This window comes from Tiliqua scincoides, chromosome 2 (assembly GCF_035046505.1).
Source record: "Tiliqua scincoides isolate rTilSci1 chromosome 2, rTilSci1.hap2, whole genome shotgun sequence".
In the NCBI taxonomy this organism is placed as follows: Eukaryota; Metazoa; Chordata; class Lepidosauria; order Squamata; family Scincidae; genus Tiliqua; species Tiliqua scincoides.
The window spans coordinates 187,753,063-187,825,151 of NC_089822.1; the positions used below are offsets into that span (position 1 = coordinate 187,753,063).

A 72,089-nucleotide genomic window follows, 5' to 3' on the forward strand; every position below is an offset into this window, starting at 1 on the left:
TTACCACACCTAATGAAAGGCATGGTCAAGCTTGAAAAGGTGTACTCAAGGGGCAACCAAAATGATCAGAGAGGGCTGGCCTACCCTCCTTCTGAGGAAAGGCTGGATTTAGACTTTTTAGCTTTGAAAAATGAAGACTAAGGGAGACTGTGATGGAGGGTTATAAAATAACGCATGGTGTGAAGAGAGAGAGTCTCTCTCTCTCAGCACAAGGGTCACCCAATGAAAGTGACTGATGGGAAATTAGTATGAATAAAAGGATGTACAACTTCACACAGTGCATTGTTAGTCTGTTGGAATTTGTTGTCGAATAATATTAAAAGGGGATTGGACAAATTCCTGAAGAACAAGTCTACCTGTAACTATAGTTATATGTACTTGCACTACTTCCAGGTTCAGCAGCAGTAATGTCTCTGAATACCAGTTGCAGGGGAGTTTTGGTGGGGAAGAAGTTTACCTTCCTCTCCTGCTGGTAGGCCACTGTGGGAAAACAGGATGCTGGATGAGATGGGCCTTTTGGCCTGATCTGGTAGAGGTTCTCACTCTATAAATGGCCTTATTGTGGGCCCAATTCTATCCAATTTTCCAGTGCCGGTGCAGCCATGCCAGTGGGGTATGCACTGCATCCTGTGGCGGCTAGGCAGTCACAAAGGCCTCCTTAAGGTATGGGAATATTTGTCCCCTTACCTCAGGGCTGCATTGTGGTTGCACCGGTGAAAAGTGCAGCACATGCTGAAAAGTTGGATAGGATTGGGCCCTGTATCCAATATACTTCAGCTTTAGCTTCTCATCTACAGCATGAGGAAACTGATACTAGCTAAACTTAGAGGATTGTTGTAAGGATGACTGTGAATAGTGAAGCACTCTAAATAGAATTGTTAAGCATTAATATTAGATATGTGTCTACTAATATATCCCTCATCTAACAGCTGTTTCACCTCTTTGATTCATGGCAGGGAAATGACCACTGCAAAGTGAAACCCCATTTAGTTCCATGCTAGAATCATCTCTGTCTGGTTCTGATACGGAATCAGTAGATCCAAATATTTATTATTATTATTTTTATTTTATTAATTTATACCCCGCCTTTTTGCCCAACGGGCACACAAGGCGGCTTACAAACACTTTAAAAATACAACATTAAAAACAATCATTAAAAACAAATGATTACTATAATATTGGATAGGAAGGAATCTTCCCTAAAACTAACAGAGATGTGGTCAGCTGGTTTCTGAGTGAGAATTTCTCTGGTTTGTTTTGTTTTGAAATCTCAAACCAAGGCATATATTTGGAAAAAAAAAAGATGCTTATTGTGCACTGAAACAGTACAATAGGAATTTCTCCTGACCCCTAGAAACTCTGGAATCCCTGGAAAAATAATGCATTTTTGGTTTTTCAACACACCATAAATAGATTCTGAACATTTCCCCCATGGTAAATGGACAAGATTTGCTTTGAATAGGCCTCCCCATGGCTCAGATGCAATCTCTTGTGGAGCAAAATTGAAGTGCTTTGGAAATGCAGGTGGCAGCTTGACCTAATCCCTGCCAGCTGCTTTGCTTTGTTTCCTGACTGAACAAGGAGACCCTAAAAATCTTCACCATAATCCAGCAAGCTGAAATTCAATATTTTTTTAAACAGAGAGAGAGAGAGAGAGAGAGAGAGAGAGAGAGAGAGTTTGAGCGGGGGGCGTTTGGGGGTTAGGAACAGTGAAGGAAGAGCTTCATTTCTCCTCTCCCCAAGTGGTAAAAAAACTTAATGGAAAAAACCCAGAATCCAATTCACTAAAACACACAAACTTAAGGTATTTAATGTTCCTTTAACAGACAATAGAGAGTGTTGCAATGTTCACCAAGAGGCCATCTTTTTGCTGCTGTTGACAAGGAGCGGTGCCTGGTAGGCATTGTTTCTGGTTCCAGTTACTGCTTTTACCAGCCAAACTAAGCCTGGTCATCGACCTGATTGGCCAGGAAATTCAAACACACTGTTCAGATTGTGAGCTTAACAGCCCTCATACACAGTAGGCTCTACTATCTTTATATGCTTTTCAAGATGAATTTATGATACTTTCTTAAGTGTTTCCTAAATGACTTTCCTACCCCCTCCTTCCATCCTTTCAAACATTCTGGCAGGTTACAGGAATTCTGCTGAGCCTTGTTCGCATTTTATTTTTGGGGCTATAGTGACCGGATCGGCAACAACATAGCGTGATAACGCCATACCCTGAGTGCTTGGCCTCTCTTGAGAATTTGCCATTCGAAAAGCTTTTAGAGCTGATTCTCAGTTTTATGAGGGTTTCAAATGCAGGGCTTTTTTCTTCTTTAAATAGGCCAAAGGGGTAGCGCAAGACTCTTGTTTGTGGCACACTGAGAACAGAAGCAGGAACTCGAGGGCTGCAACTCATGTGGATGTTACTTTTTAGACTTGCCTAATGTGACTCTATAATATTTACATGAGCTTGGTGGATGCCGCAAAGTTGTATTTAAAAAAAAAAAAGAAGGAAACTATTCCTGGCCTTGGAACCAGTAAAGAAAGAATGGGAGAGAGCAAAATGACTAATAATAGGTTGTACCTGGGGATGAATTAGATGACTGGCTGAATTTTGCCATCCTATTTTAAACGTTCTTATAATTATATGTAACATTTATTTTTATTTTATTCTTGGTTTATGATGTAAAACCAGCCTAAGACTTTGACAGAGAGCAGAAACAAGAAACTACCCATTCATCCCAGTTCCTAACATTCTGCCAAGATGGAGCTATGCAGGTATTAAACTTGACTCTTAATGCCTGGGGCAAGTAGGGGCAGGAAGCAGTCTCCACCTCCACAGCATCCCCATTGGTTTTCTCTGATGGAAGTGAATGATTTGCCTTCATGTTTAAGAAGAAAAGCACTGCAGTTAGGAATGACACTGAGGGAAGGAATAAAGTGCCACCCAGTTCTGCTGCTATGTAGCCTGGCCTCACAAATGAGGAGTTGGATTCCTGCGATTTAAAAGCCCTCTTTCTGCACATACTCACGGCAAGGAGGGCAGGAATAATAATAGAGGTAATAACTTCACAAAGAGTATGTTCTAGTGAGATAAAGGGGCATGAAACATTCAGGTATTTTGGAAATGATAATGATTTAATTGGACTTGCAGTATACAGTAAGGGTCAACCTTGATAACATTTGTTCAGAAATGTAAATAAAGACACATGGACAGTGGCATTCCCAGAGGGGGTGTCTCCTCCACTTTGCTCTTACCAGCCAGAACGGCTTCAATGGTGAGGGGGAAGGGCAGCTTACATGGAGCATTGGGGTGCCCTGCAAAACTTAGCACTGTGCTCCCCCTCTGGGAATGCCACTGCACATGTAGAAGGCAGTTTTAGGAAATATTCCAGTTTATATTTGGGGATGTGCTGAGTCAGCTTGCTGAGGTTGTCCCTTTGCCTAACCTCAGATGCTCAAAATTTATGAGCCATTGCAATAACATGAGTGGCTAACTCCTGAGATCTGAATACATCAACATGAAATATCTCTCATGTATTATCTTGCAATTTGTGAAATTTAAATTTCACAGATTCTTCTCTCCTGCTGCAGTCCCCTGCAGTGGTTAGCTAACAGGGGGTGGGGGGGGGCTGTCCGCCCCAGGTACCACCCTTGGGAGGGGTGACACCACTAGTGACCAAAATAGCGAAAATCATAGTTGATAGGAATAATAGCATCATGCTATATACCATTCAATGTGTAATTTACAGTAGAATGCAGTGAAACAAATTGGAGTGAAATATATCAATTTTATCAAAAGTTATGGCCAAAAACCCAGAAAACAAAACTGGAACTGTCTTAAGTTAACAAAAAGTACAATTTCCTTAACTCAAAATGGACCAATGGGACTTCAAAGAGCCAGTGAGATGCTATTATGACACAGCATGGAACCAATAAGGTGTTAGCAAGGTGACACTCTAGTGGAGGGTGATATCAGGGGTAGATCCAGTGTTTGTGTTTGGGGGGGGCATGAGCACCTTAACTCCAGAGTCCAGGTCAACTGGGCGGGTAGACCTGGGCTCCTAGCTGAACTTTGGCCTCTGTGGCCATGGTTTTCTGGGCAGGTAGGCGTAGGCTCCTATTCAGCTTTAGAGCCCAGATCTATCTATTGGGTAGACCTGTGCTTCCATTCCAGCTGCGCTCTGGAGCCCTCTTCAGCCCTGGGAGCCCTTCAGCCATCTGGAGCCCTGGGTAGACATGCACAGTGGCGTCACTTGGGTTTGTATCACCTGGCGCGGGAGGCCAGTGTGTCACCACTATGATGGACCTCCTCCCATACAATGGGTGGGGCAATGTCTGGGCAGTGGGCACGGTGATGTACCACTGCCTTGCACCCACTGGTTTTTTTGCTCTAACTTTTGACATAATAGACATATTTCAATGCCATTTGTTTCACTGCATTCTACATGAAATTACACATCAACTGATATATAACATGATGGTATTATTTGAAAACACAAGATTTAAAATTTTTTGTCCAGTAGTGGTGTCACCTGGTGTGCATGTCACCTGGTGTGGCTCACATCCCCCTAGAGATGCCACTGATTACTGTGCCATTGCAAGGAATCCTGGGGCGTTCCCCATTGCCCCTTGCATTCTGCGGGGCAATCACTTGGCATGGTCAGATCTCTTGGGCACTTCTTGCCTGCTGCATATCTAGTGATGCACACACAACAACTTGGAGAATTTCAGCATCTTGAGTGGACCTGCATATGGTCCTAGGATAGGAGTACAGCTTTGCTCTAAATATCGGGGGTGGGGGGGAAGAGTTGACACATATTACTCTCTCTATTTTTGTTATTCACTCTCATGCATATGATTGCAGTTCTGAGCAGACAATTAGGGCATTGTTGATGGGGTATTCATTGCTCAGAGGGGTCCCAGTCAGCATCCCTGAGCCAAGGAACTCCACCGCCCCTTGAGGAGCCCCGGGTGGTGGTACCATAGGGTTCACTGGGTACCATAGGTACCATAGGGTTCACTGGGTACCATAGGGTACCATAGGGTTCACTGATGTAACTGCTGCTCCACTCCAGCCCTGCACTGTGCCAGGTGCTGCCTGCACTGGCTTGACCAGTCTCCTCCGAGTGCCTGCGATTGTGATGTCAGTGGAGGGTTCACCACCACAAAAAAAAAAAAAAGGAAACGAGGGGGGACCTGGGAAACTATAGGCCGGTCAGCCTAACATCTATACCGGGTAAGATGGTGGAATGCCTCATCAAAGATAGAATCTCAAAACACATAGACGAACAGGCCTTGCTGAGGGAGAATCAGCATGGCTTCTGTAAGGGTAAGTCTTGCCTCACAAACCTTTTAGAATTCTTTGAAAAGGTCAACAGGCATGTGGATGTGGAAGAACCTGTGGACATTATATATCTGGACTTTCAGAAGGCGTTCGACACGGTCCCTCACCAAAGGCTACTGCAAAAACTCCACAGTCAGGGAATTAGAGGACAGGTCCTCTCCTGGATTGAGAACTGGTTGAAGGCCAGGAAACAGAGAGTGGGTGTCAATGGGCAATTTTCACAATGGAGAGAGGTGAAAAGCGGTGTGCCCCAAGGATCTGTCCTGGGACTGGTGCTTTTCAACCTCTTCATAAATGACCTGGAGACAGGGTTGAGCAGTGAGGTTGCAAAGTTTGCGGACGACACCAAACTTTAGATATAGGCTGATGGGTTCTGAGCTGTCTGTGACAGATCAGGAGAGAGATCTTGGGGTGGTGGTGGACAGGTCAATGAAAGTGTCGACCCAATGTGCGGGGGCAGTGAAGAAGGCCAATTCTATGCTTGGGATCATTAGGAAAAGTATTGAGAACAAAATGGCTAATATTATAATGCTGTTGTACAAATCGATGGTAAGGCCACACCTGAAGTATTGTGTCCAGTTCTGGTCGCCACATCTCAAAAAAGACATAGTGGAAATGGAAAAGGTGCAGAAGAGAGCAACTAAGATGATTACTGGGCTGGGGCACCTTCCTTATGAGGAAAGGCTACGGCGTTTGGGCCTCTTCAGCCTAGGAAAGAGACGCCTGAGGGGGGACATGATTGAGACATACAAAATTATGCAGGGGATGGACAGAGTGGATAGGGAGATGCTCTTTACACTCTCACACAACACCAAAACCAGGGGACATCCACTAAAATTGAGTGTTGGGCAGGTTAGGACAGACAAAAGAAAATATTTCTTTACTCAGCGTGTGGTTGGTCTGTGGAACTCTTTGCCACAGGATGTGGTGATGGCAACTGGCTGGACGCCTTTAAAAGGGGATTGGACAAGTTTCTGGAGGAAAAATCCATTTTTTTGGATACAAGCCATGATGTGTATGCACAACCTCCTGATTTTAGAAATGGGCTAAGTCAGAATGCCAGATGCAGGGGAGGGCACCAGGATGAGGTCTCTTGTTATCTGGTGTGCTCCCTGGGGCATTTGGTGGGCTGCTGTGAGATACAGGAAGCTGGACTAGATGGGCCTATGGCCTGATCCAGTGGGGCTGTTCTTATGTTCTTATGTTCACCCACCCCTGTGCAGCCCCTCAGCCCAGCCCCTCTTCTCAGGCAGACAGGAGGGGAGACGCTGTAGGGTCTCCCCCTATACCCCGTTCCCCTTCCTGACCCCCCTCGGTTGGGTGACTCTCCCCCTCCCCCTCCTGGAAGAGGAGCCCCCGGAGGGGGGGACCCAAGAGGTCAGTCTCTCTCCCGCCCCCCAAGCAGGGCTGGTTTGACTGCAGCAGTCCAGCAGGGCACATGGGCTCTGCACTCTTCACCCTTTTGCAGCCTGTCGGGCGTTTCCAGTCCCTGAAATGATGGCACCCAGGCTGAGCTCCAGATACACACGGGGTGCTTCACAGCTCCCGAGAGCTGGCCATGAGAAGACCCACCTGCCTACAGAACCTGTGCAACACTACAAAAGCCCCCCCCCGATCCATGGGCAGAGGGGGAGAGTCTGCCAGCCAGACAGCCCATGTGTCCAGCACCCCTGTCTGTCCAACCTCCTTTGAAAGACATCTAGGCCATCAGGTGCCATCACCACCACTTCCTGTGGCAAGGAGTCCCACAGACCAATTAGAACCAGGCAGCCCCTGTCTAGCCTTCCCATCCAGCACTTTAAAAGGCATTGAGGCCATCACCTAGGCTCCTGTCCAGACTTGGAACCCAGATCTACCTGTTGGGTAAACCTGGGCTCCCATTCCAATTGCCTTCTGGAGCCCTCTTCTATGCAGATAGACCTGGGCTCCTGTCTGGAGTTGGAGCCCAGATCTACATGCTGGGTAGACCTAGGCTCCCATTCTGGCTGGTACCCAATTTCACTCCACATCCTGGTGGGCATTTACCCACTGACAAATTAATTTTGTCATGGGGGGGGTGACAAAAATTTATGGGCCCCAGGTGTCAAATGGCCTAGCTATGCCACTGGTCCCCTATTCCGTGTGTCTCCAACGTCCCTCTGATCCTCGACACCAGGGAACTGCAATGGGGGAGGTGGAGATGGGAAACCCCATTGCACAAGCAGCTCACACATCTTTAGATCCAGCCCATTTTCGGCAATAAGAAGCCAGTGTTTGGCACAATCCTTACTTACAGATGATGGGAAGCACTAATGCACAGTCTCAGTTCCAAAGCAACATGTTTGATATCTGCTTGGCAAGTGCTAGGACATGTGTTCTCTCTTCTGTTTGGCTTTTCAAAACACTAATGGCCTGGAGGGTGGGAGGTTTGCCATTGATTGCCATGGATTCTGAACCAGAGCCAAAGTTCTATGAGTCAATGTAGAACTCTGCACCTTGGGCACATTGAAGAGGGCATGCTCCTTTGACAAGATGATCCATGATACAGTGAGGAATGGTTCATTCAAGAACAAAAACCATCTTTCTGTTTAATGTTGAAATGGTGCTGAGCAGCATCAACTGTAGCATGTTGTATGTGAAAATAAGAGGATTGTTTCATTCTGAAGCACTCTGTTGGAGCATCTCCCAGTGCTTCTGCTGGAAGGGCTGTAGGGCAAGTTAAAATAATTCAGGAAAGACATATTAAGAACTAATCATGGATCTGTTCCACATCTGGATACTGAGACCAATGTCAGATCATTCAAACACAGGGCAACATGAAGGACAGGGCTAACAGTGGCTACTAGTCTGGTGGCTATGCACTGCCTCTGAGTTCAGTGGTTCAGCCTCTGGGTTCAGTGGCAGTGTATCTCTGAGTACAATTTGCAGAAAAGTTATGCCCAGAGAGGAGACTGCCTTTCTTGCTTTTGGGTTTCCCAAGGCAGCTGCTCGGCGACTGTGGGATAATGGCTGAGATGGGCCTTTGGCCTGATCCGGCAAGGATTTTTCTGTGTCCCCTTCTGCGTTCTGACCATGTGGCGAACAGAGATTTTTCTGAAGGGAATGTAGCCACCTGACCACGACCCAATGGGCATTTTCCGTTAATCATCACAAAATTGGTCTCAGAACTGTTGCACTGAGGTGCTTTAGAGTCCATTTTTTTTCACATAAACATTTTGATAAAGTGAAATGGAAAACTCATCTGCTTGAGCACTTGATAACAAAAGAATGATTCTAAAGGTTAGCATGTAGCAGGAAGGAGACCATAAGCAAAACATAAACAAACAAAAAGCAAGCTCTACATTTAATTGTGGCACAAGCTTTTATATGCAACAACTTCCTCCATCAGATACAAAATGCATGTTCAAAGTCCAGACTCGCCAGGGGAAAAAAGGTAAATGAGACGCTACAACACTACACTAGAAACTACACTCTAGCAGTAACCAAAACAAGCAGAGCACATTTTAATGATATGCATAAACTGAAATGTAAAATGCCCAGATATTCTGTAACCATAAGAAAAGAAAATTCTCCAAAACTGACAAAAATGTGGGATGTATTTGAAATATATGCAGTGCTTAGCTTCCTATAAAACCTAAATTTACTTTCTTACTTTAAGATGGGACTGTAGCCTAAGTACAGCTTGTACCAGAGATCAGTTGCAAGTTGTCCTTCTTGCCCTTCCCCCATAAGTCCTGGGAAGGTGTTTGAAAATGGTGTTTAAAAAAAAAAAAAATTGTTGAATTGAAATGCAAAATGTGGTACTTTGTTTTTATACACAACTGAATACATGATTCCAGCGTTTGCTGTTCATAACCTATGGATAGAGATGTTTCAAAAATGTAGTGTTTTGTGTTTTTATTACAATGCAAAATGTAGTGTGGTGTGTTTTTTCATAGAATCATAGAGTTGGAAGGGACCCACAAAGCCATCTAGTCCAACCCCCTGCCTGTAGTAGGAAATCCTCCTAGGACATCTCCATCAGGTGCTTGTCGAGCCTCTGTTTGAAGTTCTCCAGTTTTTTATTTAGTTATTTATTTGATTTAATGATTATAAATAAAAATTGATTTAAAGATTTATATCCTGCCTTTCCCATGCCAAAGCAAATGCCCTAGGTAGAGAGAGGGGAGGGCAGGTGGTGATTTGGAACTGGAGAAGATGGATCGCAATGGCCACAGTGCGCACTGGGGTGCCATCTTCTTTTTTGCAACCTGACATGCCCCCTTCCTCTCCTTGGACTTACTGACTCCGTAAAATTGCTGGCATGGGTCCAAGGGGCCCATACATGATTAGGTGGCCTACCAGGAGGTAAGTGTTAAGGTTTTTATTTACCTTTCGTTGGCTGTCTGATTACCCTCTCACAGCACGTAGAGCATGCTCCATTGGCAGAGCTGCATGCTGTAGACTGCCATGGGATAGGATTACATGGGATGTAGCTGTCTGAGGGCCAAATCCTATTCAATTTTCCAGTGCTGGTGTAGTCATGCCAATGGGGCATGTGCTCCATCTTGCAGTGGGGAGACAGTCACAGAAGCCTCCTCAATGCATGAGAACATTTGTTCCCTTACCTTGGGGTTGCATTGCGACTACACTGGTGCTGGAAAGTTGGATAGGATTGGGTCCTTAGACTGCAATCCTATCCACACTTACCTGGGAGTAAGCACCATTGCCTATAATGGAACTTACTTCAGAGTAGACATGCATAGGATTGGGCTGTTGGGATGTCATCATTTGCACACTTACTTGGGCGAAAGCTCCATTAAACTCATTCGGACTTGGCTAGGATTGCTAGACATGGCTAAGATTGCACTATAAGCATTTATTCAAACAATAATTACAAAGATACCTAGTGTTAGAGATGGAACTGCAAGCTGCTGGAAACCTAAGAAAGTTTCTGCCCATTGGCAAAACAGAATAAAATAATTGAAAATAGGAACCATCAACACTGTAGTAAACAAAAGGAAGCTTTTATTATCTGGGCTTAGAAACAGTATGTTGCCTTCAGCATTCTCATGCAGAAACAAAAGGCACTCATATTTTAAAAGAAAAGGTTCAGAAAATAAACATTCCTATAATTAAGGAACAGCAATAGAGTTGGATATTCAGTTACACTTCATAATAACACTGAACTTTTCAACAGCATTGCATCATCATATACAATAAGACTGCTGTCTTCTTAATGCTTATGTGGGAAGTGGTCCCACTGAATGCAAGAGGGGCTTGTTTCTGAGTAAACATGCAAAAGGACGTGCAAGTCATCCTAGATAAATGAACTGTCCTAACCCACATACCCTTGAAAATAACTACCTCACTCACATTTATTTATCTTGTCTGTGAGAAAGATTCATAACTTCTGATTCTGAATTTTCATTTCGAGCTTCCAATGCTTCAGAATGGAGGATTTGCCAGCAGTGAAAGAAACTTCTCAACTTATTTGCATATTAGTTTGTGCCTCAGTGGTAGGTATTAGGCCCTCAGTTTGGCTGTACTTGTCATAAGAGGCGACAAAACAGCCACCGGGTAGATGGGACTCGTCAGCCTGGGAAGGCAGCTCATCTGAGAGAAGGAAAACTCTGATCCCAAACCTCCACTGCCTTGTGGCTACATCCAGTTATGGAAAAGGCTTCAGGAGTCAACCTCGAGGCAAAATCCAGAGCCGGAGTCCCTGAGGCAGTTCATAGCTGAACACAGTCACGTTCTGGCAACTCCTGCGACACAGCTGGAACCAACCGTATTGGCTTCTGCCTTTCCATTGGACCATTTCAGCGACGTGGAGAGGGGGGATTTGCTGCATGGGTAACAGCCTATCCTCCATACCTACTTTACCCAGGCTTCGCGCACTGGAGAAGACACTCTGTTCCAGAACACTATTCAGAGTGTTCTGAATAGTCTTTTACCATAGTCTTTTGAGACTGAAGGATGCCAACAAGGTAGGTTGGGTATTTTCAAGGATACATTTAGCTCATGGCAAAGAAGGAAGAATCTGAAAGAAAGTTAGTTTTCTTACTACAGGGCTGCATTGCAGCTCCATCGGTGCTGGAAAGTTGGATAGGATTGGACCCTTAGGCTGCAATCCTATACACACTTTCCTCAGAGTAAGTCTCACTGAACACAATATGACTTACTTCTGAATAGACGTGCATAGGATTGTGCTCTTAAGGTGATGGGAACATTATGTTAGTCTTGGTTGATCTGTGATGGTTCATTCATAAATGCAATCATAACTTGATGTAGCCCTTGCATCAAGTGATAGAACAAGCATGTGTGAATCAATCCTAACTCTTCATCAGATGTATGAATCAGGCTCCAGTAGAAGAAATTTTCTTCTGAGAAAGGAAAATGAAATTGCGGGGATAAAAAAAATCCAGATGCTGCTTGAGATAATGTAAAACACATATACATAAAAGTTCAAAGAGGTGATGTGTTAGCCCACTAATTTCTGCTGCTGCTACACAGGAAGTTTCATCCTGTAATCGGAGTGTAAGTTCAGACATTTTGACCTTATCTTGATTGTCCTTATGAATGTGGGACTTTTTGTAATCAGTTAGCATTTGTATCCACATGATTGAACTTGTCTTAAGGTTTCTGGACAAAGTTCTGTAATATTAAATTAGTGGATTTATGTAGGATGTGCTCTCCTGATGTGTAATGGTGTACAAGATAAAATTATATCATTTTATAGGGCTGAATTTTGTGTTTCTGTATTTCCTCTACAGGAAATACTCTACAACGGGAAAATTGACAGACTGTAGGGTATTTTCTTCAAGCATACAAGAAGACTGGTGGGAAGACGTATAATAGAGTCATAAAAGATCAAGGATGGTATAAAGTGAGTTATTATCCTTTCTTGTAAAGAAAGAATTAAGGAGAGCCTGATGATTAATATGTATCAGGTTTAAAACAATGAGATACTTTTTTTTACTATAAGCACTTCTGGAACCCATTGTCAAGGAGTGTTGTCAAAAACATATCTGTTAAAATTCAATAGATTTAAACAAATTTCCAGTGATTGAGTCCTTCTGTGGCTGAGTGCCAAGGTGCCTGGGAGACAATTTCACATTCAAATATCCTGACATCTCTGCCTTCTAACAAGGAATAGGGAATGGATGTTCCATAGTGGTTCAGAAATATCAGGTGGTGGTTGATGACATTGATAGGGCAGGAAGATGCATGATACATTTTATGAGTCATATGTGATTTCTGAGGTGCATGTTTGTCATGTACTGTTCATATGAACAGTAGCTCTGCTGGTAATGTAAAGCAGTAAAAAGCAGATATATGAGAGATACTGTAATCCACCAGTCTGTAATCAAACTGTAATCAAACAGTCCACCCCCTTATAAAGTTGATCCCACTTCCCAAGAGGATGATCAATATAACCCAGCCCTGTATCCATTTCATTTGTTGACTCCTAGGGGACGAGCTGGAGCTGCTCCAGCGCCTCAGGTAGTGGCAACTGGAACAGGAGAAATAGGAAGGCAACCTCTAACCACATTGAGGGCTACAGTTTCTCAAGATCAATTGGCTAGTCCTGTCTTGCGTAGCCAGGGTAGGGAACATGTTTTCCCTAGGTCATCTGATTTTTCCTGAGGAAATAAGTCTAGTAATATTTGTCAGGCTTTGAACCTAGAAGTACCTTCTATGACCCATAGTAGGCAAAGCTGTGATCCTACTGTGCTCGAGACAAGTCCAATTACTGATCATAATTTGTCTGTGGCTAGATCAGTCAATAAAATGGCAAAGATCTATGCTAGAGCACAAATTGAACAGTTGTTTTCCCACTGTTATAAAAATGATCACAAAAGGGGGAGGTACAAATCTCCCTCAACTTCCACTTTTGCATTTCTGGGTAGCTATCAGTGATATGTTAAGAGAAGAACAGGTGAAAATTTACAGACACATGGACAAGTGCCAGATGTTTAGTTAGGGCAGAGGTTGGCAACTTGAGTCTCATGTGGTGCAGAGTGGTAGGTTGCTGTAGTACAACTGAGAACTCTCTCCACGACCTGAGTTTGATCCCAGAGGAAGCTGGGTTTTTAGGTCGACTTAGCCTTCCATTCTTCTGAGATCAGTAAAATGAGTACCCAGCTTGCTGGGGGAAAAGGTAACATGATTGGGGAAGGCAATGGCAAACCACCCTTTTATAGTCTGTCAGGAAATTATCGCGGAAACAGCAAACCCCAAGGGTCAGTGCTTGCACAGAGGACCTTTCTTTCTTAGCCCATCTGGGCTATGTAGCACAGGGACTCTGTAAGCCTGGGCAGGCAGCTAAGACATTTCTGTCTCGCACACAGCATGTTAAGCCCATACAGGGGTCAGGAAATGATGCAGGGAAGAGGCAGACCATGGTGGATAGGGCCTGGGGAGGTGGCAGGTTCGGTGGCAGTAGTGCCTGCCAAATCCTACCCCCTTGCTGGGCCTGATCCACCTTCCCAGGTTTTTGCAGACTTGCACCAGGTACAGAGGCGTGGCAGCTGCTGGGACTTACTCATGGACAAGGAAACAAAGTTCTCTTACCCCAAGGAGGTCTCCAGAGGCTGAAACTCCCCTGCAGGATATAGCAGAGGCTGTGTTTGCACTGCTGCATCACCACACAGGGAGTTAGTTAGGATTGGGCGTTGAGTGTCCAAAGAACACAAACAATGTTGGATTCACTGATTTGTATAAGATACTCCCTCTTGTTATTGTGTTAGAAGGGAATCTAAAGTATGTTTAGAACACCAGAACGAAGTAATCACAATATTTGTATATACAGGTCCAGCCTATTTATACACGGATTTTCTATACACGGATTTGACTCAACAGGAATGGCCCCTGCAAATGAGAAGGAATGTGCTGATCCCCGGAGAAGGGGAAAAAATGCACCCCTTTAAAATCAGTTTTAAAAACTGAAGTCCTTTAACAACAGCCTCCTTAATGAGAGAGAGAGAGAGAGAGAGAGAGAGAGAGAGAGAGAGAGAGAGAGGGCAGCAGGCTAACAATCCATCAATCCTTCTCTCTCCTTCGGACCCCTCCCTTCCCTCAGCAAGAAAGAAAGAAAGGTGATCATTTTGCATTGGTGAAGGGAGGGGCTGAGTGAAGTGCTGATGGATTGTCTTCTTAATGACAAGAGTCAAAAGGTCAGCAAGGCTGTTTTTCAATCACTGGAGCAAAGAAACTTTGCTTTTTAAATTGATTTGCTATAGTGCGTTTTTTTAAATCCACGTGAGCGCTTGGAACGGAACCCACGTGAATAATTAGTCTCAACCTGTAATAGTGCATTTCTACAATGCATTTCAAGTGCTTTCCCCCTCTATTGAACAAGAGCAATGGACAAGGGCAAAAGTGCTGTTATGGCCTTTCAGGGCATGTCCTGTGTGCTACTTCCTTTACAGCACAGTGAAGGAAATGTGACAGCCCTCCCAGGCATACTAAAAAAGATCATGTGGACAGCTGAAGTCAGCTTCTTCTCCCTGCTGTACTGGAGAAGAACTCCTTTTATATTATCCTACAAATGCATGGATTCTTTAGCTGCATTGTACAGTAGAAGCTGAACTGCTATAATGAATGTAATTATATACACCTCCTTAGGGAAGCGGTTTTCCAGAAGCAGCAGCTTTCCCAGTCCAGTGCCGCAAAGCTGATGCTCAGCAATCGGTGACAACAGTTGGAAGACATAATTTATTGGGAGACAAAAATGGGCTCATGATCCAATCATATGGCAGTTTTAGCACAGAAGTGCACCATTTGCAATACACTGAAGTCTGATTTGGACCTGTCTGTGTCAGCCTTTATTTAATATGTATACAGAGATTTATCCTATAGTTAAAAAGTTGGTGGAGTAAGGAATGTTTTGAGACTTTTAGATGATAATCTTATGTGCAGGGATTCTTTTTTTTACATGCTCTGAAACCAATTATAATGAATGTGCGGAGGACTGCACCTATTGTCTCCACCCCTGGCTCTGTGTGCCAAGGAACCTGTAAGCACATGTAGACTCTGTGCTTACAATGAATGCATGGAGCTTAGGGTGGGAACAGCAGGCACAATTCTGATTCCCTTCTGTAGTAGTCAGAAGGCCAGGGACTCTTGGTAATTAGAATCAGGTTGCAAGACAGGGGTGCACCTTCCATGCATCCATTGTATACAGTTTCAGAGCATTGAGAAAGGGTTGTGTTTGAATTTTCTTTAACCATTCTTGCAAAATTAGAAAACAAAAATAGATGCTTGCAGCTGCAACTGGTTTATTTTGCCTCTGCCTTAACTAAAAGTGGTTTACACACACACATGCACGCGCGCGCGCGCACACACATCAAGGTAGTTTTCAGTGTCTTCTAGGGTTGCAAAAAGATGAATGTTTTGGAGCTGCCCAAGATGCTTCTGTTAATGCCCAGATATGATGCATGTGTAGAAAATGCTGTTCTTAATGCTGTTTGTTGAACACTGTTTTTGTTTGCCAAATCGCCATGAAATTTAATTTTTAAAAATGTATGGGTACATCTGACTTTCTGAGTCAAGATCTCAGCTGTTTTTAAAGTATCAGACTAATTTTTCCCATGGATTCCCAATTGGATTCCTCCAGATTGGATCCAAAATCTTGTTTTAATCAGTAAAGTCATTTTTATTTAAACAGTTACCAAACAGAAGCATACGTATAGCCTAAATGGGTGCCCATGATAGCAAAACCCTCATTCACCAGATTATTTTCCAACTTCCAGAAGCTTTGGAATTTAAAAATAATAATAATAGATACCTAGAAACAACAACAAATGAGCTACTTTCAGAGGTCCCCTTATGTGAAAGAACTCTTCAACTCACAGGAGGACTATTTTATGCTAAAGTGTTGCAAAGAAAACTGAAACTAAATCCTAAGCCATTTCTTTGTGTGGGCAAGAGCAAGTGCAGTCACTTCTGAAAGCAAGTTGAACTCTAGAAGCTACCTAGAACTGGGCTGTAAGTTTGTTTGTAGGGAGAATAAACCTTCAGATTTGTGCAGAAGGTACAGTGGCATCGCTAGGGAGGTGCAGGGGGTGCGGGCCTCACCTGGTGACACGCAAGAGGGGGGTGACGTGCACTGGGAGGGTGACGCGCTAAAATTGTGCTGGTTAGGAGTAATACCATCATGTTATATACCATTGGATGCGGAAGTTCGAGCAGAACGCAATGCAAAAAAAACGGGAGTGAAGTATCTCCTTTCTATCAAAAGTTGTTGGCAAAAAACTGGAAAAAAATGCACGGAGCCCAATGGAAAGAGAAACCAAGGGGTATCACGCGTTTACTCATGAATAGGTGAACATGCCTTAGTCCATCTGAAAGGGCAGGCTGAGAGGAATCCAGCAACACCAGAATGGTCCTGATCCAATGAATGTAGCCCCCAAAAAACACCCATGAAGGAGGTCCCTCCCTCCAAACTGGCGAATGTATTGAGCCCTATGGAAAGCGAAACTAAGCCACATGGTCATGTTTACTAGCGAGTAAGCAAACATGCCTTGGCTCTTGGGCAGGTCAGGCAAAGGGAAATGTGAGGCCACCAGAATGGTCCTGATTTGATGCAACTGGAGCTCTACAAATGCTCCAGAAGGAAGCCCTCCCCCCCCCCATAAAAAGAATGAAACAGGCTTGACAGGGTAAGGTGAAATTTTTTTCTGTTTTAGGCTGCAGTCCTATCCACACTTTCCTGGGAGTAAGCCCCACTGACTACAATGGGACTTACTTTTGAGTAGACAGGCATAGGATTGGGCTCTCAGACTTGCAAAGCCAGGTGGGTCCAGATAGTGATATGCTTGAAATATAAGAACTTAAATTGAACTGGATACTGGGTAGGGGAGAAAATCTTACTGATTCTTTTTTTTTGGGGGGGGGGGACTATTGCAGGCAGGCTACAAATTCACTTGGTGGAACAGGGCTGGCTTTCCCTTATTTATTGATTTTACTTTAATTTATTTATAATTATTTATTTTAATTTGCTTTATGATGCATCCTGGACAGATTGTCATTCTAAGAAGTGGGTCCCAGTGCTAAAAGGGCTCCAATAAGATGTTGGAGATGTTCAATAAGATGAACTGCTCCAATAAGGTGTTAGTAAGTTGACACCCTGGGGGGAGGTGACACCACATTTGACCAAAATCACTAAAATCAGAGTTTGGAGGAATAATACCATCATGCGGTATATCAATCAATATGTAATTTCATGCAGAATGGGATGAAACAAACTACGTTGAAATAGCTTTATTCTAACAAAAGGTACAGCCAAAAAACCAGTGGGGGCAGGGTGATGGTAGATCACCATGCCCACCACCTAGAATGTTGCCCCGCCCACTGCAGGGGGGGTGATGCGCTGGCCTCCCGCACTGGGTGACACGAACCCTAGTGACGCCACTGAGTAGGTAATAATCATTTTTGTGATTTCCCCCACAAGATTTTTATGGGCCAGTTCTATCTGGCCTTATACTGGGAGATCCTGCAATCTGACAGCATGAAGCCCAGGCCATTGGCATGGGAAGTGCTCTGCTGTTCTGTGGGCCACTGGTGCCAGCACAAAGCCCTGGGTGTTGCATCGGTGACACCAGTAAGCAGAACCTCCACAATTGGCAGGGGGAGGGAGGGGGAGGAATGGGGCAGGAAGCTGGCCAGGCTGGGGTCAGTTCAGGGGCAGGAAGGGGAGGATTTCAGCAGCAGCCCTGCATGCTGGATCCTATTGTCCCTTCCTGGCCCAGACCCATCCCCTGAATCTCCTCAGACATACGCCAGCTAAAGAGCTGGCATAGGTCTGAGGAGACTCATCAGGGACCACATGGTCCACAGGGAGATAAGTAAAAATGTTCTTTACCTGTCCTGGGCTGTCTGGTCTCCTGTCATCTCACAGCATGCAGCACATGCTCCATTGATAGTGCTGCAAATTCTGGGCCAACAGGAGATAGGACTGGGCTGTGAATGATGTCTTTTATTTGTACCCTGTCTTTCCAATTTTTATAAAATGCTCAAAATGGATAAGAGCATAAAGATAACATACATCAAAATCAATTTTATGCAGACTATCCCTAATGGGAAGAATAGCTCTATTGAAAATGAAAATATTACCAAAATTAATGTTTTTATTCCAGACTATTCCGATTATTTTGAAGAGAACTTTTTTTTTGAAGAAATGAATAAAATTACTACAAAATTCGTCTGGCAAGGTAAAAAACCGAGAAAGGCTGAAATTACTTCAAGAGGATAAAAAAAGAGCAGGATTCGGATTACCAGACTGGGAGTTATATTATCAAGCAGCAGTCTTAAACTGGATAAAAGATTGGGGACTCATACCAAATTCCAAAATTTTAATATTAGAAGCACATGATCTACAAATAGGCTGGCACGCATTCCTGTTTTGTGATAAAGTCAAACAGCATGGATATTTTAGACAACACATTTTAAGAAGATCTTTAATTTGGATATGGGAACTGTTAAAATACAAGATACTGTATACTCTAAATTATCCAGATGGATAAAACCGCTTGAAATAGCAACTAATCCGAACTAATGACCAAAGGATTAAAAAAGACCAAATCAATCATACAGCGATCTGCTGACTATTAAAGGAGAGATCCTAAGTAAGCCTGAGTTAGAATAAAATTGAACTGGTGGAACGAAATGCTAATAAGAACAGGATTACGAGAAGACCAAAAAATAGGTTTCTATGAAGAAGATATAAGTTTTGATAAAATATTTTTGATTGATGAGGGGAAGTATATAAAAAAAATGTACGATTTTCTCCTTGAGTTAAGAATGGAGGATGAGACAGTTAAAGATGCAATGGTGTGCTGAGTAAAAAAATTTGGATATAATATATCGATGGATGACTGGAAGTAAATTTGGAATATAAATATTAAGATAACTAAAGCAGTGTCTTTTAAAGAGAATTTATATAAAATGTTTTATAGATGGTATCTAACTCCAGAGAAATTAGCAAAAATGTATTCTGGGTCATCAAATAAGTGTTTGAAATGTAAAGAGGTTGAAGGAACCTTTTAGCATATGTGGTGGACATGTGAAAAAGCAAAGAAATACTGGAAAATGATACATAAATTGTTGCAAGAGATATTGAATTGTGTATTACCATTCAAACCAGAAATATTCATCCTATATGTGACATCAGAAATTAAAGACCAATGTAAGAAATACCTTATTGTACATATTGCTACAGCAGCAGGAATATTGTTTGCGCAAAAATGGAAATCTACAGACGTCCCAACTAGAGAAAATTTAATAGACATCATTTATGAAATAGCAGAAATGGAAGTTTTAACAGAAAGAATGAAAGAAAGAGATTTAGGTAGAGTAAGAAAATATTGGAAACCTTTTTATGACTGGATAGATAATTTTAGTTAAACAATATTGAGTGTTTTGATAAATATAAATTTTTATACTGGTAAATATGATAGCCTTTGTATTGATGATTATTGTGTTTTTTTTCAGTTGTTTTGATTGCCTTTTTTTTTTTGGAATGATGCACTAGTTGTAATCTAGGGCCAATACCCTCAAGTGTAACCTGTGTAGTACCAGCCCCAAGTATAACCCATTTTCCTTACCTATCTGTAATAAATAAATAAAATATTTAATTTAAAAAAATCAATTTTATGCAGAATTGAAACTGATAGTGACTTGCTCAAGGCCACCCCCCCCCCCCCCAACATATTCATGGCATCATGCTGTCTTTCTCTCTGGCTTAGAGCCTTCTAATTACCTTTTTGGTAGCCGAAGAATCTGCAGAAAAATTTCTTCAGAAAGTAAGCCACAAATAATCCAAAAAATACAAGAAGCCACTGTGTAGAGTCTCCCTTTTACATACGAGGGAGCAGCAAGTAATTCATTGCCCAAACCTAACCCTTTCTTTACCTATAATTAAAGCGTTATTTGAAAGATGTCACACGATTCACATCAAATTGAAGCTGCGATTTTCTTGCTCATTCTCCCACAGCTGTGTCATCCCTATTGCAATTCACTGTCTGTCTCAGACTGAATTTTGAAAATAAGTTTGTATTCTCTGAAATGTTGGTGGAGATACTGTAATGTACTGTCTGTAACAACGGACCATTACAGCCCAATCCTATGATCAGGCTGCACTGCTGGAACTAGTGTTCTGGCAGCGCAGCCTGACATGTGACTGGGCCACTGCCTGAAATGTCAAGTGGTGCCAGCTGCATGGCAGTGGCCTGTTTGGATCCCCCAGCACTGGTAAGGGATGGACTATCAGTGGGAAGGGAGAGGGAGGACCAGGTGTGTAACTGGGCAGGAACAAAGGGAACCCAGAGGTGGGAAGGAGGCGGAAGGGGTGGATCAAGCAGCAATGCTGCACACCGGATCTCATCCCCTCCATCTTTAACTTCCTGTCTCTTTCCTCTCCTGAGAAAAATGCCACCAAAAGAGGTGGCGTATACCCGAGTAGTCCTACAGGCAGTCCCAGGGCTTATGTAGTGATAAGTAAAAATTATTTTTACTTACCTCCCATTTGCCTTTGGGTCAACCCCCCACCATTGGATGCAGTGCACACCTTTTTGACAGGACTGTATTGGTGCTGGTGGAGGAGGATAGGATTAGGGTCTTAATTTAGTACACTAGCACAAGTCCCCATTGCTAACTGTTGCATGTATCTATTCCGAATATTGTCCTGTTCTGTCTTTTCTCTATCTATCTCTGCTGCCTTTTAGGCAGTTGAGATATATGAAAGGATCTCACGACTCTTTTACTTTTCTTTCCAAAAGAGACTTTCTAGGGCTTTCTCAAGAATACTCCCTACCTGGATCAACTTTGCTAATTTTGATTCAAAGGCTAACTTTGATTCAGGGCTCCTGAGGATTTAATGATAGAATGTGGGTTGACACCAGGGCACAAACACAGAACATGCGCAAAAAATTAATAAAGTTGGTTGCGTCAGAACATATGCAGAGTGCATTTTCTTTACTAGCGTGTAATTATAGCCACCCCCACACATCTAGGAAGATTTTATACCTTATTTTAAAAAATCAACCTCTTTCCTAGTGTGCAGCAGCTTTTATCCATACAGATAAATGTTTGGCCATGTGTACTAATTTGCCTGGCATGGAATTCAAGTTTACTTCCTTCCAGGATCTGGAATGCTTTTTATTTTTTTGTTTAAAGTGCTGTTACATTAGCTACTCCTTATGTAATACCAGAGTCCATTTTTATCTGACTTCCCAAAAATTAAATCTGGAAAACCTATCTTGCTTCTTCTAAAATGTTCTAAACCCCATTTTATGGGCAATTCAAACCATTTTATGGGCAATTTGTGATGATTATTCAGGTCTACCAACCAGAAAGAATGGTTTAGATGCAGGTATCATCTCTTCTGTGAAGACAGAAACAAAGCATTCCCTTCTCTTTTCTTCTGTTGCAGGATTTCTTAAGTACCTCTCTCACACCTGGGTGGTCTCAAGGACTACACTACAGAGATTCCTTGGCAGTCTTCCTCTCTCTAATTTATTTTTAAAAAACCAAAAAAACAAAACCCCACTCCTGTATTATTGCTGTTTGTGTAGAATGTCTTTAGCTAGTAGCTGCTCAAATTCCTTTTTGGCTTGTGTTGTTATAGTGTTCGGCTTAACATGCCAAAATGTGTGCTCTTTTTGATTGTTGCTCATTTGAATTCCTGAGCTGTTTTGAAAGGAGGCTTTCTTGCTCTTAATGCATTTCTTGATACTGCCAGTTAGCCTGGCTACAATGTTTTCTCCCACATCTCTTTTTGTTTTGAAATAGAGTTTACTTTTACTCATAGAAACATAAGAGAGGAAGGAACTCAATGGTCATCCAAAAGTCTCTCCCATGGTCCTAAAATAGAATCCTTCAGCTGCAGTCCTCATTCGCTGGCAGTGGCGTTGCTAACAGAAGACCTGGGGGCAATTGCCCCGGGAATTCACTCATCACGGGACATCAGGAGGAGTGACATGCCACCCACAGCCAAGATGGTGGTGGCCAGTGTGACCCTCCCCCAATAGCTGACCCAAGCAATCAGGAGCAAGGGCAGCGAATGCCTTTCCTCTCCAGTCTTTTGGCTCCAGCAAAAGCACTACTTCTTTTGCTTTTTTCCGACTGGAGGAAGACTGGAGCTGCAAGCCGCTCGCCATTCCTTTGCTTCCTTATGTTGGGCTCAAGGGCAACAGAGAGCTTGGACAGAGGGGAGTGGTGGTGACGGGGTGGCGAAGCAAAGGGGTGGCAAGCAGCTCTCCGCTTTCGGCTCCAGTCTTTCTCCAGAGGCAAAAGTACCGCTATTGTAATCTGCTCATGACTTAACTGAGCCCAGATTCACTATGGCTCAGCTCTAGTGGGGCAACTGGGGGCGGAGGTGACAGAGCAAGGGAGCAGCCAGTGGCAACTTAGGCCCCTCCCACCCCGGTTGCCCCCACAAGCTGAGGAGCAATTTTGTGTGTGTGTGTGTGTGTGTGTGTGTGAGAGAGAGAGAGAGAGAGAGAGAGATGTCAGGTGACTTCATTTTGAGCTCTGCTCCTGGTGTCTAGCTACACCACTGGGGAATAAGCCCCACTGATTCCAATGGAACTTACTTCTGAGCAGACATTTCTAGGATTCCACTGTTCAGGCATGAACACTGTTAAGTGGATACCCACAAGTCAGGCTGTGTCCTGCTGTGAGCAGAAAGCAAGAAGAGAAGGGTGCAGCATGCTAAAGATACCTGTGAGTACAAAGGCCACAACCATGAGAACTGCACAGGGAACGAAGCCATGGCGAGGGGATAGCTGGAGGAGGGCAATGGCAAGTGAAGAAAAGGATTCCTGCTCATAAGGTGTCCTGCTGGATCCGGCCAAAGGTCCAACTAGTCCAGCCTCCTGTTTCCCACAGTGGCCAACCAGATGTCCCTGGGAAACCCACAAGGTGGAGATAAAGGCAGACCCCCCTCCATCTGCTGTTTCCCTTCAAAGGGCATTCAGAGGCATATTGCATCTGATCTCCTGTCCTGAATATCTTCCAAGCAGTGACTTTTCCTGTTTAATTCATTTTTGCCCGGCCCACAGGGGTACACATTTGGTCCCTGTTGTGTATAAGCAACGTTGGGCAGAAATGACTTAAAAATTATTCTAATATACTCTACATGGATATTTCCTAGAATTTCTTGGGAATTATTGTAGGTCCACATTGTAGACTCCTGCATGTGGATTGACACAGGCCATACAAGGCAGGCTGTACAACATATGATGGTGATGCGAAGACAACTTTGTTGCTTCTCACTGTGTTCCAGGGCCAGTTCGAAGTGCTGATTTTGACTGGAAAACCCCCAAATGATCTGTGTCTAGGATTCCTCAAGGACTGCTTTCTGTCATATGAGCCTATCTATATATTAAAAACTTCCTCAGAGGCTGTGCTCTTGGTTCTCCAATAGTTAAATAGCCCGCCATAAGTGCCATAGTCCCAATATTGATGCCTCTTGTGTGGCTGCTGTTTGACCAAAAGATGTTGAACCAAATAATACCAAGTAATATGTCATTTAGCCATCCCAATGCATGAATGTAATTACTTTACAGTAATATCACACATGGGTTAACCATCTATATTGACTTCCTGGACCTGATTAAAAAAAAACCTAGAACCTTAGTGACACATACTGTATGCATGGAAAATGGGGCGGTACCCATTTTCAGAGGTGTTCACGTGATACCTGCATGTCAGAGGTGTTCACGTGATACCTGCATGATACCTGCATGAAAGCAAACTGCAAATTCCAGAGGTTAGGCAGGACATAGCTGAAGTGGCTACTTCAAATGTATGAGTCAAAACACCCAGTTGTTCCATATAGTTTATTGCAATTATCTCTTGTGACAATCTTTAAATCAAGGTGTGGAACAGTCTTGCCACAGGATTAGGATGTCATAGGATTAGGATTAGGATGAAGGTTAGAAAACCTCTTAACAAAATAATATAAACAAATACTCCAGGCCTAAATATATGGATCTGAAAGTATGTTAAGCCCCTTTAATTTCAATGGGGACTTCCAATGAAATCCTCTAGGAAAGTACCTCTCAAACTGTGGGTCAGGACCCACTAGGTGGGTCGCAAGCCAATTTCAGATGGGTCCCCATTCATTTCAAAGTGTATTTAATTTTTTATATATTAGACTTGATGCTACTATGGTATCTGATTACATATGGGGAAATGTTACAGCTCTGTACTTTTAACAGGTCTCTATGTATATGCTTTTAATAATGATAGTCAATGGGGCTTACTTCTTGGTAAGTGTGGATAGGATTGCAGCCATTGGGATGTTTGGGGAATTAAAAAAAAAAATACACCAGTCACTGCTTGTGATGGTTAGGAGGATTCCTCTTAGTTTATACATATTGTGAACTTTTCATTTACTTACTTATGTACTTAATTAATTAGATTTGATTTTGTCATATGGAGGGTGTTAAAAACTTGCCTGCCTGATTATGCCGCTTCCGGCCATGACATAACGTCCAGGTTAATGTCATCATTTTCAGTGTGTTCTGACAGATTGCTATTCTGAAAAGTGGGTTCTGGTGCTAAAAAGTGTGAGAATCACTGCTCTGGGAACTTGGCAGCAGAACTCAGTGTTATCTACATTGAATGGCAGCAGCTCTTCCAGGCACAGAGAGGTTTCTCCCTGTCTTACCTGGAGATGAGGACTGAAACTGGGACTACAACCATCCCACCAGTGAGCTACACTCTCTTCTTGATCTTTATATTCATATGGGAAACCTCACAATGGCATATATTCCACCATTTGAAAAGGGTGCACCTTTTACCAGGAAAGAAAATTTATTTCAACAGGGTTTTTCACTTCCAAGTGTCATTAGGACTGAGATATTGGTCACCAGGTTTTCATCCCTATTCCAACACATAGCACTGTCCTTCCTAACCAACAGCATCAGTGCAGTCTGTCTTCTCTGTATGGCTTTCATAGTTAAGGATGAAATGAAACTAATATATTTGGAGCTAAATTCACATCCTATAATGAACTGAGTTTACAATGACTGTGCCTTGGTCATTCTTAGATTTTCTACCCTTGGAATCTGTATCCAAAGGTTGCATATCTTGTTATCCCTGAATTTCATGGCCTCCTGGCCCCATTGTGTGTGCAATTTGTGTGTTTCTTTTTAAATCTCCCCACATATTCGTATGCATGTATATCTCCAAGTGACCACACAATTTCATGCCTCTGATAAAGCAGGCCAAAAGTGTTATACTACAATAATTCTGAATATAATGTGCCCCAAGACTGCCATCACTATTAACAGGTATTTGTGAGGGTGTTCCAAGATAACAATTAGCAGTTTATCAATGCCTGAAAAAGAAAACAGACCTGAGCGAAATGTAATGCATTAAAAATCCACTGACCATGCAGTTATTTCAGTGCTCTGTTGGGAGACTATAGACATACGGCAGAAATGTGGTGGCATTGAGGCAGAACTACCCCACTGGAATCCTCTGAAAGGCACCGCTACTGTTCAGAGTATGTGGGTTGTGAGTGCTTGCTTTTTGGAGAGCTTCAGTGGGCAATTCTGCCTCACCTGGTTGGCAACCTTCAGTCTCGAAAGACTATGGTATAAGCCTACAGCACCCGGTATTCCCAGGCGGTCTCCCATCCAAGTACTAACCAGGCCTGACCCTGCTTAGCTTCCAAGATCAGACGAGATTGGGCATGTGCAGGGTAACATTTGCTGTCCCCACACCACAAGTCCCTGCTGAATATTAATACTGGAAACTGATTACATTCTTTCAGTGAGTTAAAGATGATTTAAGCAAGGGATGGCAACTCATGGCATGTTCACTCACTCTTGTAAAGCTTTGCATGTTCTTCTAGTCTTTCAAAATTCTGTTTGACTGACGATGACAGTGGGACAAAAGTCCAGAGCAGTGGATCCCAGGGCACAGTCCAAGGACACACTATAAAGCCACCTTGATGGAGCGGGCGGTCCAATCCAGCGCTGCCCAAGTGCCAGCGCTGTGCCTGCAGCATCAGCCCTGGGTGTTGCAAACATTCTGTAAAGCACATTTGCAGCACCCAGGGAGTAAGCAGTGCCAGTGGGGAGGCCTATTCCACCCTGTCAATGCTGCAGTCAGATCCTGGCTGCCAATGGAGAAAAGGTGAGCACCACACAGTGCAGAGGCATGGGGAATGTGATAGTGGGGAGGCATTCCTGGGCATGGGGAGGATGGAATTGGGGGTGGGAAAGGCCTCCTCTGCCTTATCCCCCTTCCTGGGCTCAAAAGCCCAACATATGGCTTCTTGAATCTGTGCCAGCTAAATAGCTGGTGCAGCTCCAAAAAGCCTCATTTACAAAAGGCTGGGGCTCTACTCGGAGTAAGGGGGCGAATGTCTGAAAAGACCTCCAGCCTGCTCAAATCCAGGATACAGTAGGAGCTGTTTGGTGCTGGTGCTCCTGTAGCAGATAGGTGTGGGCCCTAATTGATGACCTACCATAAATCCCAAATATGCTACTTTGAATTGAATGATGAAAAAAATGGATAAAATGTGTGCACTCATGGGATACCTTTCTCTAGCTTTACTCTCTTAAAACTAGCTGTGTCTTTTTTTAAGTATGATTGTGGATTTTAGCCTCTTTATATATGAGAAAGATCCATATACCTCCCACATACATGTGTTTTTTTAGGTGGATACCAAAATGTTTTTATTTGGCAGGGGCTTCTCACCTCTGTAATTATTTATTGGTTGTAATTTTAATATTCATAGATATTGCATTAATTATTTGATTTTTGTCCTCATCCATTTTTTGCAAACTGCTTTAATACTTGTAGAATGTGATCTAAAAATTAAGAATAAATACTTCAAAACAAGTCATATTTTCAGTGTGTAATTTACTGTGTGTGTATCATGTATGTATGTGCAGAAGCAAAATACCCTTTTTCTGGAAATCCTGACAAATTATATAGGTTGATTGCCCTTATCTGGAATTCCAAAAATAAAAATACTCCAAAATCCAGAACTTTTTTGAGCGCTGACATGGGTCTCAGGCCCAAGATCTCAAGTTTATGCAAATAATCCAAAATCCAGAACACTTCCTGTTCCAAGCACTCCTGATAAGGGATATTCAACCTGTAATTGTAAATTCCAGGTTCTTGGTATATCTGAAAGCTTCCTATCTCACTGTTACCTATTTACCAGAAAATAAAAGTCCCACTGGTTACATTGGAGTTTGCTTCCAAATACGTCTGTTTAATATTGTTGCAATAGGATCATATCCTTGGAAACAAATTCATTGAAATGCTTATGCTAAGTGTTTAGAGGCTAAGCCAATTGTTTGCAAGTAAATCCCAGTGAAATCCATGGGGGCCTGAACTGCATTCAGGTTCAAGGTTACAATAGTACTGTTCTCAGTTTATGTACACAACACTATACATTTAAAGGAAGCTGCCTTATGGCAATATTTACATACATGACTCAGTTCAAGCTGAAATTTAAAAAACAAAATAATGCACATTGCTACAGGATTGCAATGGTGAAGGTAATAATTTCAATATCCTCCAAAGGAGTTTTAGTTTAGAGCATCTAGACATTCAGATCACTGGAAAGGAAGACTGAAAAAGTTTCAAGAGGGGTTTTTTTTATTATTATTATTCCCATGCTCTTAATTTTGAAAAAAAAATCACAAAAACATAACTTATAAAACAATATATATACTGCATCCTCCACAACAGCATTATTGAAACACCCAGCGTAACAGTTACCACAGGTGGGAATACACTGGGAAAGAAGTACCTTGTGCATTTTATATTACGTTTCTTTGTCACCTACAGGTAATAAGTATCGACAGAAAGAAGCAACAAATATGTCTGCGAGTAAAACTTCATATGCGTTTTGTATGCGTATTAATATTTAAAGATCATATTTATCGTCATCTCCATGTTTTTTTTTTATTTGCCAACGAAAACAAACTCATTTAAGTATTATCTACATTTACATCATAACACCTTTAAAGATTTCTTGTTTGGGTTCCTTGCTTTTTCTTTTTTTTTTTTTTGTTCAGAGCTGGGGGGGAAAAGTCACTTTTCCCAAACTTTTTCCCATCCGTAAGGTCACACTACTCCTTTATTTAAGATGCAGTAACCACATCTTTTACAACAGTCTTTTTTTTCCTGTCTTAATTTTTTTAGCCCCTAGATTCTCTAGGAGAACTCTTTTTTAAATTAAAAAAAAAAGTATCCACACACACATACACACATTTTTAAATAAGGTCGAATGATAATTTGATTATCAGCGTAAGTCTTTTTTGAAAGGGGAGGGAAGGTTTGTGTAAAGGTCCTTTTTCTTTTGAAGAGAGAAGCCTTAAGAGGGGCACTGCAGTCTTGGGAGGAGCAAAATGAGAGGTAGGAAGGAACCTTTTTCAGCTGCTTGTGCTCAGAATGCTTGGGAGCCCAATCCTAGCCACACTTACTTGGGAGTAAGCCCCATTGACTACAAAGGGTCTTACTTCTGAGAAGGCATGCATAGGAGTGGGCTCTGAGGCTGCACTCCTATCCACACCTACTTGGGAGCAAGCCCCATTGACTTCATACTTCTGAGCAAGCATGCAGAGGCTTGTATGCATGTCTACTCAGCAGTAAGCTCCATTAGAGTCCATGGGGCTTACTCCCAGGAAAGTGCGGCTAGGACTGGGCCGTGGGTCTGCCTGGGAACGCCACGCGCTGCGCCCCGGCCAAGCGAGCGCAAGCAGAGGGAGGCACAGAGACAGGACCTCTCCGGAGTGGTTGACCCTTCTGGAGCCGCGGCCGCGTGTGGCGCCCGCGCCCCGCCCCCTCCCGAGCCCCGCCCTCAGCGCGAGAGGCGCCCGAGCGCGACCGTATTTCCCCGCTGCCGGGGCCAGTCCTGTGCAAGTTCAAGTAAAGGCGCGGCGAGCCGCGTGCTGCCGAGATTGCACCTCGTCCCTGTGCGCGGGGAGGTCAGCTGTTGTACTGGCAGGCGTTGAGCGGCGCGCCGGGGCTCTGCAGCCCGCCGTAGCCGAAGTTCGAGTGCTGCTTGGACTTGAGCCGCAGGCTGGCCAGGCTGGAGTTGCACGTGTCCCGGTAGACGCTGTAGGGCGAGCCGGGCGGGCCGTAGGGGCAGGCGGGCGCCGGCATGGCCGAGGAGCCGCCCAGCTGGTTGAGGCCGGCGCTGGGCACGGCGGCGGCGCCCATGGAGGAGGGCATGCTCATGGAGGGCAGCGTGCTGGGCGCCGAGAACATGGACTGCGCCGCCGACGACAGCGGCCCCATGGAGTTGAAGAAGGTGAAGCCCTTGGACGACAGCGGCGCCGGCGCCAGGCTCTTCGCGTGCCAGTAGTTGGACGGGTAGCCCGCCGCGTACACCTCCTCGTAGGGCTGCATCAGGCCGCTGAACTGCGGCACGTAGCCGTTCTTGCACAGGTCCATCTGCTGGTTGCGCTCCCGCTTCCGCCACTTGGCGCGCCGGTTCTTGAACCACACCTGCGTGGAGGAGACAGAGGCAGCGGCTCAGCCCCACGGACTGTGATGCTTCTGAGCAGACACACAGGATCGGGCTCTAAGGATGCAGTCCTATCTACGCTCACCTGCAGTAAGCCCCACTGACTATCATGGCACTGACTTCTGAGTAGGCGCGCACAGAATTGGGCTACAATCCCGTTCACACTTTCGTGGGAGGAAGCCCCACTGATTATAATGGCGCTTAATTCTGAGTAGGCACACATAGGATTGGGCTCGAAGGCTGCAATCCTATCTACGCTCATCTGGGAGTAAGACCCATTAACTGTAATGGGACAATTCAGAGTAGGTACACATAGGATTGGGTTCTAAGGCTGTAATCCGGTGTATACTCAACTGGGAATAAGACCCATTGACTATAATGGGACTGACTTCTGAGTAGGTATGCACAGGATTGGGCTCTTTACATCAAGGAGAAGGAACTCTTACCCTGTTGAATTTCTGCCATCAGCTTAGTTGTTCCAGGTCAAGAGCCCTGCCACAGAACAGTCCCTCTGTACATGCTCAGCATCACTAAGGGTCCAATCCTGTCCAACTTTCCAATGCCAATGCAGCCACAATGAAGCTCTGAGATAAAAGAAAGCCTGCCCCCCCCCCCCACAGCAGGATGCCATGTATGCCCTGTTAGCACAGCTACATCAGTGCTGGAATGTTGGATAGGACTGGGCCCTCACTCTCTTTCAAGAAGAGATGCACTCTCTTTCAAGAGGATTCTTTCTGTGGACTGGCAGAGTTTTCTCCCTATTCCCCAAATACTGGGAAAGACTGGTTATGGTTATTCAGTGAGGAAAGAAAAATTATCTGCACGTGCTCAGAGATGCTCTTAATATGGTCTCCACTTTTACTGAACCCTGGCACCTAGGTGATTCAGGCTACAATCCTATGCGCTTTTCCTGGGGAAAAGTTTCACTGAACACACTGATACTTCTTAGTAAACATGCATAGGATGGTGCTGCTGTCAGGGACTGGGATTAAGTTTGGGGAATGGAGCTTTCAGAAATGTCCCGTACTTTAAGGACATCCAATATTGTTCTGCATTTTTTTATCCACAGGCGAATGAACTGGATTTGGAGTCTTATCATGTGAGCATATAGGCTTGCCTTTTAAAATAGGTTTTTATTCTCTATTCTGCCACAACCCAGATGTCAGGCCAAGTCATGCATCTCAAGCAGGGGCCTCCAAACTATAGCCCAGGGACCACATCTGGCCCACCACAAGATTTTACCTGGCCCACAATAACTTGATTTCTTTTGTCAGAGCATTTGCTAATGTTCAACATTTTTACGCATTATGTATCATTTTTCAGTTTAAGCACAGCATTGTTTCTTTGCAATTGTCACATTTCTCTTTTGTTCTGAATCATATGCTGATTACCAAAAAAAGATCAAAGTAAAACTCATTCATTCACTTAAATTTCATTCATTCATTCATTTATAAAACTGATTTTTTTCAGCCTGCAAAAATGTGTAAAATATACGATGTGGCCCTTGTACTGAAAAGTTTGGAGACCCTGATCTAAAGGAAAAAGCTTTTGCCTTAAAAAGTACATACATCACCATACATAAAGCAGTCTTTAAGGTGCTATAGCACTTGGGTCATGTTTTTGTTACCAACTAACACAACCATTTTGTGGTTTGGTTGTGCCCCCCATAGTCATCTTGATCAACTCCATCAATAGAAAAGGCTTTGGAGGTCAGCCACAATGTGGATATTTGAGAATGAATAGGAGAATCTGATATACAGGAGGAGCCATTTGTTTGTCCCCAAAGTCCCACAACAGGAACAGCTATAGCCACCACCCAAGAAGGTCTATATATTTGTTTTCAACATCCCATCTTTCTATAAAATTTTACCCAAGGCTGCAAACAATTATGTTACCATTTTTGAATCATAAATTATCAAGCAGATAAAACTAAACTCCACTGAACTAACTAAACTGTCAGAATCCATATAAAACCAACAGAAATCCATTTTAAATGGCAGCATGAACTATAACAGCATCTCCTTATACCTAGTTTCTAGTCTCTTTATAATCAATCTTTATCAATTTTATTTTATCAATTATAATTATCAATATAATCAATTATAATTGATTATAATCAATTTAATTGGTTGTTTATTTTTTGATTCCATTTTATTTGTATTCTGTTTTTCTCCCAAAAGTGCACCCAAAGCAGCTTACAATACTATTTAAAAACATATGGTCTAAATAAAACTATACAATACACAATAAAGTTAGAAGATTAACCTTTAGTTAGAGATTAAAGATCTTTAAACATAATCAAGCTTTTCGTTGATTAATCAATGAATAGATTAAATGTAAATAAATTTGAATATTCCTCAATAAATGTGAAAACCTCAATATAAATGCCTTTTTAGGAAATACTGAAAAGGAATGTTGTTTTCCTATATATTATTCCATATGGTGTGGATCAGGAAAACCATATTTTGTCATCAGTATGGCATCTGGTAAATAACATATCCACTTTCTACAGCAAAATACCCTGGCTTCAAAAAGTGCATTCAAATTCTGTCAATATTGTGCAAGGTCAAGATTTATATTGGGGGATGTGTTGGTATTGATTTGAACTTAGCTCTCTCACCTGTAATGATCTATGGTTCTTCTTGCTAGAAAAGCCATCGTGGGTTTTCATTGAAACATAGCTTGGTCCTCCAGATACAAATTGGAATGAAATGCTCTCTTTAACTTTTCATCCTGATTGGCATGAGCAAGACTTGGTGGAAGCTGGGAGCCTGCACTGTGGCATTCCCTTCAGTCTTCACTTAAATTGATTTAAAGCTTGCAGCCTAATGGAAACACCTTTCCTCTGTTTCAAGCAGAGGCACCCCTCTATCCATCTCCCTCCAGTGATATTGTGGGTTCCACTTCAGAAGCTTTCTGGGTGTCAGAGCCCACTGCTTGGTCAGTAATGATCAATGTAGGGGTAAATTTTGAACTCCCATTACTTCTTCTAATAGTTGCAACCCACAAAGAATATTCAACAAAATCAACTTTAAATTTCTTCATTTCAGTCTTTTTTTCCTGCTACTTATCTGTACTTTAAATTTTATCTGACTTCATTTAAAGATCCTGTTCATGCCATCCCAAACTCTTGAACTGGATTGCCATAATTTAAAACAAATGTCTAAAACTGAAACAATTGAATTTTTTTAAAATCCCAAATAAATATATGTATTGCAGAGCCAGCTTATGTAGGTTCACTCAGAAGTAAGTCCAATGGTGGGTGTTACTCTCTAATAAATTTGTATTGTAGATTAAGGCTGCCATCCTATCCTCACTTAACTGGGAGCAAGCCCCATTGACTGTCCTGGGACTTACTTTTGAGTAGACAGGCATAGGATTGGGCTGTAAGGCTGCAATCCTATGCCCACTTTCTTGGGAATAAGCCCCCACTGAACACAGTGAGACTTGCTTCTGAGTAGATCAGAAACTTTTCTAAATACTATTAATGCAACATGAACTACATACTGCTTTTTTTAAGGCAGCCCTTGGGAAAGCCTAGCAGTTCCCAAACTGTGGGTTCAGGACCCATCAGTTGATTGTGACCTGATTTTTGTTGCTTAGCAAACTGACAGGGCAGATTAGGCTATGCATCAAGAGATAAACAAGCTGCTGGGAGGGGAGAGTGCTGCTGCCCAATCACCATTGAAGTCCTTGGCACTTATAAATCAGACAGCAGTCTCTAGGGCATCTAAAAAGTTTGGGAACCACTAGAATTAACATATGCATCAAGGCAAATTTCTTAGTTTTCCTCCTAATGAGCCTGATGCTTCATCTCATATTCTAAAGGGTCATCTTCTGACCCTTTTGAAAAAGCTTTCAAAGACAGAACCTGAGCACTCCTTCTGACAAAATCATCACTCCTGTGTAGGAGGAAACTCAGCGTTCCCTGCGCTTGAGGCAGCCTGCCAATTAATGCCTTCTCCGACCTGGTGAAGTATCAGACTTTGCTCTTCCTGCTCCTTGGACTGGAGAAGGAAGAGGGTATGGTGTAGTCCTGGTGTAGCTGTGCCATTGAGGTGTGCACTGCATCCTGTGGTGGAAAGGCAGTCATGGAGGCCTCCTCATGGTATGGGAACATTAGTTGCCTTACCTTGGGGCTGCATTGCAGCTGCACTGGTGCTGAAAAGTCAGACAGGATTGGGCCCTGAGGTACCTGCCTCAGTCAGCCTCATTGATGGGCCAGCCCTGCCTTTATACCCTGGCTTGTCAGCCTTCCATTGAGGGCTGTGATTTCACAGTTGGGTTCCTTCATTTTCCTGTGGACGTCCCCACCTACCCACAGAATCCCCCCACTTTATTTAGCTATGCTCCCTTTCCACTTGAATGCCTTTTGTTTTTGTTTAGAAGCATGCTGCTTTTCTTCAGTACTTGCTTGGACTTTGTTAAATAACCAGAATGGCCTTTACAAGCAGCAAGAGCTTTTTGGTAGGAGTTATTTACATTCCTTCAAGGGGCTTCTCCTTCTTTTCTTGAAGGGCTCTCCTTCCATTAGTTTTTAACCACTGTTTTTGCACCCATCCAGTTCACTAAACAGCCCAACATTCTTATGGAGGCTAAACAGCCCAACTCCTCTTATGGAGAAGTTTCCTTCTCTGAAATTCTCTCTTTCTTCTGGTCCCACACTGCCCTTTACAAGGCTCTGGAGAAAGTTGTAAGAGAACAACATGCACAACTTCTGTTCTGTGGCATATATGAACGCAATAGGTGCTCCCCTTTTCCCAAGCATTATGTCTTTGGGCCATCATGATATCAAGTCTATAGAGAGATCTACGATACCTGAGTATTTTGTTGAGTCTCTATATGGCTTTTCTATCTTGCTGTACTAAGCCCCTCCTACAGATTGCTAGGCTGACCTCCAAGTTACATTTTGGCCTTGCCTTTAAATACAGGCTGTTAACAAGCCTCTGATGCAACCCCTTTGCTCAAACTCTGCTGTGATCAGGCCCTAGTGAGAGCATCCCTTGGCTTTCTCTAATCAATGCTTATGCTGTCCAACAGAAACTCCTTGTTAGAGACCGTATTGGCAGTATGTTTAACATAAGTTTAACATTTAACGCACACAGCTCTACATCCTTTGCATTTTGAATTGAAGCGGCCCTTGCCTTTAAATGGAAGGCTTAGAATGGACAACTGCTGCTGGAGGGAAAAGGGAGGTGGCTTAATGTAAAAATATAATTAAAATAATGGGAAGGGAGGCAAGACGATGATGCAGGTTTGAGGAAGGCACTTCCTTAGGAGCACGCTTTGAGTTCCCTCTCTTAAAAATCCAGAGATCGGAGAACTGGAAATGTCCCCCCCCCCCTTCATAATCTGAATCAATGCAGGCGGATCTGGTTTAGCAGACTGTGGGATCTAGTGGGAGGTAAGAGCGTGCTCTGGGTTCGCCCCCCCAGTGGCGTAGCTAGAGGGAGTGCAAAGCACTCAGTTTTGCAGGGAGCTTCACCACAGCCGGCAAGGGCTCTTCCACTTCCTAGCCATTCCATGTGGGGGAAACAAAACGTCTCCGTTTTGCCCTAGTGGCCCGGAATGACGCCGAAGGGGTGGGCCCTTGCACGCTGAGATGAGGCTCCTTGCACAGCTTAGTGCTTTGCACCTCTCTAGGTACACCACTGCCTCTCCCACCCCACCCGCACCCCACCCCACCCCGATCAGCCTCCCAGCCTTCATGGTTATGGGCTTGGTCGTGCTGGCTACGCGGAATCACGGAAAGCCTCCAGATAAAGAAGGCTCCCCCCCAACTCAACCGACTATGGGGGATCGGGGCCCTCCCTCGACGTAGTTGCTTCAAGGCAGGCCTGCTGCGCTCCAGCTCAGCCTAAGCTCCGCTGCCTGTCCAGCCGCTTCCTAGCTGCGGATTTGGGAGCATCTGCCTCGTTTGGGGGCGACCTGAACGGAAGCAGGGAGAAGCGAAAGGCCCACGTGGAGGGGGAGGATCTGGAAGGGTCCGGAGGAAGGGGGAGAAGCCGCCTCACTCTCCAGACCGGCCGTTCCCTGCTCGGAAGGCGCTTCCAGACAGGAATTTCCTGCCCAGGAGGGCGAGGGCGCAGCATTTGGAAGGAAGGCGCGCCCCACGGACCACGACTGGACGGTCCAAACGGGAGCTTGACGGCAGCGCGGAAAAGGCGGGGTGGGAAGCGAGGGAGACCCAGACCCGCGGGAACAGGAATGGCTATTTACACGCGCTCCTCGGCAAGTGTCCTCCAGCTCACCCACGCCTGACTCTGGGAAGGAAACCTTTTCCTGGGGTCCACTGATGGACGGGGCCAGAGCACAAGCCTCTGCTTGTCTACTCAGAAGTAAGTCCTACTGGAGTCAAAGGGGCTTACTCCCAGGAAAGTATGGATTGGATGGCAGCCTTAGAGCTCCTTCCCGTGCGTGTCTACTCGGTAGTCCCATGATAGTCAATAGGACTTACTCCTAGGAAAGTGTGGATAGAATGGCAGCCTGTGAGCCCATGCCCGTCTATTCAGAAGTCAGTCCCATGATACTCCCAGGAAAGTGTGGCTAGGATTGCAGCCTCAGTCCTTCAGGTGCTTGTTCTGCTCACGGATCTGCTCTGCTTTCCAATCCCCCGAAGCTGATACCCGCCAAAGTGGACCTTTCCGAAAACTTTCCCCAGTTATTTCCGTTTCCCAAGAGAAAAGCCTCAAGTCAAACCCAAGTAGCACCACGAGCCGGTTGCTTGCTCATTGCTGCTACGCCGCGCTGCCTACCTTCTTTGGGGAAACCACGCCGCCTTGACCAGGAGGAGACCTCCTTCCCAGCCAGGCAGGGCTGAAAATCCCGTCGCACCTCGTGTGACCCCCCGCTCCCCCCAATAAACTGGGCTTCACTTGAGCAGCGGATCGCGCTCCCCACTCGGCTGCCTGCCTCGCTGTAATAATCCCGGGGCTGGCATTCGTGTGAATGTGCTACAGCCTCGGAGGCGAGCGAGTCAGGCACACCTAAAGCGTGGAAAAGGAGGAGGAGGAAGGCGGGGTGCAGCAGATTAATGCATATTAATATGAGTAGTATTAATAATGCATATTAATAAAGTAGAGGGAGAGGCGGCGAAGAAGGAAGCGACTCCGGGGATCTATTGCTTTCATTGTCGGTTACTATGTATGTTATTTACAAAGCTATACACTATGAGTAACTTTCTCCCAGGCAACCTGTAGCCTGGGATTGGATCTGCTCCCCTCGTTTCTACGACAGGACCTTCTGCGACTCTGGGACACCACTTTGTACCCCCCCCAAGGCATCCCAGCCTCTGGGGGTTTCTCCAGCTTCAGCAGTTCAATCCCCGAGTTGCCCTCTCCCCTGAATTTCTTCTTTCCAAGCCTGGCTTCGCAATCGAACTGAGAACCCCCTCGAAGGCAACCTGCAACCCCCCCTATACAACTTTTTCTGGGAATATAAAATGAAATCCTTTGCACACTTTCCTGAGAGCAAGCCCCATTGAAGCAAGCCCACTACTTACTTCTGAGTAGACCAGGGTGACCAGATGTCCTCTTTTTTCCAGGACACGTCCTCTTTTTTAGCCTCATGTCCTGGAAAAGAACTGAAATGTCCTCCTTTCCCCCTGTGAGCAGGCAGCACAGAGCCTTCTCGGAATTAATACATTATATCCAATAAATTATATGTAATATCGTTTAAATTTAATAATAAGTAGTGTTTAAATTAACCACCTGAAATCAATATACGAGTGTTTTTAGCTTTCATTTTGTCATGTCCTACATTTTTCTTGGGTTGCCTGGTCGTCTTTTGTGGTTATGACATCTGGTCACCCTGAAGTAGACAAGCATAGGATTGTGCTCTCAGTCCCATTGGGACTCACTGCGGAGCAGACCCGCACAGGATCGCGCTGTAATCCGCCTTAGCGGAGTGGAGGAGAGGCCGAGGGCTCGGGGCAGGCTTCCTGCGGACTCCCCCAGACTGATTTCGGAGTAAAGCCCCCCCCCCCCCAACAGCGGGCTGGCCTGGCCTGGCCAGCGCCTCCGAATCCCAGCACATTGGGCTGGAGGACTTTCCTGCGCGCCTCCCAGTTTGTCTTCGAGATGCGCTGATGAAGCCCAGTCCTCCTGGTTTCCCCACCGCCTTGGGAGGGCTCGTCCATTCAGAACCCATTCAAGGGGGTGGGAGGGGAGGAGGCAACACTGGTGGACGGGCGTTTTTGGCGTGGACTTCACTCCATGTGTTAGAAGTTCGTTAGCAAATGATGGCAGGAGTCCAAGGCTCTCGGAGGAGTCATCCCCGGAAAGGATCACAGACTGTGGCTACAATCCTAACCACACTTTCCTGGGAGTAAGCCTCACTGACCATAGGAGTACTACTTGAGTACTACTTCTGAGTAGACAGGCATAGGATTGGGTTTTAAGGCTGCAATCCTATCTACACTCCCCTGGGAGTAAGCCTCATTGACTATAATGGGACTTACTTCTGAGTAGACATGCTTAGGATTGGGCTCTAAGACATCAAGGCGGGGAGGGGGAGGCACCATCCTCGGACAAGCTCCATAAACGAAAACTCCAGGGGAAAAACAAGCACAGAGAAAGTCTAATAAAACGCTAATCTTCCCCCTACGGCAGGCTCCTCTCCCCCCCCCCCGCCATTTTGGGTTACTTTAGAGAAAACAAACAATCAGAAGCACCTTCTGGAGCTGCAAGCCAGACTGGGACCCGCCACGTGTTTTCTGGTTTGGGAGTCTAAGGGAGCCCCGTCCAGGCACTGACGCTGCCTGTGCGGCTTGGAAGCCTGAGCCGGGATGATTTCCACCAAACCCTCTTGGAAATCAGTGTCCGCAACTGGAAAGGGGGCATTTCCGTTTGCGAGCTTCAGACCGTCCTGGAAACCGCACTGGATCGTCAAGCGGCCCTCGATGCCCACAGAACTGGGGCCAAGGCTGCTGTTTGGAGAAGGACCCGCGCTGGAAAGGAGCTTTTCGTGCAAACAGATGGACAAGGAAGACCCTGCGATGAGACGGGGGCGCCCACCAGGCTGAAGCGGAGTCTGGAGCTAGCGTTAAAGCTGTAGCTGGAAGGGGCCGCCCTCAGAGACCACCCCACGGGGGATTCTGCATAGATTGGGCACGGGTGGTTTCCCGGCTGATTTGATTTGAGACACACTCATACACTGGGAGCCCTCCAACCCAGCCCCTGGAAGCCAGCGGAAAATCAGTGGAAGTCTCTTGGACTTCCTGCCAGGTTACAGAGCTCTCTTAGGCTGCTAACCTCTCCACACTTTCCTGGGAATAAGTCTCATTGACCACAACGGGACTTACTTCTGAGTAGATGCGCCTAGGATTCTGCTGGGAGCCATATGCTCAGAAAGGCACCCCACTAAAAACCCAATCCCATGCATGTCTACTCAGAAGTAGGTCCCGTTAGAGTCGATGGAGCTTATTCCCAGGAAAGTGTGCATGGGATCGCAGCCTAAAAGCTATCCACCCACTCCCTGGGAAGAGAGCTTCCAGGTGCAGCCTCCAGCATTTCGTCCCACTGATGCACGGGCTGCTCCCCTCCCTCCCGCACTTCAATGCGTGGGCTTTGCGGCTCAGTGCTGGGCGTGTGAGCTCCTTGTCATCCAGGTCCGCCGGGCTCCCGTTAGAGAGCCTATCCTATTAGTGGGATCGTGCCAACTGCTGCCAGGTTCTAGCTGTGGAGTGAAGCCACCTCTCGGTGAAATCATCCCAGGCCAAGCTCTGGTTCCTTCGCAGCTGAGAGACATCCCGCAAGATCTTCCACGGGGAATGGATACGTTTGGGCAGAAGCCCGGTGGTGGATGAAGAGGGGGACTCTGTGGATAAAGAGGGATAAACTAGGAGGGGATCAGGCGTGAAAGACTCCGAGGAGGTGTGGTGGGTTCCTTCCTTCGCCTTCTGTTCAGCGGGAAGAAGTCCAGGCATTTTCCACGGTGCTCCTCGGCGTCCTTCACGTCTGATCCTCCTGGCCTCCTCGAGTTTATCCCTCTTGACCCACAGAACCCCCCTCCCCTTCCGCTCCCAGACATCTGCCTTCGCCTGGATGCGTTCGCACGTCTCTGCACATTTCCTGCTCCTCGTCGGGTCTGATCTTGGCATCTCCTGCAGTCTGGAGGGGGGGGTACCCTGGGAAAAGCGCGGGGGCGCGCATACAGCAGTCCCCCCCTCATATGGCATTTAAGCTGGGACCGAGTTTGCCTAGAAGAGAGTGGGGCTGCCCTCCCCCGTCCCTCGGCTGCCTCGATCAGCTGGTGAAATTAATTTCGGTTCTCAAGATCCCTCCCTGGCCCATGAAAGAGACGGCGTTCATCAAGCCCCTTCGCCCGGATGCCCTAACCCCAACCATCGCCCGAAGAGAAACGAGATTTCCTGCTTGGTATTAAATGGCTGCATTTAATTAATCCAGGGGAGAACAGTAAATCCTGCAAAGAGGGCTCTCCTCCCGGCCAAGTCCCCTTTTCCCAGGCCACAGGCAAGGATCACGGCTGGCTGGCTGGCTGGTTAGCAACCTCGCTGGCTTTCTCTCTGCGAGGATCGGGTCGTTCTGGGGCAACATCACGGGGGTGGGGTGGGTGGGTAGGTTGGTTTAATTTCAAACCCCTGTTGTTTGAAAGGATCCCGCCTCCTCTCCCCTGCCAAGGACTTTCTCTTCTTCCTGGGGGGTCACACGGTCTAGTAGCCCTTAGAGCTGCTGCCAATGTCAGGCTGATCTCACTGCCCTCCAAACCGCGCCAGAACCCTGAAGCGCATTTCTGGGACGCCTTTCCCGGGGAGTCGAGAGGGACCCGGGTCGAACTTTCGTCTGGATGGCGGCCAAGGAGCACCAGCACAACCCAGCCACACGGCCTCCGCAGCGCCACTCAACAGCCACTGAAGCGCCAGCCAAACGCTGAGTCAGGTTTATTCAGAAGGAAGCCCCACAGATTGCAGCGCGACCCGCCGCCAGGATTGCAGCCTGTAGGGAAACCTAGGGGACAATCCTATGCATGTGTACTCAGAAGTAAGTCCCACTGTGTTCTATAGGGCTTACTCCCAGGAAAGTGTGGATAGGATTGCAGCCCCAATTGTGTTCACACGCTTAACCGGACTCAAGTCTCAGTGACTTGGAACTAACCCGGGAAGAGTCTTGGAACCAGGGTCTGCCCGCGGTTTCTCAGCCAATGTTGCACTGAGGCCCACATTGAAAGTGCCGCCCGAAGCTAGTGGAAATCAATGAGACTTCTGAGTAAACGCAGACCAAGCTGGACTCGGTGTATTGGAAGGCAGGTTCCCTCGACGGTGTCGGGACTGAGGCTGAAAGCCTATCCTCACTTTCATGGGAGTAAGACCCATTGACTATCATGGGACTTACTTCTGAGTAGACGTGCATAGGATTGAGCTCTGAGGCTTGGCTGACCTTTCCCTGAAGCGCAGCTCGTAATGGAAACCGAAGCCCAAAGACCCTCCGCCGCCACCGGGACTGTATTCATTTCTGCCTGCGTTGCCTTCCGAATCAGCCCCCGTTTTCACCGCTCTGCCCCACAACACAGCTTAGCCTTTTCGCCCTGGCCTTCCGGATTCCATCCTCTACCCGGGGGCTACAGTAGTCTTATGCACCCCACGCATCGGGTATTTCTCACAGAATCCCCTCCAGTTTTTCCTTGTATCGTTTTAACCAAGTTAACTTGTCCAAGGATAACTTAGATCCCAGGATCAGTAAAAACCCATCTCCCTCTTCCAGAATGTGTTTCTCCCCCCTCCTCTAGATCTCTCCCTTCCTGCCCCCAAGCAGGCGCTTAAAATTTTTTTTCTCCCCAGCAGACTATTCTGCAAATAGGTACCGTCGTTTCCTTCTCTTTTAAATAGGAAGCTGCGATCCAAGGCACACTTACTTGGGAGTAGGCCCCCCCTGGGACACAGTGGGACTTACTTCCTAGGAAACACGTTTCCGATCCGGGCTTGGGCAGGGGGCGAGCAAACAGCCCAATCCTAAGCGGGTTTACTCAAAAGTAGGCAGTGGGGCTTCTTCCCAGGAAAGTTGCCCCGGGGGAGCTTGCAACTGACTAGACCTTTCCGGGCTGCCTGCCTGCCTGCCTTCCTTCTCGGTTGTCTCCGGGCAGCCTGGGAAGTGGGGGCATGAACGGGGGAGCGAACTCCTCGGAGAGGCGAACGGCGGAGCGTGGCTCTCCCTCACTCTCGCACTCACTCACTCACCCGGACTCTGGGCTCCGTGAGGTTGGTCCACACCGCGATCTCCTCCCGCATGCTCATGTCCGGGTAGCGGTTCCTCTGGAAGGTGGCCTCCAGCTCCTGCAGCTGCTGGCTGGTGAAGTGAGTCCTTTGCCGCCGCTGCTTCTTCTTCTTGGCCGGGTCGTCCGCGTTCCCGTCGTCGCTCTTCTGCACGCCGCTCCGCTCCTTCTCTGGAAGGCAGAGCCAGGCCCAAACCATCATTTTGGAAAGCGGGTGAAGGGGAGGTTTGGGTCCCATCCTATCCAACTTGCCAGCCATGATGCAGCCCCCAGTAAGGGAACACATGTAAGGGAAGACACAACCTTGAGAAGGCCCCAGTGACTGCCCCTCCACCACAGCGCACACCCCACTGGCACGACTGCACCAGCACTGGAAAACTGGATGGGATCGGGCCCTTAGACAAAGACAAAGCAAAACCCAAATGCCCGCCTTGGGGGTCCCCAGTGACCCCAGACAGCAGCACAGCCCAGTCTGTCTCCACAAGAGAAAGCAGGACTGCTCTTCTTGGTCACCCAAACCTTCTCTCCCTGCTCCAGCAGAAGGTGTCTTTGAACTGCCCCGTGACTGGGTTAGAACCAGCTCATCTTATTTCTCCTGCCACAGCCCAAGATTTCCCACTAACAAGAACAAGGTCCAAGCTAAGCTGGAACTGGATGTGAATTTGCTACTCCGTGCAGAGGGTGGGAAGAATGGGTAAAGTAAAAAATAATAATAATTTCCACCCCCCAGGAGTTTATTTTTCATGGAAAGAAAGCCATTTTTAAAAAGAACCACAAAACTTAAACAAACAAAACCAAATCAACTCTTTGCTGTATTTTATTTTAAGCCTGTCTAAATATAAGGAAATTTTTTTTTTTGGACATTTTCTTACATGTCAAGAGGGTAAAATAACAAAAACAACACACTTGGGGAGAGGGTTGTTGTTAGAATTTACTTAACCAAAGAATAAAACTTTTCATAAAGTTAGAATAATGGCATAAAAAACAAAATATGATGAGTTCTCTGCTTTCAAATAGCTTTCTTTTGGGAATTTCAGATCCTAACATTGAGCAAAATGTAAGATTAATTATTTTTATTTGAATAAAGCAAAAAGAAAGACCGTTCTTTTGGTCCTAACTGCATCTAAGCATTTGGAATAAGGATACAGAGGCGATTTGAACCCTTTTCGTTTTAAAAAGCAACATGTATGCATTTTACACACAATAATAATAATATTAATAAATATAAAAAATAGTATTTTATCCACAAATACAAAGCTTTTTGTGCGTTTGGGTACAAATGTGTACATAGGGAGTTTAGAGCCCAATCCTATACATGTCTACTCAGAAGTAAGTTCCACTGAGTTCAATTGGGCTTACTCCCAGGCAAGTGTGTATAGGATTGCAGCCTTAATCCACAACAAGTTAATGAAGATAAACTTCTGGAGTAAGATTAAACTACGACCAAGTTTCTCAGGTCCATTGATTTCAATGGGAAAAATTAAAACACCCCTTTCAATATGATCTCTGAAACTGACAGGGTTGTAGTGGTATTCTAGGCACACTTAGTGTGGAAAGAAACCCGTCTTGACCTGAGTGGGACTTGCTGGCGAGGAAACTGGCATAGGAGTGGGTTGCACTCAAGGTATTAAACCTTGGCTATAATGTGCTTTGATTGGAATACTCTGTGGATTGCTCTCAGTGCATGTGCATGGAATTCGGGTTGAGAATACCAGGGTATTCTCAAGTATATAGAATGAATTTTTTTTTCCCAGGAGTGCAAATACATTGTACAATCTTTAAAAGGTTCTGGAGACTTATTACATATTCAGTTGCTTTGTTTATACAGTATATTCGAAAGCCACTTAAGAAGGTCTCCCTGGACACAAGCCTATTCCATTTCAGTGAAGTCTATACTAGTGGCACCTAGATGGTAACAGTTCTGTAGAAGTCACCGATTCAACCAAACTTTCCCACTGCAGCCCAATCCTATGTGTGTCTATCAAAAGTAAATCCACAGGGTTCAATGCATTTCCTCCTAAGAAAATCTGCACGCAATAGGCTGCGTTATCTTAAGACGTTTCAAAGCCAAAGTACTTCTTCAGCTTAACTGGGTTCCCAGCCCTGGGTTGTGTGTGGACAGATATTAAACAGGGATCATCTCACTGAAGTCATTCAGGTCTCCATCCCCCACACACTCAGTTGGGAACAAGTCCCATACTGAGCCCAGCAGGACTTGCTTCGGAGTAAAAATATTTGGATCTGGGGATCAGTGGACTAACTGGGATTACTGGGTAGTGGTATTTCCATTCTTGCAGAGCCCCTCTCTGTTTTTATGGAGTCCAGGCTTGCAAGCAACCAGTCTCTAAATTACTATTACGTAAAATAGTAGAAAGACTACTCCTGCCTGCGTTAACTTATGCTCAGGGCTTGTGTGTGTCTATTATGATGTCTGCTTGCGTAAATTCACACGCAGAACCTTCAGTTACCATTAAACATTCTTCATACCCGAAAAGGCTATAGTCAAAAACGCTTTTATTCCCCGTGCCTATTCTTTTGAGTAACCTTACTGAAACCAATTACGTCCTTCTGCAATAGGTGAAGCTCTGCTTCATTTTCAAGAAGTTCAGCGAGATCTTACTCTGTGCATTAGTAGAAAAAAAGGGGGGGGGGGTTCTATATACCCATATATATATATTGCTACGTGTTCTCTGTACTGCCAGATGGAATATTACATTCTCTTTACATTCCCACAGTCAAAACCATTATTTGAAGGCCCCTTTCAGCGAAATTTACTTAGGACGGTCACCTTATCTCTGTGTGCATCTCCCTGCATACACTGTAGCTGTGTCCCTGTATATTAATTATTGCTGGCGCTTATTTTTAACATTAAAAAAAGTTTTAAAATGTTAAAAAGAAGTTGTAAAACGTTTTTAAAAAAAGAAACCAGGGCAGGATCTAGTCAGAGTTTTGCTATGTAAAAATTAGCAGATTACTCTGGTAGAGATTCAAGCATGTGCTTATTGAAATCAGTGAGATTTCAAAGTATTTTATCTTTAAATGGATCCTGCGCTAGGGAATAAAATAATAATAATAATAATACGTGCCCAATTTAGATCTAGAGAAGAACGACAGTCTATACCCCTCATCTATATACTGCACATAAAATTCATTTTGATCTGTATAGTATGTGATCCTAAACTCCCTTATTTGAAAATTAGCCTCACCGTGGAACTGACAGGACGTCCTTTCTGTCTCTGATTATTATAGTCTCTGCACGAGAACTCCCCCCACCCTTTTTTTCTTCTTCTTCCCATCCTTGGGAAGGGTCCCCGTCCTGAGAGTCCTTCACTCTCTGTCTCGCGTTCAAGAGCCTCCCGGCCTGGCAGTCCACTCGGCCAAAGGGTTTCGTGCGAACCCCCAAAGTGGGCAGTGGGGCCTCCCTGCAGCCCCGACGGCCACCGGGTGTCAGTCCGCGGCTTGCAGAGCAGACAAGGCCTGGGAGTGGGACGCAAGCCTCGTGGAAGCCCCTTTGATGGCGTCCAGGCACCAGCCCAGGCACCAGCCCAGCCCCCCCCCCGTTCTTTACGCTCTCCCTGCTCGAAAGCGGGGCTGGGGGGGGAAGAGGGACAAGTCTGCGAAGCATCGATCAGGGGGAAAGCCCGAGCTTGGCCTCGCCTTCCTTACTGGGGACGGGACCGGAGAGCCGCCCTTTCCTCGGGGAAATGCCCCCAGAGCAGACTCAGCGGGGAGAGGGAGACTGTCTCGGGCTCCGCCTGGGCTCCAGCGAGGTGAAGGAGACATTCGCTTCGCATCGACGCCCCCCGCCCGCTTGCTTGGCCAGGCGGCCCAGAAGCCTCTCGCACTTCGCCTAAAGGGGCCTGAGCGCAGTTTTCCAGCTCCCCCAGCAGAAAGAAAGGCCACTTTGTGCCTCTGCCCGGCCGACGGCTCGCCTCCTGCACTCCCCGGCCTCCTGGGCTGCTCTGCACCGCGCTTTCGGGGGACTGCAGCCCTACCCGTCCCACCCAGGCCCTCTCGTTTTCAGGCCTCTGCAGCAGCCAAGGCCGGGCTTGGCTCTCCCCCTCTACCTGGCTCGTTCTCCTTGCGGCAGCAGCGAAGGCCGGAGTTCCCCAGCACACGTCTCAGGCTGCAATCCTATCCACATCTACCTGGGAGTAAGCCCATTGGCTATAATGGGACTTACTTCCGAGTAGACACGCCTAGGCTTGGGCTCTAGGGCTGCAATTCTAGCCACACTTACCTGGGAATAAGCCCCACCGGCTACACTGGGTCTTACTTCCGAGTAGACAAGTTTAGGATTGGGCTCTGGGACCGCAATCCTATCCACACTTACCTGGGAGTAAGCCCCGTTGGCTATAATGGAACTTACTTCCAAGTAGTCATGCATAGGCGTGGGCTCCGAATTGCCAGTGTGGCTATAGCCTGCTTATTCAGCAAAAGCCAGTCGAGGTAGATAGCAGCTGGGCAACCACATCGCCTTCCACAACAGTTGGCCGGCATACTAATTTAACCCGGGCTCCCTGCCCTGTCATTACTCCAGAACGAAGCTGATTTTAATTAGGTGCAGGAACAGACCCCGCCACTTCCCCTACAATGAACGTAGGTACTGGAGATGTTTTCTCCAGGTATGTGTACAGTGGATCTGTGTGTAAACACCATTCCTTTCCACTCCGTTTTCTTCTCGCACTCCCTGAATCCCCATTTCAAAGCCACACCTATCCTTGCGACCATAAACACACACACATGCCCTGGGAGCATTCAGAGATCTAGAGATCCTGAGATCCAGAGGCAGCAAGGATCTGCTTAAGACCCAAGAGGAATTCCAGCTGGGGCCTAATCCTGAGAATCCGTTCCTGAACTGGGAAGCCCCTTTCCTTTCCGTGCGAAAATGCGGGTCTGTTTGCATCCACTGTTCGTCTGTTTTCCAACTTGGAAGGAAGCTCTGTGGAAAGCGGTAGAAGCCACCTCCACGTCCCCGAAGAGTTGGCCCTGGCTATCCCGAACTGGGATTCCCAATGGACTTGGACAAAATATATACCAGAGGCGACACAATGGGGACACGCACACGGCATATTGAGGAGGCTGAGAGCCCAAGCCTAGGCGAGTCTACTCAGAAGTAGGTCCCGTTTCAGTCAATGGGGCTTACTCCCAGCCAGGTAAGCGTGGCTAGGACTGCAGTCTGAGAGTCACAGCGAACACCCGGCAAACTTGGGTGCACACTCATCCTTTTCTGGGGGCAATCCAAAAACCTCCTTAAAAGATGCTGCACCGACTAACATTAATGTGGACACGGCAGCCCTCTGCACCCTTACCTGGGAATAAGCCGTTTTGACCTCAGTGGGACTTACTTCCGAGTAATGACGCACAAGCTCTGCAGGTTTCCCCCTTTTTCTCAACAAGTCTGTGGCTCTTTCGAAAGCCCCTATTGTCAGAAGTCAAGTGGGGCCTCACTGTGCTGCCCTTGGAATCATATGAACCTCGCACTACTTCCCAACCCCACTCCAGCCAACCGGGAATCCTTTCAGTGCCCCCCTGAAAATATTGCCCCCCCCCCCGTTTGACAGCGAGATCTTCTTACATGTCTGCATGATCCAGGCTGGAAAATGAGCCCCATTTGGAGACATTCTCCAAAACCACAGCTCTCTCTCTCTCTCTCTCTCTCTCTCTCTCTCTCACACACACACACACACACACACGGGGGGGGGAGAGGGAGAAAGAGAGAAATCAGCTCCTGGGGGGGCAATGGGAAGCAATAAGTTGGACCTAAAGGAGGAGGGCTAATTCACCTCTCCAAGCTCCCTTCCCACTGTGAATCCAATTCGCCCCCATTCAAGCCTGGTTGTGGAGACTCCTGACCCCGGGACCGCAAGGAGAGGACTTGCCTGCCTGTCGGACGTGAATCTCCACCAACATGAGATCCACCAAAAGCCCGTGCCTTACCTGGGGCTTCGGCGTCCGACGACTCGCTGGCGGAGTTCTCCAGGGTTTCCCGGGCTTCGGAAGACCTTTGCAGATGGAAGCTGGAGGCCATGTCGTGGGACGCAGGAGACGGTCTGAGGCTGTCCGGGAGCCTGTCCAGGTTCATGCCACCTTTAAAGGAATCCATAGCGAGAAGAGGCTCAGTGGGAAGCTGTGGGGTGTCTGATGGGGTGGGGCCTGGCTGGGCTTGAACGGGCTTATTCCACCGGTTTGGCCAGAAAGGAGGAGGTTTGCTCTGCCTGCTGTCTGGGGTGGCTTCAAAATGTCCAGATCCACCGGGCTCGGAAAGGGTCTGGGCTCGGCTGGCTGCAGGGCGGGCAGGGCCGAGCCGAGCGCTGGGCGAGAGCGCCGCTGGGCTCCGGCCGCATCTGCGGCGAAGGGGCAGCCAGGGCTGTCCGCTCTCCCCCCGCCCCGTCCCGGCTAGAGAACCAGGAGGCGAGGTGGCGAGTTTCGAGCGAGAGGGATTCGAGTGACCTGCCCGGGAATGAGCGCCTGGAAGTGGAGGCGGAGCTCCTCCCACCCCCCTTCCTCCTCCTCCTCCTCCTCCTCCTCCTCTCCACCACACCACGTCCATCCAGCGCTCTCCCAGCCTGGGAATGGAGTTGCCTGCAAACTCCCCGTCCGGGCCAGCTCTGGGAGCCCAGGCTGGCATGGCTCAGTTCTCCTCTTGAAAGAGACAGCTCCGCAGCCCCCAACGCGAGACCTTCTTCTCCCACCCCCTCGGAATTTCGTCCTCCCTTCGTTCGCTGGCTTCAAAAGCATCCAGCCTGGTGGAACATCGCTGTTCTTCCCAGAACAGCCCTCAACCAATGGGGCGCGCCTCCTTCTCCATCCTTGCCTGCCTCCTGCCTGAACTGATGGGGCAGTCCAAGCCAGGGGACCTTCTGCCATCCATTGGCACCCCCAAAAAGTGGATCTCCCCCTCCTCATGAGATCTTCAGGGGAAACTGATCCTGCTTGCTGAAGTCAACGGGTTTTCTCCTGAGAAATATTACCCACTCAGGACATTTCCTAAATCCTATTGAAATTCATTATAAGAACAGCCCCACTGGATCAGGCCACAGGCCCATCTAGTCCAGCTTCCTGTATCTCACAGTGGCCCACGAAATGCCCCAGGGAGCACACAAGACAACAAGAGACCTGCATCCTGGTGCCTTCCCCTGAACCCCTTCCATTGAACTCCTTCCCCCCTTTATGAGTGCTATGTAATGCCATTCAAGGGGGAGTTTCAATGGATTTCAATTTCATGGCCCACGACATGAAGTGAGCTGGGGAGCACGCACCCTGAGCTCTAGAGTAGACAGTGGGTGCTATGTAATGCCATTTAGTCTAAAGCTCAGGGTTCGTGCTCCCCAGCTCTCTTCAAGGGGATTAGTTACTCCCCCAAGGCTGGAATCCTGTTCACGGTGAGACTGGAGCTCAATTATTGCCGCTTAGCTGAAACCCATTTCTGCCCAGGCCGCAGGTGTACACATTTGATCCCTGTTGCGTATATGCAACGTTGGGCAGAAATGCCTTAACATCGGGCTTAGCTCCCAGAAACATGCATAGAGTGGGCCTGCCCAACCTTCGAACCATTCCACTGTCCTCTTCATTAGAATGTTGGAAACAGTGGCTGATTCCAGCCATTTCAGTGCTTGCATGTGGTTTAGAATTCGAAACAAACCAGTACTGTTAAATGCTGATTCGTTAGTAAGTCCAACATTGTTGAATGGAACTCGACTCCAATTGACTGTGAATGAGATTGAGAAGCGAAACCAGCTAGGGACTGGGAACAGGCTTCCATTACTAAAAGAGGATAGTTCTTCCCAATGTATTAACGCTACGAACTGGCTGCTGGGATACTGCTCCTGGGATATAAGATAGGTTGAAAGCCATGACTGAAATCACCACTGATACTCCAGAGTAATGCAATTCGGATCTGAAGACAGGACAGGGTTAAATTATCCGTGTTGTATTAACTGCTGCAAACCAACAGGTCTCTTTAATCCACTTCCCTTAGAAAAAGCCAAACACGAATCTGAAAGCTTTCTGTGCAGTGACAGTGAACCTATCAAATCCACTGGGTTTGAATAAAGAATAATCTACACTTAAATTGATTATTTGAACAATACTGGCAGTTCCTTCACCCTACGCCCACTCCCAGGTTTGCTGGGGGGGGGGGAGGGAAACACCACTAAATAATCCCTTTGAAAACAAAACGAAACAGACAGATCAGAAAATCTGCTCTCTCCTGGACCAGCTTCACATTGACATGGAATCATGGAGTATAGGGAAGTTCTCACTTGGTAGCACAGCCTATTTTAGAAAAAAAATACCTACAAAGTTCTGAGCTTTTAGTTTGGGGGAAGCGATGACATTTGGAGAGCCTTTGTTTGTTTCCTTGGGATGCTGGTCTCAATATTTGCTAACAATATTTAAAGTCTTTGGGCGGGTGACCCAATGTAGACTTATTCACTTTTTCTGGCTCATCCAGGACCTCCCTTTTGTTTCTTCAAGGCAAGCCGTAGGGAATTTATGTTGTTCCAATGTGGCAAGTGGATGTACATGATTTCAAGTGGGCATTCCCTGCTTGGGGACACCTGCCTGGGCCGGATGCGCCACATGATATGCTGGTGATCCAGATGAGAGAGTCCACTGTAAATCAACTCTACATTTTGGGATTGGTATGTCCCTATTGACATCACGACTATGGGGGGGGGGGGTATTTTCACACATGTCACTTATACTGGCGTTGGCATTTCTGGCTTCTGCCATGCTTTCCAATTGGAAACGTTGGCTGCTGAAGCATCCATTGGGATTTTAAAAGGCCTTCCTGATGTTCCCTCCATCAATTGTATCCACAAGTGATACTTCCCAAGGTTAAAGATGATCCTAACCATGGTTACTTATTTCAATAAATAAATAAATAAATCCATCCATCCAGCTGCAGTTTAGGGGGATTTCATGTGTGAATCAAAACCAGTATCACTTGGGAAACAGCTGACCAATTCAGTTCAATTGGTATCTTGTCACAGACTTCTGTGATGTTTGGATATTAGCCCACATATGTACTTAAATTCTAGTTCTTCAGGTTAACTGGGTGGCTTAGTGAGGTGTTGGGATCTGCAGCACACTCATATCAGAGCCATGCCAATCACTTGGTAAACTGGTTGCAGATTAGAGCCTTGAATAATTCTCTTTGTTTCTATGGCTTAGAACTTGTCACCCACCCAATTGGTGTAACCCTTCTTCTCAATTTCGCCCTGTCTGAGGCCCAATCTTTCTTACATTAGCTGATGTTGGCAAGGTGTTGGTGGTGTAGTGTGGTGTGGTGTGCATGTGGTGCATGCATATGAGAGAGAGAGAGACTTTGGTGGTTCCCTAATGAGTTGTTTACATATATGCCCATCACCCTGACCTCCTCCCTCCCAGGAGGCCAGCCACAGAAGTTGACATTATGCTCATTGGGTACTCAGAAAGCAAGAACACCATTTCAGAGTTCAAACCAGTGTCCTTCTTGGAGTTTTTCTCTCTAGAGTCTGCATGGCAGATGGATTGTGGTTTGATCACAAACCACAAACAATAAATATATACCCATGACTAGGGGTTTCAGCAGATGACAATAAACCTGCAGGCAACTCTCATAGAATAAAGCATTTATAGGCCCTTTGTATGACTATATAAATAACTCAGAGTGTTGGAGCATATTGAATTCCACATTTGTCTTGGAAAGATCATTTCACTTATTTCCTCTTTGAACAGACCTGGGATGGAGAGGAGTGTCTAAGTGTGTATGTACATATAACCTTGCAATTCTCTCCAACTCACTTCACCCTCGACATCCTCGAGAAATATTTGAAACAGTAATAATTACTAATTGCCATGGTTCATCCTTAAGAAGTGTATTTTTTAATGAAATAGATATTTGGATTTCAATTACTATTTTGAAAGTTTAGTAAAATCAAAATCAAAATGAAAAGAACAGAGATAAGATCAGCTTTTCTCTATTTTGTATCCAAGGAAGAATAAGGGGACTAATAAAATACAATCTTAAAGGGAAAGTCAAGAAAGGCACAGATTATTCAAAACCACCAAAAAAGAAGCTCAGCTAGAATGTACTGTATACCACTAAGTAGGAAAGGCAGCACCAGATCCAATAAGAGGACAATATGGCTTATAAAGGGAGTCAAAGCTTGGGCAAGAAGGTTTCATTCAGAAAATGAAAATCTTGCCCAAATGAGGAGAACAAAAGGGAACACACTCTGGCAAAAGAAAGGAAAACTGACAATAAGGGATGCAGAAAGAGGAAAAGAGAAAGAAAATGATGAGTGCATGGCTAAAAAGGGCTAGGCAAGCAATAAAAAGTTATTCAAACAATTAGAAGTAGGAAACTGACCTGTTGGACTGTCAGATGAGGGAATAAAAGGGAAGATCAAAGAGGGTATGGAGACTGTAGAGAAACTGACAGCCCAATCCTAACCTGTGCCTGAACAGGCAGGCTGGTAGATTGGCGATGGTTGGGGCAAGCCTGGGGCCAGTGGAATTAATTCTCCTTATGCCATGTAATGCAGCAGCAGCAGCAATGAGGCTACTCAGAAATGCACCACCTAAAAAGATGGCACAAGATCTAAGTAAACTGGCACTGTGTGCCAGACTCACAAGGAGGTGCAAACTTGTGCTGGCCCAAAGAGGATTGCACTCTAAATGAATTATTTGAACCTGTACTCACTTTGGAAGTCATGGGACCCAGGACTGATGGAAAGCACAATTAAAAATAAAATTAATAAGCATGTAGAAGAAGGAGTCTTACTGAAAGAGATTCAGCATTTTAAGTCCTGCTTCAGTAATCTAGAATTCTTCAGAGCATCTATAGGCAATCAAGTTACCATCTTGCTTATTTGATGTATATGTATGCCAGCCTTCCTCAAAACCTCCCAAAGTGGTTTACATACAATTAAGAAAATAATCTGGATTTGCCCTCCCCTTGCTTTGGGCCAAAGATGTCAGCATGACCCCTGGTTGCCATCTCTTCTTCCTTGCCCAGCAACAAGGACTGAGAAGACAAGGTGGTAACAATCCTCTCACCAGCCCATGTGTTCTTGGTGGGTGCTGCCTTCTGACAGTTGACAGCGTACAGTATACTTGGACTTTCAAACAGCTTGTGGCAAAGTTGCTCAGTGAAGTCTCTTGAGTAAACTTAGCAATCAGGTCCTTTTATAGATTGTGAACAGGAAAGTAAGGCCCTCAAGGATCTGTATTGGGACTGATGCTTTATAACTTGTAGACAAATGATCTGGAGTTAATGGTAAACTGGAGTTAGGGTAATCTGGAGTAAATTGAGAGGTGGCCAGCTTTGCAGATGCACCAGGTTCACAGATTGTGAAGAGCTCCTAAAAGTTCTCTCCAAACTGGGTGATTTGGGTAACCAATTTGCAAATGGGATTCAATGTCATTAAGTGAAAAGTGATACTGATGGGGCAAAACATCCCAACTTCACAAGTACACTGATGGAGTCTGAGCTGTTGGTGCCAAACCAGGTGAAATATCTTGGGACTGTGGTGAGTAGCTCATTGGAGACATATATCCAGGGTGCAGCAGCTGTGGAAGAAGGCAAATTCCATACTCATAAGGTTCATTATGAAAAGAGATAGAGAATGAGACTGCAATCCTATCAACATTTACCTGGGAGTAAGCCTCATTGACTATAATGGGACTTACTTCTGAGTAGACATGCATAGGATTGGGTTCTAAGACTGCTGATATTTAAATACAAATCTATAGTGCACCCACTTAGGGAATACAGTATGTATACAGTTCTGGCTGCCACACTTAAGATGGATATAGTAGGGCTAGATAAGGTGCAAAATGGGCAACCAAAATGGTCAGAGGACCAGAGCACATCCTTGAATTAGGAAAGTCAACAATGTTTGGAGCTTTTTAGGTTGGAGAAAAAGGGAATTAAGGGGAACATGATAGAGATGTATAGAATTATGCATAGTGTGGAGTAAGTGGAAAGAGAGAACTTCTTCCTCTCTCACAATACTAGAAACTAATCATCCAGACTAGTCATCCAGTTAACCTGATTTGGGAGAGATTTGGTTGGCAACCTTCAGTCTTGAAAGACTATGGTATAATAAGCCTACAGCACCCGGTATTCCCAGGCGGTCTCCCATCCAAGTACTAACCAGGCCTGACCCTGTTTAGCTTCCAAGATCAGATGAGATTGGCCATGTGCAGGGTAACAGTTGCTGTCAAAAGGAGTTACTTCTTAATGAGTCTGTGCATTTCATTGCCACAAGATGATTGGCCACTGGCTTGGGTGGCCTTGAAGGGCAACTGGACCACTTCTTGGAGGGCAGATCTATTAATGAGCACCAGACATGCTGGTCATGTGCTGTCTCCAGGTTCATTGGCAATGTGCCTCTGAGTACTGACTGCAGGGGGAGCAATGGCAGGAGGGGCTTTCCAGAGGCATCTGGTTGGCCACTGGGAGAAGAGGGATGCTGGATTAGATGGGCCTTTGGCCTGATTCTGCAGGGAGTTTTTCATAAGTTTTTATGTTCTAATGTTCTAGATCAGGAGGGTAAACCTACAAGCTTGCTTAAGTGAGGTTCATCATAGAAATGCCATCTCAGTTAAAGACAAAAGGAAAGGTAGGTCTTTTGAAAATGATGAGGACGGATTCCAAGCATTGCGATTGAGTTCTACGGAGCCAGGCAGTCCAAGTGTCTGCCAGCTGGGCCTTCAGGTGAGCACTGGAAAGGATCAGGTCGATGCAGTCCACACCCAGATGATCAGGAGCGAACTTCAAGGACTTTTTAAGGGCTGTGGAAAGTATCCAGCTGTACAGCCCCAGACTGCGAGAGAAGGCTGTGCTGTGACCCAGAAGAACGGACCTGTCCTGTCCCTCTCTTGATCTCCTTGAGCTGATACCATTTCCACTGCTCTGCCTGCCTGCACCGACCCCCCCCCCCCGCCCCAGCTCCACTCTGTGTGAAATGAGGACTGGAGAGTGAACTCCACACTTGGTAGCTTCATCCCCCCCTCCCCCAAGCAAGCAGCTCCTTTGAGAAGAAGGCAGCCTCCAAGCAAACCCTCCACCCTGTCTTGAAAAGGACCTTCTTTGGAACGCTTTCCTGCCCCCCCCATGGGGGAGGAAGCAGAGGCGTCACTAGGGTTCATGTCACCCGGTGTGGGATGCCAGCGCATCACCCCCATGCAGTGGGCGGGGCAATACCCCAGGTGGTGGGCGTGGTGATGTACCATTGCTCCGTCCCCACTTGTTTTTTGGCTGTACCTTTTGATAAGACAAAGATAGAACACATTCTACATGAAATAACGCATTGACTGATATATAACATGGTGGTATTATTCTTCTAAATTATGATTTTAGTTATTTTGGTCACTAGTGGTGCCACACCCTCCCCAAGGGTGTCAAGTTGCTAACACCTTATTGCAGCAGTTCTCAAACTTTTAGCACTGGGACCCACTTTTTAGAATGACAATCTGTCCAAGACCCAGCAGAAGTGATGTCATGGTGGAAGTAACATCATCAGGCAAATTAAAATAAATAAGTATAAATAATGAAAGTAAAACAAATAATTAAATAAGCAGAAGCCAGCCCTGTTCCACCAAGTGAATTTCCTCTGTAGCCTGCCTGCAATAACACCCCCCCCCGTCCAAAACCAGTAAGGTTTTCAGCACTACCCAGTGCCCAGTTCAACTGAAGAACTTCTAAACCAGATCACTGTAAGGATCCACCTGGCTTTGCAAGTCTCAAAAATGTTCTCCTTATCAGCTGCAGCCTCTGTTTTGTTCCTTTTTAGTGGGGGGGGGGGGGAGGCTGCCTTCTGGAGCACTTGTTTAGCTCCAGGTGCATAGGATCAGGACCATTCTGGTAGCCTTGCATTCTCCTTCACCTGATCTTCCACACCAGCCAAGGCATGTTTGCTTACTTGACCTTGAGGCTTAGTTTCGCTTTCCATAGGGCTCAATATATTCATCTGCTTGAAGGAAGGGACTTCCTTCTCAGGTGTCTTTGGGGGCTGCATTCTTTGGATCAGAACCATTCTGGTGTTGTTGGATTCCTCTCAGCCTGCCCTTTCCAATGGTCTAAGGCATGTTCTCCTACTCGCGAGTAAACGCGCGATACGGCTCGCTTTCACTTTCCATAGGGATCCATGCATTTTTTGTTCTCCAGTTTTTTGGCCATAACTTTTGATAGAAATGAGATATTTCACTGTGGCTTTTTTGCCTTGTATTCCTCTCGAAATTCCGCATCCAACGGTATATAGCATGATGGTATTACGCCTAACCACCGCGATTTTAGTTTCACCCCCCAATGCACGTCACCCGGTGCGGTCCGCACCCCCCGCACCCCCCTAGCGATGCCAGTGGGAGGAAGGCGCTTGGATGGCGTGTGTCCAGGAGTGCCGCCTTGACCGGGCGCCGTGCTGGCCCTTCAGCTGGTCTCGGCTCGCATCCTAAACACACACCCTGTAAATAGCACTCGGATGGACACTTCTAAGTGAGGCCAGGACGGAGCCCAGGGTGGTGGTGAGCGGCGGGGGGAGGGATCGAGCTGAGCGCAGGTCAGATTCGTGGAAGCCCGTGGCCTGCTCCAGGACCAGTCAGGAGTGGTCCAGGGCCAATGGACCGATGAAACAGTCTTGTCACTGTGGTTTGCCCGAGGGGGGTGGTCACTCAGTGAAGGGGGGGCAAGAAACGAATTTCTTTTTCAGTCCATCCCTGCACGTTTAGGTCAACAAACAAGACCCAGTAGTTTAAATCCAGATACTCTAATCCTCATACCTAATACTCAACGGTTGGTAGCCTGGCCAGTCAATAAATCGAAGGTCTCCCACCCTCCACCTCTGGCTATGAAACGCATCTCCTCTTTCAGGGTGCTCTTTTGTAGCTGATCTGTTCAACAAATGCCTCTGCCAGTAAACCCATATTCTCTGCCCTCCTTATTCCTGTTTCTCTGGACGAAGCAGAACTCGATGTGGTTACTAAGACACTCACCACTGCCCCCCACCTTTCTCTTCCTCCGCATCATCTCATCCCAACCCTACGACCTCTGGACTGTGCTTAAGCGTCAAAATATTTGCCCATGCTGATTTCAGAGACAAGAAAACCAATTTGTCTTGGGGGGGGGGGGGAACAGAGCCATTCCCCTTGAAGCCTGTGGAGTTTTCCAAAAATAGAAACACGCTCAAGAAGACAGAGTTTCGGTTGAACAAACTTCCTGAGTACATGGTACTTTGGTCTCCTGGGGCTCATCTAGTCTTATCAACACCTCCAGCATCCAATCCTTGAGTGAAAATGCAGACACCTCACAGTAGTTCGTGACCTTCAGTTCAAGAACCCTTTGGTTTAAAAAGACTGGCCCTCAATCCAGAACAACCACATTGCTCGAAATAGAATAGGGCGGTAATCCTATCCACACTTACCCCGGAGTAAGCTCCATTAACTATAAGGAGACATACTTCTGAGTAGACATTCCTAGGATTGGGCTCTAGGCCTCTCTGACTTCAGAAGCCACCACAGAACTTCAACCTGCTACGCAACCACCAGAAAACATGGAAGGCTCCCCTCCCCCCACGACAGCAGTTCCATAGAACTCAATGGGTGCCTCTCCTTTAACGTACCACTAGGTCAGAAGGCTGCAACCTAATGTCACCCGCTTATCATGTTCTCACAGTGAGAGCAACATTTGGAGCTGGAAAATGGCAACCCTAGTAAGGGTCCTACTAATATCTCTGTGTGACCCAACTTCATCATCTCAAACAAGTCCATTAATGTAAACCTTGGGAAACATTCTCCCCCCTTCCTTTTCTGTCTTGTGCGACCTTGAATTGGGATTCTTATGAACATTTATAACCACAACTTCCACCCAAGAAGCTGTGGTGCTGTGGCACCTGAGAGAGGAAGGCTGCTGACCTATGCACACTTTCCAGGGAGTAATAATGTCTTTGTGCTTGCTTGGCCCAACTCAGGCAGCAATCCTACCCACACATACCTGGAAGTAAGCCCCATTGACTATAATGGTACTTACTTCAGAGTAGACATACCTATGACTGGGCTCTCTTAGTCTTATTCAGCAAACATAGAATTCAGCAATTCTAGACATACCTCGAATTGGGCTTTTAGTCTTATTCTCAGGGCTTACTTTACGCTTGCGTTTAGAGACCCATAATAACTCGAGAGGTGTTTGAAAATGATACTATTTATTGTACTCGGAAGTAAGCCCACTGTGTTCAGTAAGACTTCGGTTGTAGCCCTCTTACTCACCGGAAACAAACACCTCCACGCCCATAACTTATTTTCAGTACCAGGTGCGAGCATGCCAAGTAATAAGAGCACGTCCAAAACGTTTTCCCCTCGACTCTGCGCAACTCCTCCAACTGAGAATGGGAGGAGTTGCCAGGATCGGAGGCTACGATTCCCAAGGTAGTGTCTTTCCGTTTTGAAAATGTCACAGCAAGCAAACCAGGGCAGTTTGTAAACTGTCCCCCCCCCCCTCAATTTATGATGGGGGTGTTCAGATTCAAAAGGCACTCAGTCTTCCAAGGCTACCGTGGAAAAGTCCACTGAGAAGCAGGGACCCCTGCACGTTGGCGCCACTCCCCCTTTCCCTTCGCACAAATTCCCAAGGCGAGGCAGAACAGGCTGGCAGCGTCCCCCCTCCCTTCGCCAGGCTATGAATGCAGAAGCAAACCTCCAGGCACGTTGCCTTTCGTATAGTGGGGGAGGAGAGCATTTACTTAGAACCCAATCCCAGGCGTGTCTACTCAGAAGTAAGTCCCATTATGGTCAATGGGATTTACTCCCAGAAAAGTGTGGATAGCATTGTAGTCTTACTCAGAAGTAAGCCTCGCCCAGTTCCAGAACACTGATTCCTCAGTCTGTCCCTGGCTTTGCAGCCTTGCGTCTGGAGCCCATGGCGGTCTCCTCGGAAGCAGGTCCCACCGCGGTCAGCAGAGCTGACTCCGAATTCCATAGCATTGCAGCAGCCTTCGTCCTTTTGCAGCCCAGCAAATGCAGAAGGAGGCGCGGAACACAGATGCATACAATAAATCCCTTGTTGATTTATTCTCCGTCGCAAAGGTACAGTGAAGTAATGATGGGGGAGTTTGCAGGAGTGACGCTCGAGGCGAAACCCAGAAATACGATGGGCCAGAAAGAATCGAATCGCTTCACACGTGAACATACAACCAGCATGTCAACCCTCCAGCCCAGAGTTTCTCAAACTGTGGGTCGAGACCCACTAGGTGGGTAGCGAGCCAATTTCAGATGGGTCCCCATTCATTTCAATATTCTATTTTTAATGTATTAGACTTGCTACCGTGGTATGTGACTGCATTTGAGGAAATGTTACAGACCTGTACTTTTAACAAGCTACTATGTATATTCTTTTAACAATGATATAGTCAATGAGACTTACTCCTGGGTAAGTGTGGGTAGGATTGCAGTCTAGGATTGCTAAAAATTTTCTTGCTTGATTATGTCACTTCCGATCATGACATCACTTCTGGTGGGTCTTGACAGATTGTCATTCCAAAAAGTCGGTCCCGGTGCTAAAGGAGTGAGAGCTGCTGCTCCAGCCTGATCAACACCCCCCGGGGGGGGGGGTGACTTTCGGTGTGGATTCCCTGACTCAGCGTGCAGACACGCAGCAAAATATGTACTTAGTTAGGAATGCAAAGCACTTGTAACCCGCCCTTCAGACGACGAGGCTCCCTTGCGCCACGGACAGAAACTCCAACAGTGGGGAATCACTATGAGAAGAAAAGTGTGGGGTGGGGAAGAGATGCCTGGTTGGCTTGTGTCCTCTTCCTCCTCTCTAAGGGCAGTTGCTATGGTCCTATGGGGTGGGGTGAAGGTGCTTCAAGAAGCACCAGCAGGTCGAGATGGCCATGGTGGTTCTCCTCTTGATAGACCCTTCTTCCTTCTGCTCCTCCGCACAGGCAACGGGTGGTTCTATGAGGTTCACAAACCAAACTCAGAGGCGTCCTCAACAGGTGCGATCGATCGTAACACGTCTGAGCTGGTGTCCTCACCTCACAGTGGTGTCCTCACCTCACAGAGGCCAGCAGGTTCCTCTGTGGTCACTACACAGAGGCTACAATCCTATCCACACTTTCCTGGAAGTAAACCCCATTGACTATAATGGGGCTTACTTCTGAGTAGACATGCATAGAATTGGGCTCAGAGAGATTCAGGGACTCAAGTAAGAACGAGCGATTTGGTACAAGCATGTGAGAACCTCAGGTATTCATAAAGGACTTGTAGTGCCACTGTATAGACCTGAGGAGGGGTGGCTGATGGGGTATTCTAGGATATACGGTGCTTGGAAGAGAGGAGTTCAGTTTGTGGCAGGCATTAAGTGTTTGGCAGGTTCGATTAATTTAAATTCAGTCTAGATGCCGGGATTTCCCTTAGATTGTGAACCCGTGGTGGATAGGGATACATTTATGAATTTACTTTGATTTGTGAACAACTTTTTGTTGAAAAAAAGTTCTAAATCTTTTCTAATCTTTCGTAATAATTCTAAATCTTTCGTAATAATAAAAATGATGATGATGATAATGATGATGATGTCAGTTGGTTCACGAGCCTAAATAAGTGTAAACCTACCCTTAAAAAAGAACATTAGGTACGTTGCTTAAAATATGGTTCTCCAGTAAATTTCAAAAGCGGAGAGCCACATTTGCTACGAAGTAGTTTCATAGACCTCAGTGGGACTACTCAATGGGACCACAAAGTAGTTTATCATTTTGTTGTTTCCGTTCTTGAGCACTGGCAGTAAAACGTGAGAGCTGAGTCGCCAGTTTTTCTCTGCCTTTTCATGATCCCCACCCTGGTCTTGTGCTGCGGAGGATAGGAGGTCCTCCTGTCCTTGAACATGCTGTGACGGGGGGGGGGTCCTAGAACCAAGGTGACCCTGCCTGTAGTCGTGTAAAAGAGGAGAGGCGGACAGGAAAACACCTTGTCAAGTAGGAAGAAGGAGCTTTTCTACACCTCTATTAAATGTAACAGTAGCTTACGTTGGTTGGCCCCGTTATGACTCTTGGAAAGTATTGGGCAAGCTTTGGAGCACAACAGAGCTCTTCTTGGGGTTGCATGTCCAGCCAAAATCATGGCTGGCGGAAGAGAGAGAAAAAAGTGCTTGGTCGTGGATGAGAAGGGCTCACTCATTACAAACTAGGGCAAACAGTCATTTAAGACTAGGGCTTTTTCACCATGCCCCCAAAGTCTTCTTTCTTGCTTTTCTGGCTTGTTCCTTACTTTATGACCCTAAAGGCTGTGATCCTTGTGCACACTTTCCTGAAAACTTCTGAGTAGACAAGCATAGGGTTGTGCTTTTAAATTGTTCCCAATGTGTTTTCCTAATGGACAAACAGGCTACCTGCCATCAATTACAACAACTACATAGTTGCTTTAATTTAGGCTGGGACACATCTAGCATTAAAAAAAACAACAAAACACCTTCAGATGCTTCTGCATAAAGACAGAAGAGCCTTGCCTTCCATTGCTTCGCTAGCCCCATTACGTGGCCAAATGAATTCAAAAGAGCTGCGCATGAGTTCTGCCTCTTGGAACCCCTCTGCGTTTTAACTTCTCCAGTCCTTTGTTCCTAGGCTCCTTTAACAAGCGGATATTAAAGAGCGAATGAATATTTATGCTGATAGAGGTGAAGGTGACCCTGACATGAAATGCTGATGGCTTTTCCCAAGGAATTCTGGGAATTTGAGTTTTACTACTGTGAGATTTGAGCATATATGGTAGGGGTGTCCAAACTTTTTGGCAGGAGGGCCACATCATCTCTCTGACACTGTGTCAAAAAAGAATTAATTTACATTTAAAATTTGAATAAATTTACATAAATGAATATATTGGAGATGGAACATATGAACAAATGAGGAGTTGGAGATAGCTCAAGTCCTATAAAAGACCTTGCCCAAAGCAAGACAGACTTTGCCTTTGCTGTTGCTGCTGCTTCACAGATGTGAAACAGCAAGCAGTGGAGGGAGCCCTTGGCCAGCAGCTTGCAGGAGAGGTCAAATAGTTGGCCCTTGTGCTGAGAGTAGTCCTGTTGGCCCAGAGTGGGCTCCAGCAAGTCTCAGGAGGGCCAGAGGCTTATTAGAGACTGGGGGCTCCCTGTGGGCCAGATTGGAGGTCCCTGAGGGCTGCAAATGGCCCCCAGACCTGGGTTTGGGCACCCCTAGTATATGGGAAAGGGTCTGTTAGAGACTGACAAGGTCTGGAACTGCCTAGTTGAACTACAGTTCCCAGGGGAGCCATAGCATTGAACATATAGAAATAGCAGAAAGAAAAAAAACAAAGGAAGTTTAGCACCCCTGGGACTTACTTATTGTGGCCAGTTGTCCTCTTTTTCAGGACATGTCCTCTTTTTAGCATGTGTCCTGGAAAAGAACTTCAATGTCCTCCTTTTGCCTGTGAGCAGGCAGCACATAGCCTTTTGGAATTAACAAATTATATCCAATAAAATTATATGCAATATATTTTAAATTTATTAATAAGTAATATAGTTTGTTAACCATATGAAATCAACAGATGAGTATTTTTAGCTGTTATTTTGCCATGTCCTACATTTTTCTTGAATGTCCTACATTTTGGGGTGCTTTGTCCTTTCTAGTGGTTATGACATCTGGTCACCCTGGACTTACTCCCAAGTAAGTAAATGTACTTGGGATTGCTGGGTCCAGCTCCTGCCTCCCAGTCTAGTCCAAACTATTAGAAACATAGAAGGAACCTGCTGTTCCTTCTCTTGGCGCCATCTAAAAGCCTTCAGTGTGGACTATGTCCACAAATGAATGAAGAAGAGGTGAGAGCCAAGGAGATCCATGCAGGCCACAGCAGAGTGAGAGCCCAATCCTCCTATGCAAGTCTGCTCAGAAGTGTATCCCATTATAGTTAATGGGGCTTACTCCCAGGGAAGTGTGGATAGGATTGTAGCCACAATCACCTTCCAGAGGGACCTACTTGGGGACTCTTCATCAGAGTTCCGGATGCCCACTGCTGGGAGAATTCTCTGCAAAAGCATTTTCTTGTTCCAGCAGCCGTCCCTTCAGCCTCAGCACAATGCAACCAGCCGAAACCGGTTCCATAGCTTTCCCTGAGGGTAGCTTGGGATAAGTCTTGTAAAATGGCTTGGTGTTTCTTCCGACAGCAAAACTACAATTCCCAGAGTGCACTGCGGGACACCGAGGTCTCGAAAAGAAAGTGATCTAAATGCTTTGCTCACACACACACACACACACACAAAGAGCCGGTCAGATGACTGAAAATCCAGCTCCCAACTCCCAAGCAAAGATTACTCCAGCCCTGAGTTACACACCCTTACTAAAAGGGGATTACTCCAGTGTCAGCAGGATCTTTCTCTTCGATGTTCCTTATGGGATCACCTTCTTGGGCTTCCTGCAATCTGCTCTGGGATGTGAGAAGGAGGGGAGGATCTAGGGAGCTGGGTTAGGGCCTAATCCTATCCAACTTTCCAGTACTGGTGCAACCTCAATGCACCCCCGAGGTAAGGGAACAAAAGTTCCCATTTCTTGAGAAGGCCTCTGTGATTCCTTCCCCATCATAGGAAGCGGTGTATACCCCATTGGCACAGCAGCACCGGCACTGGAAAATTGAATAGGATTGGGTCCCCACATAGGAATGAAATCCACGATCCTTCTAGTTCAGTGGTTCCCAAACGTTTTAGCACTGGGACTCACTTTTTAAAACCACACTCTGTTGGGACCCACCTAGGTTTACCTGACTTTAAAAAAAGGAGATCTAGAAAGAAACAATGATTTATTTGTATATAATAATAACCAGAAAAAGACCCTCTAGCGTTTCTCTCCTTATATTTACACCTGCTTGCACTGCAGTTTGCTCTTGGCAGGGTAATTAGCAGCTGCAGTATCTGATTTTGTAGTAGCCTCAGGGCTTGAGGCAATTACTTATCTGGTCTTTCCATCACCCTTTGGGGACCCATCAAAAATCAGGTCGTGACCGACCGGTGGGTCCCGACCCACAGCTAGAATCTAGCTGAGTCCCGTTAGAAGCGAGGAGCCCAAAGCTGTGCTCTGAGGCTTGTGACCCCGCGCTGGAAAATTGGATAGGATTGGGCCCGGAGCTCCAGAAAGGTCTCAATCCGGTGCCTGGCTCTGGTTTTCCCTGCTGGCGCCTTTCAAAGGGACCAGGGTGAGCCTGTCATCTTTTCCAAGCGCGGAGGGGCAGGGGCAGGCGGGCAGCATCTCTGTGCCAGCCAGCGGGCCTCTCCTTCCCTCGGCTTGGAGCTGTCAGGAGTTACACAGCCCTTTCCACTGGAGGGAGGGAGGAAGATTCCCGCCGTGGCTTTTCAATGAAATCTCCCAGCGGAGCCGACGGGTTTGTGGCTTGGAGACATTTTCCAAACTAAACAGCGAGACAACCGCCGTCGGTTGGTTCGCACTTTAGCAGAGGGCAGCCTCTGCCCTGGCTAGCAGCAGGCAGGCTACTCAGCTCCTGGAGCGCAGCCCGAGCGACAGAGCTGGGAATAGTTCCTTCAGATCTCGCCCCCTCATAATTTGACCCCTTTAGCCTTGCTTTTCCCACCCCCAGCCCTAAAGCTGCCTACCCTGCAGGGCTGTTTTGAGGATTACAAGGGCATCTTTAGCTATCTAATCCAAGAGTGTGCGCAAAGTGAACAGTAGGGCTTGTGCTTCACGCCTCATCTGATCTCAAACTTCTTTACTTGGAAGTAAGGCTGCAATCCTATGTGTACTTTCTTGGGTGTAAACCCCATTGGACACAATGGGACTTGCTTTTGAATAGACATGCATAGGCTTGTGCTGTCAGTCTTTGGATTTCTGTAGAACTTACTTTCAGGCCAGCATCAAGCCCTAAACATATTTACTCAGAAGTAAATTGATTTCAGCTTTGGATTGTTAGCCTAAATAAGATCACATTTTAATCAAGATTTAATCAACATTTAAGATTCATTTAATCAAGAAATGCCCCCCCCCCACTGTATTCCATGGGGGCTCCCTCCCTAGTAATTATGACTCAGGCTGTAACATAGCAGAATCCTATGTACATCTACTCAGAAGTAAATCCTATTGTGTTCAGTGGGTCTTACTCCTAGAAAAGTGTGTATAGAATTGCAACTTTACTTGGAGGTAAGCTCTGCTTAACACAGTGGGTCTTTATTTTGAATGAACCTGCGCAGAACTGACCCACCTGTCAGCTTCTAGCTTTTGCGTGTTGTAAAACAAAGTCCACGTATCCCTGAGGCTATGATTGCGGATAAAGGAGACTTCAGTAGATCAAGTGAGCCCAGACCATGGGGGACTTTCAAGCTCAAGACTCTGAACCTGAGGTTGGCCATAATTGGATAGGTATGCATGATTTCAACAGAAACACTGTATACACCAGCATCAAATGATGCTCAAGAACCAACATCTACGTTCAGTAAGGCGTGGTAGCTGAGTAAAATTGCGTAGGCGGAGGAGCTCAGGAAGACATCCGGCAAATAAATTACTCCCATTGTAACCCTTACCTTACAGACATGTTTCTTTGATGGTATTTCTGTGTCACTCATTAAGAAACACCTAATCCCATGTTCCCTATATTTTTACCAGTATAATACGCAAGTTATACGCTTACACCTAGTTAATCCTGAATAAGTGTTGGTCGCAGCCCTGTGATCTCACTAGGTAGGTTTAGATCTGGTCAGTGCGAGGAAGATGGTCCCTCTGTAGGAAATCAGTATGTGATGTTTATATTTATTTTAAGAGTAGGTCCTGTTGAGTTCTTTGTCTTACTCTTGTGTAAATGTGGCTAGCCTAGGACAACAGCCTTAACCACTAGGAACTCTTCCCCCCCTCCCCCCAACGTGCATTGCATTAGGAAGATGAAAATGGAGGCATGACGTCACCAGGGTCTTAGTGGACTGTGTGACGTCATGTTGATTTAATTTCCCGTCCAGTGGAATTTGATCGTTGACTCCTTCCCTGGCATTAACAGAATATTAATATTAGAAAGTGCTGGAAGGGAGTCTCCCGGGTCTTGAACGAGAGGCGTTACAAGACGCAGTAAAACAAACGCTGTATTATTTGGTCGTGCTGGTGTGTTATTACTGCATTAAAGTGGGGAGAGATATTCAGCACCCGTATTCGTGTGAGAAGGTTTTGGAGGGCAGACAAATGAACAGAAGAGGAAGGACTCTGCAGGGCAGAAAGGGAGGAGACAAGAAATAATAGGGCACAGTGGGGAGTTGGAGATGAGATTGGAGCCTGGCTGTCTGTGAGGCTGGACTAAGGGCCCAATCCTAACCAACTTTCCAGTGATGGTGCAGCCGTGCCAATGGGGCGTGCGCTGCATCCTGTGGTGGGGAAGCAGTCACAGAGGCCTCCTCAAGGTCTGGGAGCATTTGTTCCCTTACCTTGGGGCTGCACTGCAGCTGCACCAGTGCTAGAAAGGAGAAGTTGGATTGCAGGATCACGCCATGGGTGGGAGGTGGCCGTGGTGATGACTTAGATTGAAATCCTAGGCAGTTTCTTGGGAGTATGCCCCACTGAGTATACTGGAACTTACTTCCGAGTAGACATGCATAGGGTTGGGTTCTTTCTTAGTTATCTTCTTCCTCAAGACAAAAAAAATCTCCTTGAAGAAACTGTTCTATCTGAGTGGCTTCTCCATGCTAAGGCCGCAATTCTAGACACTTTCAGTGGGGGTTTATTCCGGAGAAACCACGTTCAGGATCACATTTAGCAAAAAGTTTATCCTAAGACGCTTTGGTCGCCATCTCAAGCACACTTATTTGGGAATCAGCTTCTTAGAATAGAATGGGACTTAGGGCACAAACCTAACCAGGTCTACTCAGAAGTAAGTCCTAGAGTGTTCAATGGGGCTTACTCTCAGGAAAATGTGGTTAGGATTGCAGCCTTAGTGACAAAGATTATGTGAAAACAAGTGCGCTCCTTCCTTCCAAATAAATGTGCTTAGAATCCAAAGTGTGGAATGAAGTTAATAATAATTCAACTCCTGCCTCCCTTGGGGCTAGACATAGATGAGTACATAAAACACTAAACCACATGGCGCAAGCGCAGGAACACACACAGGAGCTGATTCACAAAACAGTTAAGCCGGAACCCTTGGTTCGGTTCCAATCAAACAGGCACACATTGATTTAACATCCCTTTTTAACCAGATTGTGGGTCCCAGGTATACAAGTTGCAGTGTAACTGAGCCCCACTTTTCCTTAAAGACTGAGGTTTGTTTGCATACAAGGAACCCCCAGTAACCTTTTCTTTAAAGGCCCAAATTGTTCTTATGCGATTAACCATTTAATTCCCTTGAGGACCACATTATAACAGAGGCGACATCTGAGACAGTTTTAGGCAGGCAAAGTTTTCAGGCCTAACGAGGGGCACGTTAGATAGAAATAAGGATTTTGGGTGCCTATGAATTTACTGTCACCCGGGTATTAAACCTAATAAATATCTGCAGCTTGCTTCCAGCAATATTGGCAAGAACAAACAATCTCCAACAGGAAACCGTTCAAAATCCAAAGCACCAGAACCTTGTTAGTTTCACAGGAGAGCAAAGCAGGCAGAGAGAAGGAAATTGCGCTAGTGAAACTGACAAGATCTTCCCCGACACTTCCTTACAAGGAAGCCAGGTTGTCTTGTGAAAAGAAGACGTCCTCTAATGTGTTGGACTCTGCGGGAAGGAAACCAGTGATGCGTGGAGAACGTAAAGTGAACCTCAGATCGAAAGCATCTGTGCACAGGTGTCTCAACCAACGCAAGACCAGGCTTCTATTCATGCACTGTAACCAGAGCATTCGTTTCTGCCTTTTAGACGGGCACACCAACAATCACCTGAAAGGGGCTCCAAAGCGTCCTCTGGCCTGGGAATCAAGTCCTGTGCACACGTGTGACATATGTTTTGGGTTGGTGGATGCTACTGCTACCCCCTCCCCCCCAAATGCTGCGTGGCAGAATTGTGCAAAAATTTGCAAAAAGTTCGTTTAATAATTAAATTAAATGCTCCACACATTCAGACAATGCACACCTATGCGGTTCACCTTGATGGGACCGTAGATCGGAATTGTTAGCTGTCACAAAGGCTGCTAGTCCAAACCTGTGCGTTGGAAGGAAACCCCATAGAGTCCAACGGGGCTTACAGCTCTCTCCGATATGCGGAAGTAAGGCTCGCCGATTTCAACAGTGGTTTATTGTTGAAGTGAATGTGCCTAGGACAGCAGGTTCGACGCCCAGGTCAGAGGACCCTGCCCAAAATTGTCACCCCAAGGCTGAAAGTCCCATTAATGTAAGTGGACATACACTTACACTTGGAACGGACTGCAAAAAGGGGCTTTCCTTTTGGGACAATCCTTCCATGGAGGGACTGTACGAACTAGAAGTCCGGGCCCTGCTGGGGTTAGGCACTATTCCTTTGCTACCACAGAACTCCAGTCGGGCTTTCAGCAGTTCTCAGAGCAACAAGAATGGGTGCCTTTCCCCCCCCCTCGTATTCCCATTCCAGGATGTCTTGGAAGCCCTTGCGCGCCCCCCTTGTATCCGATCCATTTAATCCATGACAGGAAGTTCAATACTGAAACTGGTGCTGAATTGGTTCACCTCTCAACCATTTATTGTGGCTTAACTCGCTCGCGGATCGCACATTTAAGGTGAAACTATCTTTGAGCACCCGTTGGTTGCTTAAACTGCTTGATTGCTGACGAACGATAGCCTAGAGAAGGCGTTTCGGTCCACAAACCTATTAAGCCACAATAAATAGTTGATGACTGTTATGTATCTTTTTTTTTTTTTTTTAAACTGATTTGGACATAAGTCTCATTTGTGACAACACAATTTACTTCCCAAGGAAGCTTGTTTTGGAGAGTTACCCCTGACGTCCCATTGAAAAACCAGCTGGCATCACTATGTTGGGTCTGAACCCCCATCTCTCTCCCCTCCAAGATTTTGTGCAGTTTATTAGCACTAAACAGACTCATGTTTTGACGATAAATTATTGAAAATCGTTAAACAGGATGTGACACCGTTTCCTCTCAAATTCCAAGGAGAAGTCAATTATAATGAACTAGAGATTCTTTCTTTCTTTCTTTCTTTCTTTCTTTCTTTCTTTCTTTCTTTCTTTCTTTCTTTCTTTCTTTCTTTCTTTCTTTCTTCAGGAGGCAGTCGTCTGCTATCCAGGGCACAACTTCTGGGGCATTTTCAGAAGTGTACATACAGGAGTATTTTTTTTTTTAATGTTTCTTAGATATTTAGGGCACAAGCCTAACCAGGTCCACTCAGAAGTGAATTCTATTTTGTTCAGTGGGGAAAGTATGGAAAGGAAAGGATGGTTAGGATTGCAGCTTTAGTGAGGTTGCTGTGTTTTAACTGATGGTCATTGTGGCTGATCGTGGCTTCAGTGGGGAAAAGGGTTGGCTGGATAGAATGGACCTCAGGGGGCACAGGACAGGACAGACCCCCCCCCCCACTGGAGACCTTTGAGACGCTCAGAAGAGACGGGAGAGCGACCAGTGGTTGATACAATCGACCGATTAATTCTCGTCCCCAGGTGGGGAAAGTAGGTGGATTTCCCTGAAGTTTCTTGTGAGTCCTGGAAAAGAGCGCCTGTTCACGGATGCTGCAAACAACTTTCTGCTCATTAGATCCAATGAGTGTTCAGAAAGGGCCTTTTGTTCCCAGCCATGTGCTTTGCTGTTTGGTCTACCAAAAGGGCAAGGTATGCACAGCCCAGCTCCTAAATTCCCATTGGTTTCAGTTAGGAATGTGCCCATGTTAAACAAGAGTACCGAACTTTGGATGGCAGACCTTGCCCGAATGCACGGTTCTTATTTTGAGTAAGTTGCATTATTTTGTTGAATAACACGTGCATAGGAGAAAAAATGCATAGGATCGCCCTGAATACATGTCTCCTATCCAGGGTCAGTACAACAGTTCAATCCTAGGCAGGTGTACTCAGAAGTAAGCACCATCGAGCTTACTAGAACTTACTCCCACGTAAATGTGTATCGGATCACAGCCTCAACCAGTCATAATAAATTAAGGCTGCAATCCTATCCACACTTTCCTGGGAATAAATCTCATTGAACACAATAGGACTTACTTCTGAGTAGACATGCATAGGATTGGGCTGTAAGTAAATCTCTGGAAGGCCCTGACCAAGGGACACGAGGAACCTTGAGATCCCCAGCCTTGGTAGAACTTGACTGAGCTGAGCGCTCTTCATAGCTTCCATCGGGAGATCAGGCACGACTTCAGGGCGCTGGACACAGGCCCGGTGGTCATAAGATGAACAGCCAAGGAGGAACACATACTTCTTATCCTGCAGTGAGGGTCCCTCTCCCCCTCCCCTTACAGCCCTAGTTTCTTCATTGTGCCTGCTGCTTGCCCAAGCAAAAACGCCCTAAGACTTGCCAAGGAAATATGTAACTGTTTTATCAGAGGACAATGCAACTTTGTGTGGCGTTGAAAGCCCAGCCCATTCTTCTCCTCTTCCAGACAACAAAGAGGAACAATCATTTCATTTCTATCTGCTTGGGTCCGAGATAGTCTCTATTGGAATGTGCCTAGGTGGTCAGGTAATTGGTTTCCACGAGGGCAAAATATGCTTCCCTCAAGGATACAGCCCAGGAAGGTGATGGGGAGGGGTGGAGAATAGAAGATGGGCTGAACAGGGGAAAATTACTCAAGCATCGAAAGGCAGAAGGCAGCAACTCCAGGCTGTGCCTGAGCTGGCCCAAACTGTTCTGGTAGCTATTAGCTAACCCCTGAGAGCTGAAAAGAAGCCCTGCTGGTTTATTCTTCTTTATGATTCATTGTTTCAGAAAGGACAGTTAGTATAAATGGATCTTTACAGAGTTACATGTGCAAAAGCGGGGGAGAGGACAAGCAAACAAAAAAATAAAAACAAAGACAAGATCAAATGTCTGTGCCCCGAGGACCTTACAGTCTAGGCACCAGGAAGGCAAGAGAGGGAAAGGTCAGGAAGCCTTCAAAGCCTTAAGTACTATAGGAATAAACTGCATCCAGCGCACTGGGACTTGCTTCACTGGAAACAGGCAGAGGCTCAACCAGCAGCTCTGCTTGCTAGTTTTAGGACAGTAGGCTTTCTTTTGAAGGCATGCTTTTCTCATTAATAATAATAATAATAATAATACCTTTCCTGATTAAAATCGTTTGCAGGACTCTGGAGTCCTAGGATTGCAGTCTGCATTTGTAAGCTTAAAATCTGGGCCAAGGTCCACTTGCAAGTCCCATTGATTTTAATGGGAGAATTGAGCATGGGCATAAAAAACCTCTGGAATTTAAACTGAGAGCAAAACATCTGAGTAGTTTTGTTCCTTCATCTATATCCCCTCCCCCCAATTCCCATTTCTCTGGTCAAAAGTTAAATGTTTTAAAATTGATTTTCCTATCTGTCTCTTATACTTACATATAATTGTTCACCGATCCCTGCATATCTGAACAACAACAACAAAAAATCCATCCTCACTTTTGTTTACTTAGCCTCCATAGGGCGTGTGTGTTTGTGTGTTGGTATTACTTTCTGTTTCTGTCTATACAGTGGCTCTGAATTTATGGGCAGCTCAAACCTGTGCATATTTCAGTTCACCCACGTACAATATACAGACCCCGTCATGTTAAATAGGAACACCTGGATCTAAACCTATTAAATTCAAATCGATTTTAATCCAGATTAATTGGTTTGCCATAATTTCACAAGAAAAACCTTTTAAGAACTATAAAGTGGAAATAATATAATTATTGGAAACAGGTAATATATACCAACGTTGTAGATCTACTACATTCGTTTTTACACATACACACACACCTCTTCTGCAACTTTAATGTGCGTTTTTCTGTTTAGTGATAGTTTTATTATTTTAGTTGTACAGCTCTAAATCAAGTGTTGTGAAATTGCTACTAACAGTTAATCTGAACTACAGAGACACACATTAATATTTAAACATTAAATGGAAAATGGACATCCACAGGTTATTTAGTATATGCCACTGCTCACACAAATACAAGACGTGCAACTCAACTAAAAGGCCTCAGATGG

At 45.9% G+C, this 72,089-nt stretch overlaps 1 protein-coding gene and 2 pseudogenes across 1 annotated transcript; all 3 read right to left on the reverse strand.

Annotated features, from left to right (window-relative positions):
- Positions 1 to 25,907: 25,907 nt before the first annotated feature.
- Positions 25,908 to 26,027, reverse strand: LOC136643028 (5S ribosomal RNA; annotated as a pseudogene).
- Positions 26,028 to 29,260: 3,233 nt separating this feature from the next.
- On the reverse strand, positions 29,261 to 48,135 carry PITX1 (paired like homeodomain 1). The gene is made up of 3 exons (XM_066616535.1): positions 47,970 to 48,135; positions 41,995 to 42,200; positions 29,261 to 29,782 (listed from the first exon to the last, which is right to left on the reverse strand). Exons 1-3 carry the CDS (start codon positions 48,133 to 48,135, stop codon positions 29,261 to 29,263), a joined length of 894 nt encoding a protein of 297 aa, XP_066472632.1.
- A 5,991-nt stretch (positions 48,136 to 54,126) lies between these two features.
- On the reverse strand, positions 54,127 to 54,246 carry LOC136642268 (5S ribosomal RNA; annotated as a pseudogene).
- Positions 54,247 to 72,089: the final 17,843 nt, after the last annotated feature.

Excerpts from the sequence above, each read along its gene's own strand:
- PITX1 (XM_066616535.1), bottom strand. The coding sequence starts at position 48,135 with ATGGATTCCTTTAAAGGTGGCATGAACCTGGACAGGCTCCCGGACAGC. Across the intron at positions 42,201-47,969 it reads GTCGGACGCCGAAGCCCCAG|AGAAGGAGCGGAGCGGCGTG; the intron begins GTAAGGCACGGG and ends TCTGCCTTCCAG. Across the intron at positions 29,783-41,994 it reads TCACGGAGCCCAGAGTCCGG|GTGTGGTTCAAGAACCGGCG; the intron begins GTGAGTGAGTGA and ends TCCTCCACGCAG.